The sequence below is a fragment of the Dipteris shenzhenensis genome, chromosome 14 (assembly GCF_047967505.1).
Source record: "Dipteris shenzhenensis isolate YYH24624 ecotype China chromosome 14, Dip_SZ_1.0, whole genome shotgun sequence".
In the NCBI taxonomy this organism is placed as follows: Eukaryota; Viridiplantae; Streptophyta; class Polypodiopsida; order Gleicheniales; family Dipteridaceae; genus Dipteris; species Dipteris shenzhenensis.
This window is the reverse complement of record NC_141609.1, coordinates 7,715,951-7,788,039: the sequence shown is the minus strand read 5'-3', so window position 1 is coordinate 7,788,039 and position 72,089 is coordinate 7,715,951. Positions and strand designations below refer to the sequence as shown.

General features: G+C 44.1%; 2 protein-coding genes across 4 annotated transcripts; one reads left to right on the top strand and one right to left on the bottom strand.

Annotated features, from left to right (window-relative positions):
* Positions 1–15,061: 15,061 nt before the first annotated feature.
* On the bottom strand, positions 15,062–63,114 carry LOC147894140 (ARM repeat superfamily protein). 3 transcript variants are annotated; one of them, XM_087384558.1, is made up of 10 exons: positions 62,823–63,114; positions 62,473–62,736; positions 61,876–62,253; positions 45,517–45,729; positions 44,643–45,295; positions 16,941–17,037; positions 16,679–16,732; positions 16,471–16,592; positions 16,163–16,353; positions 15,062–15,838 (listed from the first exon to the last, which is right to left on the bottom strand). In XM_087384558.1, the coding sequence occupies exons 1-10, from the start codon at positions 62,889–62,891 to the stop codon at positions 15,213–15,215; spliced, it is 2,667 nt and encodes an 888-aa protein (XP_087240684.1). In that variant the 5' UTR covers positions 62,892–63,114; the 3' UTR covers positions 15,062–15,212. The 3 variants fall into 3 exon arrangements, with proteins under 3 accessions (XP_087240684.1, XP_087240686.1, XP_087240685.1); XM_087384560.1 differs by having other exon boundaries at positions 16,691–16,732; XM_087384559.1 differs by having other exon boundaries at positions 15,063–15,838; positions 62,473–63,114.
* On the top strand, positions 36,205–44,587 carry LOC147894141 (uncharacterized). Its single transcript, XM_087384603.1, has 3 exons — positions 36,205–36,422; positions 36,560–36,902; positions 44,583–44,587. Exons 1-3 carry the CDS (start codon positions 36,240–36,242, stop codon positions 44,585–44,587), a joined length of 531 nt encoding a protein of 176 aa, XP_087240729.1. The 5' UTR covers positions 36,205–36,239.
* Positions 63,115–72,089: the final 8,975 nt, after the last annotated feature.

Here is a 72,089-nt window from a genome sequence, read left to right as displayed (position 1 = left end):
TGCAAGGTACAAATTTATCATAAGCAATAATTTTGATTCAACCATGGTTAAATTTTGAATGTATTGTTAATGTGCTAGAATATAAGGTAATGTTGCTTTGAATTGTAGAGTATTGAATACACCACCTCCAAGTTTGTTGTGTAGAGAGGTGAACCTTTTATATGCAAACTTGTCCCTTTTCTTTTCCTTCATTTGTATCCAAAGTAATTACAAATTTATGACCCCCTCAACTTGTGACTGATTTTTAAAGGTCTTCTACATTGAATTTTAACATTCGGGGAAAAATAGGGTCATAGACCTCCAGTTAAATATCATAGAGCTACTCATGCTCTCGACTTTGAACTAAAATTCTTTGCAATCGGAGTTATAGTGCAAACGTTATAGCTATTTTACTATTCTCCCCATATTCCATGCAATTAATCTCTATTAATTATATTTCTTTTTGTAAATTCAATCTAGGAAAATATTATGAATATTCCAAGTAAAAAAAAATACTCTGGACAAAGTTTGATGATTTTGGTGACCATTTTTGGCAAATGTAGAAGGAATTTGACCACCGTGACATAGAAGGCAAAGTTCATCAAGATGTCATGGGGTGTCTAAAAATGCCAAAACCCACTCTGGCATGAATTTGGCCATTTGGAGGGTGTCCAAATGGCTAAATTTGCACCATGGTGGGTCTTGGAATTTTTGGACACCCCATGATGTCCCAACCAACTTTGCCTTCTGCACCGCAATCAAATTCCTTCTACATTTGCCAAAAATGGACATTAAAATGGCCGAAGTTGTCAAATTCCTTCATCTACCCCTTCAAAATCTATATTTCTTCATAGAAAATCATGAAATGCATCAATCCTTTACAACTGATGTAGGAAAAACTCAAATTTTGGTTTTAAACACTCCATCTAATCAATTTGGTGCCATGGTCAAATCCCTTCTACATATGCATTGGAATGGCCAAACTTGGCAAACAACATTTTATTGACTTGCAATTTACATCAAAATGTGATATAACTTTTGTGTGCAAGATGATATAAAAAAAGATGCAATTTAAAAAACAAGAGATAATTAAAATAGCCATAACAAAAGATTCACCATTTGGCCATAAATACATGAAAAATTTTAGCTTTAGACTCACTTTAGATAGGAGAACATTATTAGAAATTGGTGTTTGTATTTCAAATTGTCTTACAAAGAGGCTTCATAGCCTATTTCTCTTCTTCTTCAGCTCTAATACACCAATAGTAGGGTCTTTGAATCCTCGACTAAGTCCTTAGAAACACCGCTATGCTATTTGGAATCTCACATTCAACTCGTAAGTTTTAATAATCTCATGTACAACACATTGGAATGGATAGCATAGGTTGCCTTGGGTCAATACTGTAAATTATGCACGCCTTCTTGTTCCAAATGGATAGATTCCCCATTCCTTCTTGCTACTGCACACATGAAGAAACATAATTTTACAAACTTAAATTTAAATAGATGTAATTCATCATGTGAATTCTTCTTCTTGAATCAACTTTTGAGTTTCTTTAAAAAGAGAAAGGTGTTGAACTTCAAGACTTACATCAGTAGCATCACCAGCTCTAGGCATCTCCTTTGGATCACCATTCCCCTCAAGTCCTACATCACCTCCAAAACAACTTGCTCATGCATGACTTTTTGTCTTTTGAATATGAAGAGTCCATATCATCCATGCCCACCATTCTCATCTCATCCTCCATGAAGTTCCTGTTCACATGGTAACATGGGAAATCTCCTCCAATGGTGCCATCAATAGTCGTAGATTTTATAGAGGTTGTGATAGGCCATGATAGAAGGTAGGTCATGTTTGAGGATGGATGAGAAGGACCATGAATGATTACAAGGGAGGAGAAGCAAGCAGACTACTAGGTGTATGAGGGCAGATGAATAGGCATGAGTAGGAGGGAGGAGAAGCAATAGGAGCAGGTGTGAGCATGAGGCAAGAGGAGCATGCATGAGCAGGAGGAAGGAGAAGCAAAAGGAGGAGCAAGCATGATCATGGGGGCAGAGGAGAATGGATGAGCATGAGGGAGGAGGAGGAGTAGGAAAAAGCAGCAAGGGCGAGGAGGAGGAGGACGCATATGGGAGAAGGGAGGATGAGGACAAGGACGAGGATGAGGAGGTGTGTGGACAAAGGGACGAGGGGGAGTGTGAGGGAGGAGGGGGGAGGGAGGAGGAGGAGGAGGAGGAGGAGGAGGAGGCATGGGATGTGTGGAAGAGGAGGAGGGAGGAGGGAGAGAGAGGGAGTTCAAATTCAAAATTCAAATTTTTGACTTTGGAGGATGGGGGGAGGAGGAAGAGAGAGGGAATTCATATCCAAAACTCAAAATTTTGACTTTCGGAGAAGTGCCCCTTCTTGGTATAAGAGGTGTAAGAGGTGGCACCCTCCTAGTTGTGAGAGGTATAAGAGGTGGGCTCAACTAGGCTTAGCCCACCTAGGTAGGGGAGTTAGGACTCCCGTGGACCCCACAATAGGGCTTGCATTAGGCATAATCCATTTCTTAACCCATTCCTTATGAGGCCCTTTTGAGACCCCACTTCTTTCCTAATGAAGATCATTTTGTAGGTCCTAGTAAGTGAGGTTCTTGAATTTTCTTGATTTTCTTGGCTGTGGATAGTCCTTCTTACAGTAATATAGGTGACTGCAATAGCTCTTGAAGCTTGGAGTGAGCCTGAGTGTCTCACACAATCACTACACAGCCCCAAGGGGGGGAGCTGAGTGGAGGCATAGCTTGCAGCCCTCTTATAGCTTGTTGACTTGCTGCAACCTCTCAAGGGTCATCGTGATGATGGTAGCCCCTTAGGGGGGGGCAAGTACAACCATGCCAAATCCAACATCCTTTAGACGGGTTGTCGCACAGGAAGTGAGGTAGAAGGTAGGCCGTACAGGGGCCAAGGACAACAGACAAGGGAGAGGAAGCGAAGGGAGGAGGGAGCAGAGGGAGTATAGGGAGCGAGTAGGGAGGGAGCCGAGAGAGTAAGAGTGAATGGCTAAGAGTTGTGAGAGAAGTATGAGTGATCAATTAATTAATGGATCTAGGCGGAGGAGTGATTAAGCAAATATGCATGGGCTTGCATCATTTGTAGTAGCAACATACAATACAAAGAATGAGAATATGAAGAAATGACGCAAAGAAAAGATCATTTGGTTTGCGAAATGCTTGGCAAGGATCCCACTAATATAGAGAACAAGTGCTCCTATATATTGTCTTGGAATATCAAGCAGATCCTTGACGCTCCTCACCCCCAGAAACGGAGTTCTACTTCGAAAAGTTTCTCCTTCTCCAATGATGAAAATGGACTTTTTTTTACATGTTACATGGCCAATATGAGCATTATCCAATTAAAGGCAGCAAGGTTTAATTACAATTACATAGAGCTTTTTGGATTTCATGAAAATTTAGAGGATATGCAAATAACTAATGCATTTGATGAGCAAATGAATAACACGATGACACATATGAATGATGCATGTGATCAATATGACATTGGACGAAAGTGCAAAAAAAACAAAAAACAACACATGTAGAATAAGTTCCCTATGAGTGGGAAAGCGCATACAATCCTCTCAAATGAGCAATACTTGAAGCAAGTAAGATCATTGAAAAAGGAACAAAGAAGATATCTTTGATGATTTTATACACAAAAAAGAATAGAATCACACAAGAAGATTCGTTTATTTATTCAAAGAGCTAGGACAAGAAAACCATATGTACGATCACTCATTGTGCAAGGCTTGATAATGATTTACAATTAAACATTGCAAACATTAGATGCACAATTACCTAAAGCTCTCAAACATTGCAAAATATTAGATGCACAATCACCTAAAGTTCTTACGATAGCATACACAAGCAATGGCTCACAAGATATAGAGATCACAAAGACCACTCCCATCACTATAATGAGAGAAGGCTCGACAGATACAGATATGAGATATGTTAACATCCCATTGGAGAGCCACCATGGCACCTAGTTATGTATTTTGAGTATTAAGAGTTACTCCTTCATTGTACTTTATCCAAGGCGGCCTACATGGCCTCATTCGATAAAGATGTAAATCTCCTCTCTCTCTCTCTCTCTCTCTCTCTCTCTCTCTCTCTCTCTCTCTCTCTCTCTCTCTCTCTCTCTCTCTCTCTGCATGCATGCGTGCATGCGTGCGTGTGTGTGTGTGTGTGTCCAACCCCACAACGCAGATTGGGCAGAAATGGAGTAGAAATAGGACATCAATGGAATTCTATGGATGGAACTTGATGGAACTATGGGTTTCATCAAGTTTCAAGGCTGATATATTTTTCATAAAAACAAAAAACAATAAGGTACTTGATCCTTCGACTTCCCATCATTTCTTCATTTTTTGGTTACATACAGAATGCCTACTAGTCGAAGGCATTCGAGGATGCTTTAAAGAAAATCATAGACACAAATAACACCTCTCCGTTTACCATGGCAATGAAACAAGGCTTCACAATGTGCAAGAATGTTGTGGTATTATGCTTGACGGGTTTGAAACAAAAACAAAATCTGCAAGCTTCTAACATCAAAGCACTTGAGTTGGAATTCAAGAAAACTAGGTAAGAGCTCATGAAGGTATGGGGTGGAACATAGGACACAACCGCATTGGATGCCTTGCTAAAGGAGAATAAATATCTCTAAAAGAGCATAGAAGAGGTGGAGTGCCTAGGGTAGAGTGTGAGAGAACTACAAGGAAATGGAAGTCAAGGTGGATGCCGAATTGGGAGCAAATTCGAAGAAGATACCAAAATATGATCAGAGATGGTAAGTGGGTATAAACCCTAGAGGGTCATTAAGGAGACTTTTGAGGAGCAAACAAGAAGATGGAATTAAACATCTCAAGCTGGTTGGGATTAGGAGAAGTCGGATCCTTTGGATGCAACAAAAAGCTGGATGCATGGGTCAAAAAATATAAATCAAGAATGCATGGAGGATAGGGAAAGATGCCACAAGGGAAGACCTCTTATCATCAAGCTTAACGATGCATCAGAGAGAAGGGGCATCTTGGCCAAGATGGCTTCCTTGAAGTCAAAACTAATCTTTATCAATGAGCATCTTAATCAAATGCAGATAGAGCATAGAAAAGAAGGTATCAAGAGGGAGATGGAAGTTAGGGAGAAGGAGAAATAAACCTTCTACAGAGATGATTATACATCCTTTGGGACCATCAATACTTTGTCCTCTTATTTTTTGGAATGGGAATGGGACCCTATGGTCCTCACTGGCAACTTTGTCAAGACTTTTTGAGGGAAAGATCTTGTAGTGTATACTGAGACACACTAGATCCCTGGGAGGGGGCTGTAGTCCATATATCGATTGGAGACCCATATGGATGGGAGGGTGTAAGAATTTGGAGTTGCAATGTCTTTTTTCTCCCACCTCTAGGCACATATCAAAGCTATTGGGAATGAGAAGCATGCCAAATATATGTGGCCTATATGTGGCTCCAATTTAAGAGACCTTAGAGCACAGATGTGTATATTCCGACGTGCTTCTTTCCCCAAACACATCTACCTATGCCACCTCATGGAAGAGGTATATCTCACTATCCTTGGCATTATGAGGACATTCAAAGGTACATGCAGCAAGAAGAGGTTCTACTCATTCGGGTAGTCCATGCCAGGACTAGGGATACATAGACAAATATTTTATATCTCCGGGTGATGTTTTAGCATAGCAAGATCTCTCCCTTGGAGAGTGTAGAGGCAAGTCAAAGGACACACACATTGGATGTGCAGTCATGTGGTATGGAAGTTATTTTCTTGACATGTGTACCACTCATGAGCTTCTCATATATCATGGGCTACAAACGTGGCTAGGGTCAGAGAGAGACACATGCTGCTCAAATTGTGTGGTGGACTATCACCATTTGGTACTTCTCTCAAGAAATAAAGTATAATGTTTATTAGAATCTCAACTTTGGCCAAAGAATGTTGACTTTGCTTTGCATTGGTAAAAGAGAACCGTGGGGACACCCACAAGGGACTAGGATTAGTCTAAGAACTAGGAATGCATGCACTGTGCAAACCTTTAATGGGTTAAAGTGTTGGTATTTGTGTAGGACTAGGAAGAGTGCTAAAAGGCTAAAAAATGGTGAAGACAGTGGCCAAAAGTGGGTACTACAAGGCAAAAAGGACCAGGAGATATGACACCATTAAAGAAGGGCCCATAGGACTCTAAAAAGGATCCAAAAGCTGCCCCAAAGCAGGAAAAATCAAGGAAGCTTAGTTTAGTTTTAGAAAAGCAAGTCTAGCTTTTAGCTATGCCAAGTCTATAAAGTAAGGGGCCTTAGAGCTCCTAGATTCATTCAGGAGTTGTACTCAGCTTCATGCTCTTCTCAAAGAAAGTTGTACAAATTTTATTTCTATTGCAATAAAGATCTTATGGGGGGACCAGCCCTTATTTTTGGGCCCTAGTGTTGTGTACCATCTTCCTCTCTCTCTCTCTCCTTGATGCCTTCTCTTGTTGCAAATCACTTTCCCTTGTCTCTCCACGCCTTCCCCACTGAGACATGATTGATTCCATTTTTCATGGGAATATTGGCTATCTCTTTTTGTTGCTAATTTGAGTTGATTGATTTGTCAAATTTATAGCTTTTTTTCCCAAAAGTGTTGGCTATAATATGGTCTTAGATGAATGTAATTCTTGTGCTCATTTAATTAATACTAATTTTAGGTTTTATTATCAAGTTTCTTTGAAGCACTCAGAATCTCTTTTTATGTATGCTGGTGATCATGGTAGAGCCTTTGCAAAGAAAAGCTTTGGAAACTTGTATCTACAAGAAACATTAGCTTCAGAGATTGTGAGGTATATTAATTCCAACATTTTCCTTATTCTATCTCAAAAAAGATTGTATTTAGCTTATGTGTTCTTTTCTTTTGGATGTATCCTCAAATTGCTTCTAGATCTCCATTATTCTTTTCCAGTGCTCTTCCCATTGGTTACATTTAAATGAGTCTCAGATTTTGCAACTAATATGTATTTGCTTAGGTGCCTTGTTTCGCTTGCGTTTTTGTGGTGGTTGCCTTTTTTTCATCTCGAAAAATATTTTGTATAGTTAATGAGCTCTTGTTTTTTGGATGAATCCTTAGGTTCCTTCTAGATCTCCATTTGTCTTTTCCAGTGCTCCTACTGAAATACATCTTAATTTATCTCACATTTTGCAATTCTATGGTGTCTTTGCTTAAGTGTCTATGTTTTCTTTTGTGTTTTTGAGGTTGTTGTGTATATTGTTGTTGGAGCACACTGAAGGTTGCACATTGTTGTTTTCTTTCCTAGTGCTTTAGGAAAGTGAGGCTTACTGGGACTTCCTCATGGAAAACTTCTCTTCTAGATATGTATCCAAAAAAGGCTATAGCTTTTTTTTTAATATGGTATGGTAGTATTGTAAGGACAATGCCCATTGAGTCAGGGATGAGGGCAGTTAGAGATGATGAAAAATAAGCATAATAGTACTCAGTGTCAGCACCTAGATGGCATTTCTAATCTGAAGGCAAGGTTTTTGGGATTGAGTTTCTAAGAGTCTCCAGCAATTGTCTTTGAATTTGATGAGGCAAAGGTTAGTTTCTATTATTCCAACATGATGGTACCTGTAGCGGTGTCATTTGAATGTATTTAGAAATTCATGCTTTCCAATAGGACCCTTGAGTCTTTATATCTTCATAAAGTTTGCTAAGGAAACTCCAGCATTCAGCCATATATTGCAATGAATGCAAACATTACTGGAAATTTCTTTGATGTCCATCCCTTTTAGTTCAATAGTAGTGATAGGACAAAATCTTCTTTTGCAGATGGTGTTACGTAGTCAGGTGGATAAAGGGATCAGATAATGGAGTAGGGAGGACTGGTGCTATGGGGCTAATTTATCCTAGGACCCACTAGTAATGTTATCAGCATAGTATCATATGATTCTATGATGGTTCAAGAGATTTATTAAACATGTGCTCAGCTCAATTATCATACACCTGTGAGCCATGGGACATTGATATGGAAAATATTTACCGGCTGCCACTTTTGAATGACAGGATACTTTGGGCAGCTATGAGGTTAAGCAACCATCCCAATTCACTAATTCGAGCATCTGGCACGCATAGGCGACCTTGCTCTATGACGTCCCGCGGCACAGGCACCATTGGATATGTCTTTCCTGCCCAAGCCCACAACATCCACCTTGTTCACTGCATAGAATGTTTCTACCCAAGACCACAACATCCACCTTGTTCACTACATAGAATGTACAAGCTGCATTGCATCGGCTCCACAATCGTAAATCCCAGGACCATGAGGGGCTATAGATGGAGTACTTTGCACACGGGCAGGAGGTCTTGGCCCCGATCTCTTGCATATGTCTAACCATGTGATATGTCATGGCATTTCCCCCTACTTGGAGTACCACCACCATTGTGCCGATACACAAAGCAGGGGATCCCATGGACATGGGGAACTACTGCACAGTCATGATAGGCCACATACTAGCCAAGATCTATAGGTCAGAGCTGAGCTCATATATAGAGGCACATGGACAGTGAGCATTGGTACAAGCTAGTTTTCGATGGCAGTATTCCACCCTTGACCACATGTACACCTCTCTCACTCACATCCACGGCAGGGTGTATTGAGTGCGTTATCTTGCAGTTTGCAGTTAGTGTTTGCAGTTAGTGTTGAGAAGGCGACAAAGTGAGTAAGTCTATCTTCCACTACACTGGTATCAAAGCTTCAAAATTTCTTTCCTGAAATAGGAAGGGCCAGAAGTTGCAAATACTGGGAGTCATGATTTGGGGGGTGATAAGCCTATATGAGTCAGTCAGAGGGAGAGTATGCACCCCTGGAGGTTATTAGATTGGATTGGGAGCATGATCGAATTGAAGCAAGGATTCCCTCCCTCACTGACACTTTTTGGGCTCTACATTAATGAGATCATGACTTCATTGATCACCTAGGAGGGGAGGGATCCTTGCTTGCCGACCTGATGTGATACAGACACTGTTGTATGCAAATGACATAGTCCTCATCTCCCCTTCTATACAACAGGCGTATAGAGACATCTAGGTGCCCTAGAGGTGTTTTGCAGGGAGAGGATTGCCCTACTTTCAATGATGCCCCCTCCATCCCGCTCACATATCACAAGGTGGATTGGGAGGATCTCTTATTATAGCTACAACATTGAGGATCTAGTTGGCACCTAGCGAGCTTTCTGTGAAGCCCAGCTTTATGGAAAAGAAATGCTTGTGGATTTCACATGAGGGCTTCATTGACCCACCAGGATAATTTGGATCCATCTCCCCCACACCTTGAGGATATTGAATTCAATGTCTCATCACACCAACTTTGCATTGAGAGTGGACGATGGGAGAGCATACCCAAAGAGGGTCACATCTGTACTCTATCTGATTGACAAGAGATCGAGTTGGAGGAGCAATTCACTTTTAGATGCCATGTATACTATGAGATCCAAGGTCGCTATCACTATCTCTTCAAGGATGGCTTCAGACCCCTAGCTATTTTCTTGTCCTACCCAAATCAAAGCTACTTGGTGACATTTATTCATGCGGCCAACCGACACAGGGAGAATTTGCTTAAGACATGTGGGCGAGATTAGGGTGTACAACCAAACTCCACTCAATGCATGATGACTGATTTTCCCAGTGAGACACCATGAACCAACAGGCCTCATGGAGACGACGGATCTAAGGACTAAAGCTAGATCGAAGGCACAGTGTCAAAGGGCCATAGCTAGGAGACCACAGTGGACTATACATATCGACAGCCACCAACACTCTATCACAAGCTTTGTTCCATTGTAGCCTTTGCATCATCGGCTCCCTCTAAGGCTTTACCCCTTCACCAGCCTCTACATGATCATCACAGTACTGCCACATCGTAGCTTCCATCTTCTCTATAGGCTTAGAGATTGTCTTTTTGATGGTGTCTTTATTATTATGTATACATTGTATTTCTTAGGTACGGATGCTCCCTTAGAGGCTCCATATGTGACACAAAAGTTGGGGATCCCAAAATTTAGTCCGATGTATTCGTCCAATTGCATAAGTTGAATCACAATATTATCTACAAGGACAAAACCAATTAATTTGGCAATTGGATCAAGTTTGCCGTGATTAGTGGCACTCAGTGCTGATGGAGGGATTTGCTGCAATCTGAGGGAGTAATGCTCCAAATTGATGTCTAACTAGATAATCTGCATCACAATATCCTCTATAGGTGTAGTACCAAGTAATTTGGCAATTGGATCTCTTTTTCCCGATTAAGGGGACTAAAAGATGATGCAAAAAGTAATCTTAGAAATGAAGTGATTCCCTGAAGCAGTGGCCCAAATTTCGATCTAATTGTATACAGGTTTGATCAGACTAAAAGAACTCAATACAATGAGTTGAAAGGGTGGAGCCTCTAAGCGAGCATCGATACAAAAAGCCATAATCATAAAGATACTTATGCACAGAGAAGTCTCCGAACTCTTGGAGAAGAAGGGGGGGTCACAACTCTATGATGATCATTTGGAAGTTGGTGGAGAGTTCAAGCCTAAGGGGGGATTGGTGATGTATGAGGCTACAGTGGCACAAATTCTCTGATGGAGTGTTCACGGCCGCTAGTACGTGTGGTCTGATGTGGTCTCCTAGCTATGGCCCTATGCCAAACAAGTGCCGATGTCACTCTTATCGGCCGTGCCTTGGATTTGGTAAGCATGGAGGAAAGACCCCCTAGTCTGGTATGTGCCTGTCACATGGCCTCATGGCTGAAAGCCACCAAACATCCCGGTCTGGGTAGGACTAGACACTAGATAGGTGTCTGAGACGATCCCCAAAGAGAGTAAATAGCGATATTGGATCGCATTCTATATAGAACGTATGAGTGTGAAGTGCTCCTCCAACCCGATCTCCTACTGATCACATAGTGTAAATGTGTCCCTCTTTGGGTGTGCCCTCAACCCGTCTACTGTTAATGTGCACTCGGTGTGATGAAATGCGAAATTGCATATCGATATCCTCAAGGATTGGGGGAGATGGATCTATGTGTCTCCTAGTGGATCAATGAAGCCCTCTTCTGAATTGGCAAGCAATCGTCTTTGTAGAAGTAGAGCTTCATAGGAAGCTCACAAGGTGCGAAACATGTTCTGAATGTGTGTAGCTATAAGATCTCCTCTCCGATAACCTGATATGTGAGCGAGACAGAGGGGGCCTCAATGTTGTACTAGAAGGGGGGTAATCTGTCTCTTAATGCGCACTCGGAATTACATATCGATATCCTCAAGGATTGGGGGAGATGGATCTATGTGTCTCCTAGTGGATCAATGGTGCCCTCTTCTGAATTGGCAAGCAATCATCTTTGTAGAAGTAGAGCTTCATAGGAAGCTTGCAAGGTGCGAACCATGTTCTAAATGTGTAGCTATAAGATCTCCTCTTCGATAACCTGATATGTGAGCCAGATAGAGGGAGCCTCAATGTTGTACTGGAAGGGAGGTAATCTATCTTGTAGATCCCTAAACTCTCAAACCATTTGCATGTAGCATGCATACTAGCACATCTAGTCACCTTCGGTTGCCAAAGCCATGGATGAAGATTGGGCCGATCAAGGTAGCATGTGTTGCCATGTACTGCAAGAGCCATACTCCCTGACGTGGTAGAGGCATGTGATACCTGGAGTGTACGGTAGAGGTATGTGATACCTGGAATGCTACATCAAGCGGTAGTGGGAATGCTCCAAACTCAGCCAAGACTATCTCTAGTGAGCATTGAGAGACGGTCCCTCAATATGATTTGCGCCTCAGTCCACTAGCAAGTCTGTCGTGTCTTTGGCTCAAGTCCTCGTCTCCGTGAGTCCTGCTGATGGTCGGTGCTGTCTGGCTGGAAAAAATCAATGATATGCTGTGAAAGGAGTCTAGATGTGCGCTCTGATCTCGGCTACGTAGCTGCGACTTTGTGTGTCGGATGACCTCATGAATGAAGGCTACCAAGCATCTTTGATTTGGGTAAGAGAGGAGATTGGATAGGGGACCGAAATCATCCCTAGAGAGAGAGAGAGAGAAGCACAGGGGCGAGGCGGGGGTGGGATGAGGGAGAGGCGGTAGGTGGCCTAAGGGAGAGGCAGATAGGAGCTGAGGGGAAGGCGGGGATGGGCTAAGGGCTAGGCAGGTAAGAGCTGAGGGGGAGGTGGGAGTGGCCTGATTAGGCTAAGGGGGTGGGACATGAGAGAGATTAACGCCTTCTAGTGGCCTCACGAGCCTATGAGACACGGTACAATCAAAGTCATATCTCATATGAGCTACAATGGGCTGATGTGAGGGCTCACAAAGGCCTTTAATAGACCCAATGCATGGGTTTTATCTAGAAAAGGTAGCCGGGAGGGGGGCGAGGGATCTACTGGGGCCCTTGTTGAGCGCTATACTAAGAACTCAAAAACTAGAACTCAAAACTGAGAATCTCGAGAGGAAGTAGGCGATGTGATCAACTATGATCTTGGTGCTTGTGTAGTTCTTCAATGGGATACGACGATATCTTGTATCTACCTCTTTCACGTCATCTCTTGCTGTGTTGTGGGTGTGGCCTCCATTATCCTTAAGCCATCTCAAGAGTGATATCTCGACTCTGACAGTCTCCTCTCAGTAGACCATGACAGGCTGGACTTCATCATACGTGCTCTGGTCTATCTCGACCCATCATACGTGCTCTGGTCTATGCATGGTCTTTACTCCTCGTCGCCTCTTCCCGCTAAACCACTCTACCCTCATATCAACTAGCTGCTCCTCCTCCACACCATGATGTCTTGGTGTTGAATGATGTGCCACTGTGTCCAGTCGAGCTCTATCTCTCGTGTCACCGTCATCTTCTGTTGTCTAATCTATCTCAACAGAGTCCCTCTATATTTCCACTTCTTGATCAAGTAGAGATCGATGCAGACTTGATCATGGAGATGTATCAAATTGAGAAAGTGGTTCAAATCCTTGAAAAAGACAATGATATCGTTCCTAAATCTCATAGTACACTCGGCATGTACATTGTAGGCACTCCTCCATTTCCACCTCCTTCAATGTGCATAGCTATAGATCCGCTACTCTCTAGGCATGCGTGTGGCTTTCCATGTCTCCATCTGTAGCTAGTTAGATGAGACTTGTAGTTGCCCAATGGCAATCCTCAATGCATGCGAGACTCTTTTGTCCACCAGGTATGGGGTCTAATAACCACTCCATCCTTAGATCCTCTCAAGAAGTGATCGCGAATCACGATAGAATTGGATCTTGATGGGAAAATCTAGGTCCCCCCCTGGACAAAGTCCATGACACATACAGATGTAGTAGATCCAACCCTATGATACTATTGATCTCATGTCGTGGGATCAAAGAGAGCAGGACACCCAAATTGTATTGAAAATTTGAGAGTTGACCCATCTGAATACCTTCAATGGTAAACCATCTAGACGTATGTGCATACCAATCCATGCTAATCTTTCTATCAGCTAGTCGTCTGGATGACTCTAGTGCCAATCTCGGTAGTCTCCAACAATGAAGCCACAAATCCAATGAAGGTGTGTCATTGTATGAAAAATGGTGTCGATCTGGAGTGGTGTCATGGCAAAGTTTGCCTATACTATGTAATGTGGGATTGAGGGCTTACTCTAAATCATCCGAGATTCCCTAAATCTTCTCCACTCAATCATCGAGAGATTACTCCCCTAGAAGGGTGCTGCATACATAGCTGCGAGCCTAACTAGGGTATAAGACAACCATCCCTTAGTCGAGGGATCGTGGATATGTGCTTGAAAACACAGTCACTCTAGTTGAGCCAAAACTTCGTGATCTCTCATAAGCTTTGCCCTAGCTATATGAATGATCGCCGTGAAAACTAGTACTGTGAAAACCACCCCTAAGTAAGTCTTCGCAAATCACTATCTGACCACACCTTTCCACATCTATTCTTCACCAATTAAAAAACAAACAAGCATAATGATGATGCATTTCAAATGGCAACTGAAAAAACATATCACATACATAGTGACGACCACTATGCTAACGCAACATATTGCTCTTCTAACTTGCTTGAAGATCTAAAAACCAACTTGTGGTTTGCAAAAAACAATTGCAATAAGAGGAATTCTATGGAAGATATGCACACGAAATATAAACTAGCCTAACAAACTAGTTAATGGAGCTGATGGGATTTTGATGTCACAACAATAATGACATAGTATGTATGAAATTTCCAACCAAGGATCTGGGAACATATACAATGTATGAAACAAGGACAGATACACAAATAACATAAACCCCAAATGGATACTCATCTTCCACTCAATAAAGGAATAGAAGTCTGTCAATAAAAAACTAGCATTCCAACAAGGAAACGAAGTCCCTCGTGCAGCAAGGACAAAAGATAGAGCTCAAGGCTTGCGTTCTCGATTCACTAACATGGATTTGCATACATATCATTATCCAAAGTTACAACCATAGAGAATGTGTACTTGCTTGATCTTATATCAAACAAACACTTTGTCATAGATGCAAATGTGCGTAAGGAGATGCAATGGCTTCAAAATCCAGCATGCTGGGAAACACATACTGCCAATTTCACTCGATCTTTGACAAACTATTGCTGTGCACCACCCGATACAATTAAATAGTAACTTGAGATACACTTGTGAGAATCATTAGCCGACTGGACCGTACAAAAGGAAAAATTCATATAATTTTAACTAACAAATTTTAGGTCCTAAGTTCAGTTCGTGTGCACAAACTCAACTTTCAACTTAGGCACTTGTAATACCCCCCCTAAAGCCTGCAAAAAGGTTTATATACCTTTGTAAGACTAGACTGCAAAAAGGTACTTAGTTTTCTCAAAGTGATCCAATTTACATCGAAGAATTTTGCATCAACAAAACGAACAGAGCATTTGAATTTTAGGCATTTTGCAGTTACAAATATTTTAACTTAATAGACTTGGAGCTGAAAACGTAACCTGTTGGCCACGCATTCATAATTGAAATAATTGTATAGTTGCAGGGTACAGTTCAAAATTTGTAAACAATAAAGCTTGGATTTCAAGATTACAAAATATTAATGAATAGCGTGTAGAAAACAAACACAAGAAAAAGAAGGGTCACATCGCACGCTAATTTACTCATTAAAATTACACATTCAAATTACAAGCCACTGAAAATTGAATTTAGGTGGGAAGAGCTCGTAATAGATCAAGTGCAAGCATCCACTGATGACTTCCAGACCTCACAAGTCTTTGCAGATGTGTTACAGCACCAGCCCTGAGTAAAGCAGGGTGATTCTCGTCATTCATGCCAATATTGTACAGAACCGAAAGAGCAGCTTCACGAGCCTTAGGTGTTCCTTTATCAAGGAGTTCCACAAGAGGGAATATCCCTCCCAAATCAGATATAGCCACCACATAGGCTTCTATACCTTGAGAGACTATGTCCCTTAGTTCCATAACAGCTACTTCTTGAACAACAGAATCTGACGAAGTTGTGATCTCATGGACTAGCCTGGGAATTTTGTCATGCAAAGTAATTTCTAGTTCTATGGGTACATCAACCTTGGTGGTAGCCCCCACTAGCCTATCGAGTTTAAAAAGACATGCGGAAACTAAATCCTTCACGTGCAAAGGTATGCCAGACTTCAGAACCCTTGCCAGTAAAACTGCAAAATTTTTACAGTCGATTGAATTCCTTACTTTATCAAATGTCAGAAGCTTATTCAAAAGTCGAGATGCTGCAGCAACAGCAGCCCAAGTCTCTTCTCTTTGGATGATGTCCTGAGGATCTGACACATCACTTTCTTCTGCAGCACGCCAGATTGTAAGGGTCAATCGCTGTGCTATGAGAAGTAAATGTAGAATTCTCAGAAACCTTTTCCTTGCATTAGAGAAGGGAAATTATCAAGTTACTGTGTGACTACACTCAGGAATTCTCAGAACAAAAAGACTACCTCTTTTGTCCAAGAAATATGATATAATACAAGGAGATTGTGCAAAAGTTGACAATGATGATGCCTATTTTCTTCTAAAAGCAGTGTTGGCTTCATGCTTTGCCAAATACCAAAACTAAATACTACTTTCAATTCAAGCCCACATTGAAGGCTAAGAAAAAGATCAAGGGGATGCACCTCCTTCCAAATTTAAGTCAAGCAAATATTTCAGACCATGCTCCACCCCTGCTTCAACAATGCGCTCGGCATGCTCTTGTTTTATGGCCAGATTCTCCAACACACAAGCGGCCTTTTCTTTACGGAAGGGAGTTGCAGTCGCTAATATAGCAACAAGTGCTGGGACACCATTTGTATTGATAATTTTGTCCCTGAGATGTTGATTTCAAGGATTACTAGACAAAAGTAGGAAAGAGAAACTGGAAGATAAGAATTGATCAACTACTGCATGATGAATATATAAACAGGAAAATGCCCTCATGGACAACCTTGAATCACATTTGCGCATGGACATTTCCTCCAAAATATCTTCTGCTTCTTCTTTAGTGGCTGCCGTTGCACTCTTGGATTCTGCAATATCTACAAGGCTTGGAAAGGCCCCCGACTGAATCTGTGAAGAAGCAGAAAATTCTGTGAAGACCCATGATCATGGTACCACAGAGTTTGAAGTTGCAAGACACAAAAGTAGAGACTCACCATTGCCCTAACCTCCTCGCCTGTGTGTGATAGACGAGCCAATGCAATAAGAACCTGCTCAGAGAAGTCTTACTTCAGCTTCCACAGATGAAGCTAACAAAAACAAGTTTTTTGCACAAGGGAGCTTGTGTTATTCTCTATTTAACGAGGCTAGCACAGGAATCACGAGGAAGGAAAGAAAGGAACTAGAAGGATGAGAAAAAAGAGAGAGTACGAATTTGGAAAAAGGTCTATTGGCAGAGCATGAAGATAAAATATTAACCTTGTCTTTCACAAAATCAGGAGCATCATCGGCCTTCAGAACTTCCACAAGGGCAGGTACAGCTCCGTGCGCATCAATAGATCTCCGTACTTCATAGCTGCAGCCATCCACCAACACTCAAGCGGGTTTTCCTTCAGGATTCCAGTACAAAATGATTTTCATCTCTTAAAACTTCAAATGTTAAAACCTCCAATACAAAAGATTGAAGCAGTAGTATCTGCTTATGATTATGTATCTCACCTTTCATTTTTCCAAAAAAACAAAATAAAATCTCTCCAAAAGGGGACTGAACTATTTGTATCCCACTGCTGCATATATCCTATGTTTCAAGTCTTTATGGTTGAGTTGGGAAGGCATGCTGCTAATCTATTAAAACTTTGCCAACCTCTTCAAGGATCTCAAATAATGTATAAGAGAAGAAACTCATTTGGACATTTGTTTGCCTTGACTTTTAATCCCCCCTTCCCCCTCTTTATATTTCCTGCATCTTCACTATTAATTTCTCATTTTTTCTTCATCCTCAAGTGTACCACATACTTGCTTCTGAACGCTTTTGAAACAACCATATGAGGTCTGTCAGAATTGCAGCCTCTGTGAACTCATTTGACCCGCTACACTTGTATCTCCAAAAATCCCCTCTCCAAAACTACGCTCCCTAGATTAGAGAGCAACAAAATTCTCATCACTTTCGACCAACCTATTTAAAAAAATGTTGCCCTCCTCTAAGATCCTGCTTTCCTCAAGATTTTTGGGTACCACAGCTTTCCTCCTGGCTATAGTAATTTTGAACATTCTTTTCAATCAAAGGCGAGAGTACATAGTCTTGGGTCCCATTTACACCGTAGACTACAGAGGCCAATGATTCCTTTATTAACACATCTGCTATGTGACTCGATAATTGCTGCAGGGTACCTCCTTTTTCTGCTAGACTTATGACCACTCAATCGAAGCTGCTCTTGTAGGTGATACCCCAGTCCCCCTCCTCTCATGACTTATCAACAGTAAATGTGTCACATGTGTCGATCCTGCATAGAATAAAATAGCATGACCATTGACAACAATAGACAGGCACTTTGAGCACATAACTAGGTCTAGCACAAAAGCAACATCCAGGAATTTTGAATTCCACATACATTGAGTAACTTGTGTCTTCACAACCATTGTGCACCAGATGGCACTGAAACTGGACAGGAAACCAAAGATATGTCCGATTGCCCCATCCACGACATAGGAGGCCCATCAAAGTACCATGTCAGCAGATGATCAAGACATATCAACCAGTTCAATAATGAAATAATAGGATTCAGTAGGTAGATACATAGTAGCAACTTGCAATGCCTTGACCAGATTCAATGGTGTAAAATGTGTCTATGCGACCCTTGGAGGCTATTGGGGTCTTGCCACACTTGAGCAGCAGAGTAGAAGCTCGCAGAGTAGCCTGCCAGACCTTCCAAAGCCATTTTAAGACACCCTTGAGAAGGAGATCTTCATGTTCACATAGCTTGGAAAGAGCAGTTGGAACCTTTCATTTGCAGCTCTTGGATCTTTCAACATTACAAAAAGAAAATAAACATAATGAGGACATCCAACGGGAGGATTTGAAGAACACTTAAAAACTCCCTCACCACATCACAACGCCCACCGATATACTTCCTGGCCACTAGGATGATCTTCTTTGAGTCCTACACCTTGGCATGCCAAATGAGTGGATGCCTCTATATCTCCTTACTACACTGCAAATTGGCTCGAGTAAGACCTACTTGAAGATGCCTCCACGCCATCACCATGCTCCAGATCATTGGTAGGCTCTTCCTAGTAAAGAGGACTTCTGAAAACTGTGATAGGGAAGCCAAATCGCAATAGCAGGTCTGAAATGTATCAGGTGGCTCTCTAAAAAGGTTGTTGTACGTGAGCTGGAAGCCAAGAAGCTGCTCGTAAAAGACTCTGTTGGAGGCGGTTATGCAGCAGCAGCCTCAGAATAGCTCGAAAAAGACCTCGAACTTTTGCCAAAAATGCGTGCAGGTGCTCGGCTCTGCTGCAGCAGCCTAGGAACCCTAGGTTCGGCGATGAAGAGCTTCAAAATGGCTTCAAGGAACCACACCTGGAAGCGTTTGTGTAGACCAGGGCCGCCTAAAGCTCCAGAGGGACTCGAATGAAGGTGCTTGGCTGTGAAGAAAGAGGCGGCAATGGAGGCAGCAAGCTATGGAGAAGGAGGCTGCAGGCTGTGCAGTGAAAGGAGGCAGCGAATATGACTCCGGATATCACTCCGGATCCCTTTCCAGGTGACCAGAAATCAAGAACAAAGGAGGTGGTTGACACTTGGTTGCACAAGTGGCAAGTACACTTCCAATTTCACCCCTATCCAGACGAGAAAAAGATTCAGCTAGCAGCAGGGTTTATGTCAGGTAAAGCCTTGCTTTGGTGGAAAGAACTTCAGCCTAAGCCTGACACTTGGACAGAATTTGAGGGTATCTTCAGGAAGGAGTTCCTGAAGAAGGAAGATGACTACGATATCGTCGGCAAGCTCAAGGCCCTCGATATGTCAAAATTGTTTTGAAGTTTATCTTCAGAGATTTAGGGATCTGCAAACCAGGGCCACCAAAATGGATCCTGTAACCTTGTTAGGTTTTTTCGTGGATGGTTTGCCAGACTCCTATAAGTTACAGATTAAGAATAACAAGTGCACAACATTGCAGGAGGCCATGACATATGCGCGCATATATGATGATACCATGGCCGGAACCAAGGCAACCACAGTTACCGAGACCAGCGGAAAGAACAAACGCAAGTTCTTTCAGCATGCGACTGGTATTGGGGAGACGAAGTCTACGGACAACGCCTCCAGGAAAAGCTTAACTCCTGCGAAGAATGGTAAGGCCCGTTTCCTTCGCACTCTCAGGCTCAAGAAAGAGGGCCGGTGTTTTTATTGCGAGGAGCGGGGCCACACGAAGAATGAGTGTCCTAAGCGGAAGAACCAGAGATTGGTGCTAGGACCGAAGCTCCAGGCAGGTCCACGTACCGCAGCCAAGGGAGCCAACCAGGTTACGATGACAGGTATTTCAGTAAATGTCATTACCTGCCCCCTTTCTTGCAATTGTACCTTTAATACTTCGTTGTTTGGTTCCCATGATCTTTTCCGAGTTTATGGAGAAGTTAGGGACCAACAGGTTCACATTCTCTTTGATCCGGGCAGCTCTCACAATTTTGTTAATTACAAATTTGTGCAGAAGATGGGGCTGTCCACAGTACCTAGCGACCACACCTACGAGGTGCAGCTTCCAGCTGGGAAGCAGTTTTGGGATCGCAAGGTTGAAGCGCTTCCCATCCGGATTCAACCCTACACGGGAGCTCTCACATGTTATGTTATGCATCTAGAGCATGTAGACTTGCTGATCGGGATAGAGTGGTTTAAAACCCACAATATCCAGATCGGATGGACGGAGCATACACTTTCTTTTGTAGACAAAGGCACCCAATTTTGTATTCAGTGTGATAAGATTATCCCTTCTCAGGGGCCTATTGTATCTGCGATGCAGCTTCGGAATATATTGAACACTTCTCATTATGATGTCTATCAGTGTGTTTTGATTCCACTTTCTTCATTTATTGTTTCGGTAATTAACAAAAATGAATTAAGTGTGTTTGAACACCGAGAATTGAGAACGTTGTTAGATAATTTTAAGGACGTATTCCCAGCTCAACTGCCGGAAGGTTTACCTCCAGAAAGGGCAGTAGATCATCGCATAGACTTAGTCCCAGGGGCTCAACCTATCAGTGTACCACCGTATAGTACCACCGTATAGGATGAGCCAGGTAGAGGAGGATGAGTTAGCTACCCAGCTTCAGGATTACCTGAATATGGGCTATATCCGCCCAAGTAAATCTCCTTGGGGTGCACCTGTCCTATTAAGAAAGAAGAAGGATTCTTCCTGGAGAATGTGTATAGATTATAAACGACTAAATAAAGTTACAATTAAGAACCGCTATCCTTTACCTCGTTCTGATGATTTGATAGACCGTTTGGCCGGAGCGAAGTATTTCACTAAGATTGATTTGCGTACGGGTTATCACCAAATCCGTATCTATGCTAAACACATAGATAGGACCGCATTCCGGACTAGGTATGGTCATTACGAGTTCCTCGTATTACCTTTTGGTTTGACCAATGCTCCTGCTACTTTTCAGCAGATGATGAACGATTTGTTCAGAGATTATCTGGGCAAATTTGTTGTAGTGTTCTTAGATGATATCTCGGTATATAGTAAAACGCTTGAGGATCATATAGGACACCTTCGGGTTGTCTTACTTGTTCTAAGACAGCATAAGCTTTATGCCAAGATGAGTAAATGTGACTTCTTTATGAAGGAGATCATTTACTTAGGACACAAGATTTCTTCTGAAGGTATTAGCATTGATCTGGATCGTATCCAGAAGGTTTTAGAATGGCCTATCCCTCAGACTGTGAAACAACTTCGCTCTTTCCTAGGATTTACAGTATTTCTTCGAAAGTCAGTCCGTGATTATTCACAAATCACGGTACCCTTGACCAACATATTGAAAGGTCGTGGACGCAGGTCTACTTAGCCGATCCCTTGGAATGATGCAATGAACAAGGCTTTTGAAACCTTGAAATTATCTATCAAGGAAGCACCCGTTCTTGCATTACCCGATCCTACCCGGCCTTATGTTTTAGAGGCCGATGCGAGTGATTATGCGATTGGGGCAGCTCTATTCCAAGAGGGCAGACCTGTAGCTTTTGAGAGTAAGAAGCTAGACGACACTCAGTATCGTTGGCCCACACTCGAGAAGGAACTTTATGCGGTAGTGTATGCTCTCAAGGTTTGGAGACACTACTTGTATGGTTCAAAGTTCCTTGTATTGACTGATCACCAGTCAATTAAGTATGTGTGTGATGGATCAGACTTGAGAGGAAGGAAAGCCAGATGGGCAGAGTTAATGCAGGATTTTGATTTCGAAATACGTTATCGTAAGGGTTCGTTGAATAGTGTGGCGGATGCCTTAAGTCGAGTTAAGTTTGTAAATGCTTTGTCATTTACGGAAATATCCTCAGACCTATTTCAATCCTTGAGAGGGCTATACGCAACTGATAGTCATTTCAGTTCTTATTGGCAGAAAGTCCAGGATGGGAATTCCATGGTTGACCAGGACTCAGGGATTGTGCCACCTAGGATACAGGCGGCGGGAGGTCAGTGGATGATTAGGAACGGCTTGCTGTTCCGGAATGAAAAGATTTGTGTGCCTGATGTTCTGGACCTAAAATCCAAGATTCTCTGGGAGTGTCATGATGCTCCTAGTGCGGGACATCCAGGTATACATAGGACTCTGTCTCTTGTGAAGCATACCTTTTATTGGCCTAAGATGCGTGCATTCGTAGAGAACTATGTGGTAGGTTGCCGAGTTTGTCAAGTTACTAAGGCTGAACGCCTTAGGAGCGCGGGCTTATTACAGCCATTACAGATTCCAGGTAATAAATGGGAGAGTATTTCCATGGATTTTATTACTGGTTTGCCTCGTACGCGCAAGGGTCATGACTCTATTTGGGTCATAGTTGACCGTTTGACAAAAATGGCTAGATTCTTACCTACAAGAACAACTATTTCAGCTGTTCAGTTGGCTCACGAGTTTGTGGACCACTTGTTCAAGCTGTATGGTTTGCCATCTGACATAGTCAGTGACAGGGACTCAAAGTTTACAAGTAACTTTTGGACACTTGTATTTGAGAAGTTAGAAACTACTCTAAGTATGAGTTCCTCAGATCATGCACAATCTGATGGCAGTACAGAAAAGGTCAACCAGTTGGTTGAAGACATGCTTCGGGCATATGTATCTAAGAGACAGTCTTCATGGGAAGATTATCTACCCATGATTGAATTTGCTTACAACAGTGCAAAGCATTCTAATACAGGTTATAGTCCTTTTATGCTTATGTACGGGTTTCAACCTAAGTCACCAGTTATGGTAGGATTCAAAGGAATTCAAAATGATGCTGCTAAGAACTTCTTGCAAGACATGCAGGAAATGTTGCAGTTTGCCAAGGAATCTATTAGAAGTGCCCAAGATCGGGACAGATTTTATGCTAATAGACATCGTTCACCTAGAGAGTTCTCTGAAGGAACGATGGTATATTTGAGAATTCCTAAGGAATCCAAGAGCCTAAGTACTGGTTTGGTTCCGAAATTATCCCCCAGATACTGTGGCCCATTCAAGGTCATTAAAAGAATTGGACCAGTTGCATATCGACTAGAATTGCCTCCTGATGTTAAAGTACATCCAGTCTTTCATGTCAGTAGACTGAAAGAAGTATTGGGTGCTGATGATCAAATTGTTTCTCCTCATGAGATTATAGAAGTTACAGATTTAACTTTTATTCCTCACGAACCTGAATCTATTCTTAAATTCCGTGAAAGACAGATTCGAAATCGTACTATCACGGAATACAAGATTAAGTGGAAGGATCGTGTTGAGGAGGATGCAACATGGGAGACATTACAAAACCTCCAAAGAACATTTCCCGATTTCTTAGCGAACTCAGGAGTGAGTTCTTAGAGGAGGGGGAGTATGTCATGTGCACGGATTGGTATCTGACGTGTACTAGTTACACAGAACTAGCTCAGGTTAGCTTGGGGAGGCTTAGAGCTAGGCAGGCTTGATTCTCGGGTTGAGTGGCAAGGGTACGAACTATTTATAGGTCTTCGCTATTTTTGGCGCCGGGGCCCGAGTCTATAAAAGAGGCCCAGGGGGTTCAGTTCTCGGTGTGCAGTTGGGAGCAAGTCTCGTTCCCAGGTGCTAGGTCTGATCCTGGATTGTGTCGCGGACGCGCGCCTGCATCTTAGCGTAGCCCAAGGCCCAGTGGCAGATCCAGGGCTTCACAGCGCCACCTGGTGGTATGGGACACCAGGCTGGTTTGGGATCTGATTGGGAGTTCGTGCCAGTAGCTCAGCTCGTGGCTCGGGGGGACATCTTCTGATTCGGGATCACATCCCGTAGATGTCACGGTTGGGTGGTGAGCAGCCTGCTCAGTTCTGATGTTGTATGTGGTTATTTTGCAGATCAGGGGTTTCAGGAGTGCTGGGATGTGTCAATCGGCTAGCACTAAGGTTACCCAAGATGGGAAAATAAGTTTTACAGAAGAAGCTGAGGTGCAAAGACAACTGAAAGAATACCTCAAGCGAGGACAGATTCAACGAAGTTTTTCACCTTTTGCTTCGCCAGTGATATTAAAGAAAAAGAAAGATGATACTTTTCGTCTCTATATAGATTACAGAGCATTAAATAATATCACTGTTAAGCACAGGTATCCGATGGCTCGGATCGATGATTTGCTAGATGCATTCCATGGGGCCGTAATTTTCAATAAGATAGATCTTAAGTGTGGCTACCATCAGATCGGTATTAGAGCCGAGGATATGCATAAAACCGCTTTCAAAAGCAGGTTTAGTCATTATGAGTTTTTTGGTAATGCCCTTTGGACTTACCAATGCTCCAGCTACATTCGTCATGCTTATGAACGATTTACTACGTCCGTATATCAAAAAGTTTGTAGTACATTTTATTCACGATATTCTAGTATTCAGTAAAAGTATTACTGAGCATCGTGAACACTTAAGAATAGTGTTTCGTAATTTGAGGAAAGCCACTCTTTATGTAAATAAGAAGAAAACTATACTGTGTATGGTTAGACTTGAATATTTAGGATTCATAATTACTCCAGAGGGGGTAGAAATGGATCCAAAGAAAGTGGCTGCGATACTAACTTGGCCAATCCCTCAGAGTTAGACCGCTTTGCGATCATTCTTGGGATTTGTCCAATTTTATCAAAGGCATATCAAAGGATATTCCGAAATAGTATCGCCATTGACTGATCTGACCTCAGATAAAGTACCTTTTGTATGGGGACAGAATCAACAAGAAAGTTTTAACACCATAAAACAAGCTGTGGTCACAGGACCGGTGTTAAAAATAGTTGATCCCCAGAAACCATTGTTCCTCGAAACCGATGCAAGTGGCATTACGGTAGGAGTAGTTCTCCTCCAAGAGGAAAGGCCAGTAGTCTTTGAAAGCAAGAAGCTTTCTCCCTCTCAAAGAAATTGGCCAACTCATGAATTAGAGTTGTATGCTGTTGTCCATGCTTTGAAAACATGGCGACATTATTTGTATGGATCCAAGTTTTATGTGGATGTTGATCATGATACTCTAAAACATTTTTGTAAACAACCTGACTTGAGAGGCCGCCAAGCTAGGTGGGCAGAACTCATGCAGGAGTTTAATTTGACGATTCGGTACCGAAGAGGGAAGGATAATAAAGTTGCTGATGCATTGTCACGCATTATGCATAACATGAGTTTCACGGTGTTAGAGAGTGCTCTAATGACCGAGATTAGAGAAACTCAAAAGGTGGACGAGTTCGTCCAGAGCCTATGCCCTAAGGCTCATGTATTGAAACCCGGGGAAAAGGATGACCTTGCATCCAGAAAAGGCCAAACTTATGCAAGATATGCCATAAGGGATGGTATGCTGAAAAGAAATGGAAAGGTAGTAGTACCTAATCAGAATGATCTCAGGCAGAGAGTCATTCGACAGTGCCATGATAGCCCATGTGCGGGACATCCAAGAATCGAGAAGACATATGATCTCGTGAAGTGAGATTTCTTTTGGCCAAAGATGAAAAAGCACATTCATGAATATGTGACACGTTGTTTTTCGTGTCAAGTAAGTAAGGCAGAACGGGTGAAGCCACCCAGCCTTTTACAACCCTTGGAGATACCACTAAGTAAGTGGGAGAGCATTTCCATGGACTTTATTGTAGGGCTGCCTAGGACACAAGGTGGATATGATTCTATCCTTGTGGTGGTTGATCGTCTTACCAAGATGGCTCACTTCATTCCAACTAGAGAATCTATTAGTGCCCCGTAAGTGGCGGATTTGTTTGTTAGACATATATTTCGTCTACATGGATTACCCAAATCCATAGTGTCAGAAAGAGATGTCAAATTTACCAGTCATTTTTGGACTGTGGTATTTGAGACACTAAGGACTGAGTTGGGAATGAGTAGTGAGGATCATCCAGAAACGGATGGTCAGACAAAAAGAATCAACCAAATTTTAGAGGATATGCTTAGAGCATATGTGTCATTGAGGCAACATACATGGGACAAGTGGTTGCCATTGTTGGAGTTTGCCTACAATTATAGAAAACATTCCTCTACAGAGTTCAGTCCGTTTGAACTGAACTATGGTTATAGACTAGCGAATCCGACTATAGTTGGAATACCTCAGAAAGCTAAGGCGTATGCCGCTGAAAACCAATCAGCTAGAGAATTTAAGGAAGGAGAAAAAGTTTTTCTCAGAGTTCCTTCGCACTCTAAGTCTTTGACTGCAGGAGAGTGTGCTAAGTTATCACCTCGATATTGTGGGCCATGGTTAATTCTAAAAAGAATAGGCAAGGTAGCCTATAAATTAGAATTACCACCGGGATGTAAGGTGCACCCAGTGTTTCATGTTTCTCGTTTAAAGAAATTTTTGCATACAGGTGACTCACTAATCGAAGGTGTTGTTTTGTTTCAGGAGATAGAGGATAATGCAAGACGCAAACCAACAAGAATCCTGGACTGAGGAACAATGCAAGTGCGCAATCGAAAGATACCCACGGTGTTGGTTGCATGGCATGGTCTACCTCTATCGGAAGCTACCTGGGAATCCGTATACCAGTTACGGAGAGTATTCCCATATTTCATCATCGAGGACACTGATGCTTGAAGAGGTAAGGAATGTTATGCTCTAGCCGAGATAGCATGACCTCGGAAAGATCGGTGGGCATTTTCTCTTAGATGACCGACTTTTGTAATATTTTATGTGCGTAAATAAAATGGTCAAGGGAAGTAACTACCAAGGTCCTAGGTGAGGGTGTATTGGCATCGACTAGGTGGTTCTAAGTGCTCAGGCCTAGGTGCACCTAAATGTGTAAAAATGCCAAGGGGCAAATGTTTTAATTGTGCCCCAAGAGAGGGGTAAATGGTATACCAAGCTAAAGGTCTAGAATGATGACATGTGGCAGAGGAAACCATCTAGGGAACTGAGGGCTTGTGGATAGGCATGAAGGAAATAAAGTTACGTATCTTTGTGAGCATGCCATCCATGAGATAGGCTGGGAGGATATTCGGGATGCCAGCGCCTGTGAATTTCGTCTGTGAATCTGCGGAAAGAATGAGAGATTAGTCAGGGATTGTAAGAAAGGGTGTCTTAAAATGGCTTTGGAAGGTGTGGCAGGCTACTCTACGAGCTTCTACTCTACTGCTCAAGTGTGGCAAGACCCCAATAGCCTCCAAGGGTCGCATAGACACATTTTACACCATTGTACACATACCCCTGCTGCAGCACCTCGGTGTACCTTGGAGCTGTCTTGCTGAGCTGCTTTAAAAATTCGAGACCTATCTTTGCACTTGGAGCATCTCCTTGCTGCTCTTTGATTCAGGTTCACTTAATTCTGCATTTCGAGGCGTATTCTTAGGGTATGCATTTTAGAGTCTCCGAGGTCATCCACCACCTGCCGGACACGTTTATCGAAGCACTTCTTCAACTGTCTTGCATTTGTGAAGGCTGGTGATTCATTTCAAAGCCCTAGACCAGCCCCTTCATTTGCTGCTTATCCTTTTCAGCTTGCTGGCTCTTCATTCGCTGTTGCGAAAGTTGTTACATCACTTTGTTACCATGGAGCCTGGTTCTCGTGGTGAAGACTCATCAGCACAACTCTCAGCTTGGGATGAGTAGAGTGACAAAGCAATGGCACTTATTGGTGTGAGGCTGGCTAACAAACTACGTCATCATCATCAAATGAGACGAGTGAAGTACAAGCCTTTATAGGCTACACACTTGCACACTAGCACCAAGTGCATATGAGATAAGTCTCATAGTGACACGTGGCGCTCACACATGAACTAGTACTAGATCTCCTAGTAAAACACATCACACATCACATCTCACACTCCCCAAAAAATTGTACTGGAAGGGTGGGAGTCAACCCATATAAATACCCTCACTGGCAGTCCATTTGGATATATGTGCATACCAGCCCATGCAAGCCACGTCGTTGGCTAGTCGCCTATATACCTAGATGAATCCAAGAACATTCCCAAACTCATCCTCTAAAAACACAACATAGTGTAGTTTCAATCTCATGATAATCACTCATAAGATTGAAAACCATAAACTCAATCACGCATAGCAAGGACTAGCTACTATGACATTCCCACTGACGTCATCGACGCCCAACAGTGGGCATAGACCAAAGTATAAAAATATGCTCTCACACATACAAATCCACACACCCACACATACTTGAGCATCCATTTATACAAAGTCTTCATACAAAGTCGCCTAGTTCACTCTAGAGCCAGCCTCATTAATCTCTGTGACACCACTCCATATCGATGCCATTTTTTCACACGGATGTGCACATTTTCCGAGCGAAAACCTATGAGCAGAAAAGTCCGAGCGATAATGTTTGACACCAACCATACTAGTATATTTCTCAAAGGAATATACAATTCTTTCTTAATTTCTCATTTATAGAACCATATACTTACTTATTTATCATTATAACCCTCATTTTAGAGAACATCATGTATATATGAACAAATAGTGAACACTTTAGAAACTCCTATAAATCCCTCCCTACCATACTCTCTTTTGAGGATTATGGTAATTCAATCTATTTAAAAGAGTTTCCCTTAGCTTTAGCAATCCCATATTTGAAGTATTAAGAAGCTCTCGTGTAACAATGTATATCATATTCCTTGGATGAGTAGGAAAAGGATAATGAAAATCTCATAATTAAAGCCATAATTAATATCTAATACATTATCAAATATGGGAAGGCAAGGGAGGTATTTTCAAAATATTCCCAATTCTCCAAACCTAAGTACTTTTAAGGAAATGTGGTCCCTACTGAACTCCTTCCTATCATATTATGAATTAGGAAAAAGTTGTAACTCTCATATACATTTTTTTATGTCATATTCCTTGAAATAATTTGAAATTTTGTGCTCCCCAAAAATGACTTGAGCCTATATATTTTGACCCCTCCCACCTTCTATCTACTCGCCGCTCGGGGGTTTTTGCTCGAAAAATGGAAACCCCCTTTTTCAGACAATTACATACCTACATAGGATTTGGGTTTTGCCTAGCTAGAGCCTACCAAAATTGTCCCTAGACTCATCCAATGGACTAGTAAATATAGAGATTAGCACGGCCTGGTAAGCACATATATCCAGATGGCTTGCCAATCAGGGTATTCACATGGATCAACTCTTCCCTTTTCAATAGAGTTTGGATGGCCCGTTCCCCCTCGTTTCACTAGATGAGATCAACTGTATCATATGATTGGATGTACTCTAGCTCTATAGGTCACGGATTTAGGTTCCCCACTAAGGTCTAGTTCTATCACGATCATTTTTTAAAGGGATCAGGGGATGGAGTGATTATCAAGCCCCCAATACCTAAAGGACAGATGAGTCTCGCATACATTAAGGCTTGCCATTGGGCAGCTACACATCTCATCCCACCAACTGCGGACGCAGACAAGGAGAGCCACAGGCATAACTAGAGAGAAACCGATTTGCAAGCTATGCGCACGGGAGGAGGTGGAGACAAAGGAGCACATCTTACGTACATGTCGAGTCTACTATGAGACTTGTGGACAAAAGCATTGCCTTTCTCAAGAGGGGCATGGATTTTGAGCTCCTTTCTTAGTTGATCTACTTTCATGATCAAGTTTGCATTAGTCTCTACCTGATCGAGATGCAACCACACATATAGACTCTGATGAGACAAATCAGACAACAGGTAACCGCGGTGGCATAGATCTGGAGAGGTGTCATGGTAAACTCTGCCTATATTATATGATGAGGCAAAGCCCAAACATGGTGAACAGATGTCACTGTTTGAAAAACGACATCAATCTGGAGTAGCATCATGGCAAGCTCTCCTTGTACTATCTAATGAAGGATTAAGGACTTGCTTTGAATCACCCGGAACCCCATTATCCCATGCAGCCTCTCAAACCTCCTCCACTAAGCCATCGAGATATCACTACATGACCACCGGTCGCACTAGGGTATCAATCCCCCCCCCCTCGTCGACGTAATTCTAGAAGTGTGCCTGAAAGCACCTCTCTCCATGCCCTGGTTGCACGAACCATTTTGAACATCGGACCTATGAAACCTTCCCCTAGATAAGTGCAAGTCTATACAATCTCCACTAGCTCCCCCTTGACTATGAAACTACTCGTGAGGTGTCAAAAAACATTACCTCCATCTTTCCAAGGTTGACTGTTAGGTCTCTCTACTTGCAAAACACCTCTAGGGCCTTTAAGTGTCTGTATAAGCCTATTGGCTGAGGAAGATGTAAGGACAATTTCATCTGTGTATAGTAAAAGCGTGATCTCATCTATGTAGAGCTTTAAAACTATCAATGAGAGGGTGCATTTTTGCTTCTCATTGATTGTGCTCTTGATACACTCAGACAGGCTGCTCGGGGTTCGTACCCTCCCTTTAACTTACTTGTGTAGACTTAGCAGCCCCAAATCATGACTTCTAGGATCTGCATCTCCTGAAGTCTCCTAGTCGTGTGAGATCGTGAAACAATGTCAAAAGGCCTTTCGAAAGTCTACAAAACAAGCGTGGACTTTCTAACACCTTGATCTTGCCTCCTCGATGATGGCCCACAAAGTGAAGGTGTAATCTAGAGTAGAGTGTTGTCTCCCAGACCCAGCCTTTCCCAAAGCTCACTACCCATGAGTCTCTGTGAAATTGTTGATGCTCTCTCCAGTATCGACTCATGAATTTTGGCTCGTGTGTGGCCAATCAATATCCATGGAGTCCCTCGCTTTTTGTATCGATACAATGGTTGGGGTGCTCCATGCGAGAGGAAGGCATGGCATACGGCATCATTTAACATCTGTGCTAGGATCGGTCCCAAGACCTCCTACCCATGTATGAAGTGCTCCATCCATAGTCCCTCATGGTCCTCGGCTCTTCTATTATGGAGTTGGGACATACCTACCATGAGTTCTGAGGTAGCTTCACAACTCGAGGGTGTGTTGTAGATCGAGTCATGCATGAAATATATGATCTAGAGGCAGCATCCTAAATCACTAATACTAAGGTGTCCGCATACTAAGCTATCAATCTCCAAGGGAGGTTGATAGCTCATGAAACAGGAGATTCTCATAGACCGCATAAAAGCCATGACCAACGTGTATTTGGATGTGGCATGTGTCAAGTGTAGCGGCTGAGATGGAAAGTGGTTTTTGGTGCAAAAGGCCCTAGGGTCATTTTTTGCCCTATTTTTTATCAAAACAGTCGAAGGAGCTGTCAGTATCACGCTTTGTTGGAAAACGCCTTCCTAGTCTCACTTCTAAGTGTATGTGTTAGAGTAGCATGGAGACAAGATGGAGATACCAAGATTATGAAAAGGGAGAGTTTATTCATGAGAGATATGCCCAATATATAGGCATAAGTTACATACAAGAGTGACATCATACGTGAGCTCAAGAGAGCATCTCTAGATCCACAATTATCTCTCAATCACACATACCTAGATGAATCCAGGAACATTCCCAAACTCATCCTCTAAAAACACAACATAGTGCAGTTTCAATCTCATGAGAGTCACTCATAAGATTGAAAACCATAAACTCCATCATGCATAGCAGGGACAAGCTACTAGTAATTATCTCTCAATCACACACCACACTCCTAGATTCACTCATTCACACCTACTAACTGACACATCATCAATCACACCTGTGACCTAACTCAAGCACACCTACACACACCATGTGTTCACACACTCACAACCATAGACCTTAGGACCCTTGGTATGATCCCATTACATCAATTTGTCCTTCATTCCCCCCCACAAATTGATGACCTCATTCAGCAGCATTACATGGGATGCTCCATGGCTTGCCCACCATCATGTGGCAACACACATGGCCCCAACCTGTGACTCACTCCTAGGACTCTTGGTTTACAACTGGGAGATAGACAATGACTATGCATGGGAATACCCTTAGATCCAGCAAGGTAAAACATAAGACTAACAATCATTTGAGGGGGACATCCCAAGGCAAAGAACCCTTATTGACCACGCACACAAAAATTATAAATTGAAGATGTGGGGAAATACCCCCCTTTGATGGCATATCTTGTCCTTTTCCTCCTCCTCTTCCAAGCTACCATAGTGTGAGGTATATTGTCGTTGGAGAGGTTCCTGGTGTAGCCCTTCTTGTAACTCCTTTGCCCTTTGATCTTTCTTGCATCCTTCTTCTTCATAAAAGAATCACGAGCTAGTATAGCTAGTATATCACCATTGAGGCACATAATGTCTTCCTTGATCTTAAGATCAATGCTCATTAAATCACTACTCAAGTTAAGACATTCATCATTACATGCATTTTAGGCAAAGCCAAGGCAGAGAACCTATGAAGAGTATCCATCATATGCTTCAATGTTGCATAGCATAGTGTATGAAACATAAAGCCATACATAATTAACCTCAAATTTTTGTAGTATGCATAGAGCATATCATCCACATAGAAAAGCAAAGGGGCTGCATACATCACTGAACCAGTCTGAAACATCATGAATGATGCATTCTTGTGACCAATATAACCTTTCACCCAAGCATATGTCTTGAAAAACATGATTTGCATAGTGATAGACCAACTTTGGAGCATTAAATACTTCAGCCATCTACTTGTATGACCAACACCCATCAATGCCAAGCAAAAATAGTAAAATACTGAAACTTTTGAGCATCTAACCACTTGCAATGCTTCAGCCATGAAGGAGATTTGAGAGAAACCCCCAAATCGAGCAAACGAAGACTGGAGGATCAAATTTGACCTATCCTGAGCAGCAACCAAGGGGCTTTTGGGTGGAAATGAAAGCCCTTACTGAGGCCTATTAGCAGCACAAAGGATGGGCGAAATAGTGCGCACAGCAATCCGACATTACATCAAGAAAGTCGGCCAAAGAAACAATGATATCTCCCTCGTCTGTGGTCGGATTGAGCTCAAATTTCAGCGGCAGCAGCTAGCCCTAAGTGTTGTCCAAGTGAGGCTAATAGGGCAGGTCGAAATTGTGATTGTAGAGGCGGAATTTTAAGGAAGTTTGGCGACCAAAGAACAGAGCGGCACGGTAGCTCAGAGTACAATTCCGTCGATCCCAACGGTGGAAAGATGCGTCCTAGTGTGGGGAAGCTGCAGCCAGAAGGATTTCGAAAGTTAACGATCGGATGTAGAGAAATCGAAGTTGCAAGATACTGGCAGAATTGGGAAAAATGGAATAGACATGGAAGAGGTGGAAGAAGGTTGAAGAAAATGATGAGGTGGCACTAGTACGTGGGTGGAGGCTCAAGGAGGGTGGAAAGGCTCTGATACCACATGTTGGAGTAGCATGGAGACAAGATGGAGATACCAAGATGATGAAAAGGGAGAGTTTATTCATGAGAGATATGCCCAATATATAGGCATAAGTTACATACAAGAGTGACATCATATGTGAGCTCAACAGAGCATCTCTAGACCCACAATTATCTCTCAATCACACACCACACTCCTAGATTCACTCATTCACACCTGCTAACTGACACATCATCAGTCACACCTAACTCAGGCACACCTACATACACCATGTGTTCACACACTCACAACCATAGACCTTAGGACCCTTGGTATGATCCCATTACATCAATTTGTCCTTCAGTATGAACATATTAGATTGCTGAAATGTTTTCCTCTATGTTTCTTAGTTATCTGAGAATGTGTACTTACATAGTAGGTGTATAATTTTTTGTAAAACAGGCACCGGGGGAAAATTTTGAATCAAAACACGTTTGGAAAATTTTCCAAACACTTGGGAACATGTTTCCAAACGTCTGGCAACTATGTAAGTAAAACAGTTTCACTCAGGGTTGGGAACATAGTTGCACGAAACGCTCGTTTCGTGGGAGGAAACGGAAACGCCGTTTCGTCAAGAAACGGCGTTTCGTTTTTCCTGTTTTCCCAGAAACCCTAAAAACGGGTTTTTTGGGTTTTCTTCCAGAATTTCGCCGCTGCCGTTTTTCGTCGCCTCCCGCATTCTTTCAGCCTCCTTCTAGCATCCTTTCAGCATCCTTCAAGCTCTCTCCATCCCATCCTTTGCTCTTGGACCTGCCCTCACCTCCATCCTTCTCTGAGCTCTCTCCATCCTCTTCATCCTTTGCTCCATCTTCTCCATCCTGCAAGCTGCAGCCTGCAGCTTGGCAGCCTGCTCTCCTGACTCCATCCCTCCATCCTTCTTCTCTCCATCCTCTCTTTAATCTTACCTTCTACCTCTCCGTCCTCCTCCTCTCCATTCTCCTTCACTTCTACCTCTCCATCCTCTCCATCCTCTTTTACCTCTATCTCTCCATCCTCCTTCTACAGTCTACCTCCCATCCTTTCTCACGAGTCACTTGTGACCTCTCCATCCTCCTCAATGCCGAGAGATGCTTATTGGGTCCATGTCTCCCTCCTGGATAGTTATAAAGGAGGCGGTGGCTCCAAGAAGTGGAGATGCAACTATTGCGGCATAAGCAAGACGGGGTCTGTCACACGGGTGAAAGACCATCTAGCAGGTGTTCCCTGCAAGGATGTAGGACCTTGTGAGTTCGTGCCTACTGCAGTGAAAGGTGGCCTAGCAGAATGGAAGCGTGCGCGTATGGCAGCCTTGGCTGCAAAAAGTGGAGGACAAGGGCTGCAAGATGAAGAAGAGGCTGCTGACACTGAGCCATTGGATGATGCCAGCACATTGGGTTCTGCAAAGAGAAGTAGAGGGGCATCAACTACATCGAGCGCAGGTCCTAGTGCCACAAGAACACCCTTGCCACATGGATCAAATAGTGTGGATGCTAGTGCGGGGAAAAGAGGATCACTGCAAAGGTCTAGCATTCAAGCACGCTTGCAAAAGCAAGCAGTGAAGGAGGCCACTAGTGAGCTCACAAAGCTCTTCATACAATGTGCAATACCCTTTCATGTGGCGAAGACTACACGATGGAGGAAGGCCATGAGAGCTGTAAGCCGCATTGGGTATGAATGGGAAGGGCCTACATATGAGGCCTTGCGGACAAGAGAGCTAAGAAGAGAGAGGGAATGTGTGGAAGACCAAATGAAGCCCTTGAAAGAGACTTGGAAAAAATATGGATGCACACTCTTATGCGATGGATGGTCAGATGCACGCAAGAGGAATGTGTACAATATTTTAGTGTCTTCTTGCAAGGGAACCATGTTCTTGAGAGCCATAGACGCTTCCACTGCAGGTACAGTGATTACAGGGCTGTATATTTGGGAGCATTTACGGGCAGCCATTATGGAGATAGGTGTTGAGTATGTGGTGCAGGTGGTGACAGATAATGGCAGCAATTGTGTGTCAATGGGTGCCATGTTAGAAGATGAGTTCCCTAAGATTGTGTGGACACCCTGTGCCTCACATTGCCTTGATCTTTTGATCGAGGACCTAGGGAAGATACCTTGGATTGATGCCATCTTCTCCACAGCCCGCAGTATCGTGAAGTTTGTCACGAAGAGACCCAAAGTCCTCAGCATCTATCGGGCTTACAGTGACCTTGAGCTATTGAAACCTCCAACCACAAGGTTTGCTTACATGTTCATAGTGGTGGAGAGGCTTGTGCGAGTGCGCCAGGGCTTGTTGCGCACGGTTGTGTCTCGGGAGTGGGGAGATTGGGATGATAGAGGCCAAGCAAAGTCTATCAAATTTTTTCGCATGATCATGGATGAGTCTTGGTGGAATCAGGCGGAGGCATTAATCAAATCGATTAATCCTATCTACACGGTGCTTCGCATCACAGACATGGAGGGAAGCACATTAGGGCTCTTGTACGAGTTTATGGACAAGATTGGAGAGGCCCTCAACAGAAACACTTCCCTATCGCCTGATAAGTAAGACTTTTTACTTTTGTAATATGTATAATTATTGCAGTTACTAAATGGCAATTTGTTATCATGAAGCCTGGAATTTTCAGATATATATTATGTATGTACTATTATCTATAGTCTATCAATTTTGTATGCATAATGCATTCTAATTTCTTGTGGCATGATTTAGGGTTGAGTCCATCCGTGCTATATGGAATAAGCGGTGGAATTGGTTCCACCGCCCAATCCATGCGGTGGCACATGTATTGCATCCGCTCTGGCGCAGTCAAGAGCAATATGAGAATGACGAGTTGGAGGAGGGGATGCAACAGTATCTACAAAATTGGACAGGTGGTGACTTGGAGATGCAACGAAGATTGGAGGATGAACTTCTATTGTTCCGCAATCACAGCCTCTCCTTTGGTCGACCTACAGCTAGGCTCCGAGAGACACAGTTGCAACCTGTCTCCTGGTGGGAGAAATATGGCAACTGTACTCCTACTTTGGTAAGAGTCTAAGAGACAAGTTCCAACGCCACTAGTTGGAGCTTAGTCGTTAAGTAATTTGAAGTTTTATCTACTACAAATATGTTTAAAGTTATCAAGTTCCTGATACTTATCTCGGCTTAATTGGCTTATGGCAGAAACGCCTTGCTATACGTGTTCTCTCACAGGACTGCAGTTCCGGTCCTTGTGAGAGGAACTGGAGCACTTGGGCCCTCTTTCACACAAAGAAGAGGAACAGATTGAGCACGGCTCAATTGGAGCGGTTGGTGTTTTGTCATTGCAACCTCCGTCTCCTTGAGTTCACCGCCGGCTGCCCCGAACCTCGCCAAGTGAATGTAGACAAGGTGGACGTGGAGAAGATGGAGGTCATACCAGATATCCCACGGGAGGAGCTGGACATATACACCATGTTGTATGAGGAGTTGTCAGCGCCAGCACACCACACACGATCATACACTCAACCATCTGGAGATGGTGCTAGTACTTCAGTTGCACCCGATGATCCTGATCCTGATGTTGATGATTCTTCTTCAGACAGTGACACAGATGCCTCGAACTTATCTGAGGACGCAGAGGATGACGATGACGAGGAGGCCATGGATGATGCAGATGATCAGTAGTCCTGCTGTTTTTTTATATCATCCATGAGTGCTTTTATTTTGAGTCTTGCATGACTCATGAGTCATGAGTCATGAATCATGATCATGAAATTTGTGGACCATGAATCATGATCATCTATGGAGTCTGGACATTGAATACTTTCAAGTTTCAAGTTTCAAGTTTCAAGTTTCAACTTGTGTGCTAAGTTTAAACTTTTAAGTACTTCAAACTTCTAAATTTCAGATTCTTGTAATGCCAAACTTGTTAGTCATGACTCATGATACATGTTGATTTCAGATTATTGAAGCATCATTCAAGAATTTAGAATCATAGAGGCATGAATCATGAATGATGCATTGATGCTTAAAGGCTGAAGCCTGAAGCTTCAGCCTTCAAGTATAGATAATTGTAATTTGTATTATGTATGATTTGCACTCTATTGATAATTAAATTATGTATAAAAAATAAATTTTTATACATAAATTGTATCATATTGCCGTTTCTTCCGTTTCCGTTTCGGCGGGGCCCGGAAACTCCGTTTCTTCCGTTTCCGTTTCTTCCGTTTCCGTTTCGGCTGGTAACTATGGTTGGGAAGAACATATTGACCAACCAATAACCAACGCCTATAAAGCAATACTTGCTGACTGGCCATCTTAAGCCAATTATCATTTTGTAGATGAGCTCCTAAATAGGAACTTTGCTTGAGCATCATGGGATTGTTTTCTGATATTGCTCACTTAAGCTGAATCATAGTATTAGGGATAGTCCCCTCATCTTAATAGGAGATAAAACCTAAGACTATTGTGTCCCATACCCCACAGTCCCATGTGTGCACGGATGTCATTAGAGATACATAGGCACCTGGCCTCCAACCTAGCTGGACATTCTTGGACGGCCCCACTTCTCCTCTCCCTCTTTATCCCTTAGTTTAATGATGGCCTTGCCCTCTTCCCTGTCACCCCTCCTTTCTCCACACCTAATTAATAGGAATTTGCCATTTTTTGATGTTAGGGGGCACATACTTGGGCGGCCCCTCACTCGCTCTTTTATAGGCACAACATGTCGTGTCATAAGAATGCCCAAATGTACGAAGGATACAACATGTCCTAACTATACCAAGGTACATCAACGCAAAAAAAGAAAAAAAAACCCTATGCCAAGGTAAATGATCCTAGGTTACCTAACCTCCATAGCACTGGCACATTATGTCCATACATAGACATAACAAGAGCATCCAAACTAGAAACAAATACTGTCAAAAGAGCACCCTCCAGAAGAAAAAAAGTAAAGGAAAAGGAGAGAAGATGGAAGGTCATCTACCACGAGATCAACAACAAACAAATAAGCTTGATAAATACTTGGCTCCAGATTGGTCCTCGAGTACTTGCGATCCACTGTATCAAGGTCAGTCTTTCCTTAGTTTATGCAAGAAACTCTTCAGTTAAGCACATCATTTCCGTTCAAAGACAGTAAGATGAACTGACTTTTTGTACCTCACTCAAGTGCGTGTACCCATGCGCACATACGTAATTCACAGAAAACATAGTAGATTTCTATAACTTATTTAGAAGCGACAACAGAGTCACCTATGACAAAGGCTAGCGGGGCAGAGCAAATCAACTGCATCATTGAAAACATAATCCCCCTAAAAGGAAAACACTGGGAAAAGGAGATGATTGGCTAAATGTGCTACTAAGGATTGAAACAATTAAGATGAAGCAACAGATAGCTAAATAGCAAAATCTAATGAGTAACTTTACCATAGAGTATTGCTCAATTATAAAGTGGATAACAAATGATGTAGCCCTACAGATTTGGGTCTTATTTTGGCGCCATAGCCATTCTTGGCACTTGCAGGTTCCAGTCTTGGCATAGTTCTTTGCCATTGTCTCTAGCTCATCTGGGAGCTGTTGGGGAGCCTCTGGATTGCATGTTTGATGCAGTTGTATGCCTGGGAGATAGTCGGTGTTGCATTTGAGGTCTTGGAGCTGAGCATTGGCTGAAATTGGTCTCTTTGCGGGACATTTTGCAGAAGTACGCCTTGTGGACATTGTGTGGGATATGTGCTTGTGCACTATGTAGCTTCTTTTGGTTGCAGTTGAGCTTTGTTAGCTTGTGTTTTCCCGTGCATTTGGGTCCTTGTACGGACATACTCTGGTGCATCTTAGTCCTTGTGAACATTCCGTTACAGTTAGTCAGTGGGTTGCCTATTGCACTATACTCCTCTTTGGTTGTAAGCTATTGTGCCACAGATATGGCATCTACAGCTGGTAGTGCCCTCTTTGATATTGAGAGGTTGGATGGATCAAACTTTCAGTATTGGAAAGAGCAGATTTATGATGTGTTAGTGCAGAAGAGGCAGCATAAGCCCATTCAATGCAAAGGTGTCAAGCCTAATAGCATTAAACAGAGTGATTGGGATGACATGGATGAGCAAGCATGCTCTATCATTCAGTCATCACTCTCGAAGTCAGTCTACTTGCAGGTACAGGATGGTGTACAAGGTGTAGACTACCATGCATATGAGTTCTACACTCGTATATGCCGGATGTATGACCATGATAGTGTTATGTTACAGCTGATGGGCTGAAATACAGCCTTGATATGCACTCCAAAGGTCGATCAATTGGTAGAAACAGGTCATGTTCAAGGGGGAATTCCAAGAGCAAGTCTAGCTCTCGGACTTGTGTTAGATGTTTCTATTGTGGAAAGTATGGCCACATGAAAAAGTATTGCTGGAAATGGCTGAGAAAATACAAGAAGAAGAGCAAGGTTAAGAATGACAGGAAGAAGGAGAAGAAGCATGTTGAGCTTCAAGGTGTGGATGCCAGGGTTTCCACTGATAGTAGCAGTGATGAAGGCATTCTTTTGTCTATGTCTGACACCTCCTTCTTGGCCACTGATGTACCCATTCTTGGTGATTGGATGTTAGATCTATGTGCTTCATGTCATATGACCCCTCATAGGTCATGGTTCAGTGCATATCAGGAATGCATTGTGGAGAGTGGTTTGATGGGCATTGATCATTCTATGGATGTCTATGGTTATGGGGATATCCACCTTGTTATGCCTAGTGGCTCTATTCTTGTTCTACAGAGGGTTAGACATATACCAGGACTTGCTACAAGCAAGATCAGTACTCGACAGTTGGTTGAGGCAGGTTATCATGTCTCTTTGGGTGATCATGCATGGAAGATTGCTAAAGGCAATCTGGTTATGGCTAGGGGATCACGGGTTGGATTCTCTTATGCATTGCATGTATCAGGTGTCCAGGATAAGATGCTTATGATTAGTAAGCAGCCATCAGTCAGTTTATGGTACGCCAAACTTGGACATATGTCTACTGCAGGTATGGAAGCCCTTATAACATTGAGATACATTCCTGTTATGGATGTCTCTCAAATTTTATGTCATGATTGTGATGATGATCAGCAATCAAGATCCTCTTTTGTAAGAAAGACAGTCAGTGAGAGGTATGTTGAGCCATTGCAGTTGGTTCATAGTGCAGTTTATGGGCCTATGCCTACTGTTTCACTGGGTGGCGCCTCTTACTTTGTGACATTTATTGATGCTGCTACAAAGTACATATGGGTCTATCCGATTCGGCAGAAGCATGATGTATATGATACATTTCAGCGCTTCTTGGGTAATGCTGAAAATCAGTCAGGAAAGAAGCTATTGAGCTTGATGACTGATGGTGATGCAGAGTTTACCTCTTTTAGATTTCAGCATCTATGTGATACACTTGGTATTAGGAGGGTGTTGACCACTCCTCATCTTTCTGCTCATGATGCCTTGGCAGAAGGCATAAATCCGATTCTATTGGACAGAATTGGTAGCATGCTACGGTATGCAGGTCTTACCGAATGCTATTGGGCTGAGGCATGTAAGACAGCTGCATACTTGCTTAACAGGTCACCCAGGAGATCTCTGAATGGTAGAGTGCCATTTGACTTCTTGACAGGCAGGGCACCATGTTATGAGCATTTACGTGTGTTTGGCTGCGAGGCTTATGCTCATGGTTCCCGATCGAGGAGGTGTATCTTCCTTGGATACAATGAGTCTAGTAGGGACTACAGATTATGGGATTCTTCAACTAGAGAGTTGATACGCAGCCATAATGTCTATTTCAGAGAGGATGCTATATTTAGACAGCCCAAGACTATGGATAGCAGGAGAGTGGTGTTCCAGGAGGGTGTAAGTGCAGTGATACCTCCGAATTCTTTGCAAGGGCAGCCTATATCCCTTGGAGTGGGAGGTTTTTCCCACGGTGAGCAGGTTATAAAGTTGGGACAGCCACGATTACTTCTTGATTTTGGTCAGAGACGGTCAAATGTCTCTAGTATTCCACAGGTTTATACTCCTATGGAGATTGTTGATGCATCTTCTATGGACAGTTACAGTTTATTCCCAGGATGCGGAGTGCCTCTTGCAGATGAGGATGAGGCTATGCATGGTGAGGAGGATACATTGGCTAATGATGCCCGGTATGATCCATTGGTTGGTTATGCCAGAACAGATGTGGTTTCTGCAGTTATTGACTCGGGTCATATTGCACATGGGCAGGAATCATTGATATGTTTGCTTCGTAAGTGCCTTCATGACCAGAAGCAATCCCCTCGAGCTTGGCTTCATAGGTTTGATACCGTTATGAGAGCTCAGGATGTGATGCGCAGTGAGACAGGTTATGGTCTCAGTATTCAGGAGGTTGCTATCCTTCTGAGGTTACTTGCCATATGGTTCCTTATGGACAGGGATGCTTTGCAGTGGGCGCTACATGGTCTTGATGATGTTTGTCAGATACTTGGTTGTTTCAGTATGGAGAGGGGGAAGTTACTGAGTACTCCATTGCCTGTATTGGCTCCATACTTGAAACACAGTAGGTTTGACGATCACAGATCAGTTGAGCAGCAAGTTATGGTTGATATGGCAGCCATAGTACTTCATGCATCCATGACTGTGTTGAGACTTGGTTCTCACATGTTTGCCATTGGTGCTACTCTTCCAGTTCTTGCTTCCGTTGCAGTGGGAGTATCGGGAACTTGATAACTTTAAACATATTTGTAGTAGATAAAACTTCAAATTACTTAACAACTAAGCTCTAACTAGTGGCGTTGTAACTTGTCTCTTACCAAAGTAGGAGTACAGTTGCCATATTTCTCCCACCAGGAGACAGGTTGCAACTGTGTCTCTCGGAGCCTAGCCGTAGGTCGACCAAAGGAGAGGCTGTGATTGCGGAATAATAGAAGTTCATCCTCCATTCTTCGTTGCATCTCCAAGTCACCACCCGTCCAATTTTGTACATAAATTGCATCCCCTCTCATATTGCTCTTGACTGCGCCAAAGGGGATGCAATACATGTGCCACCCCATGGATTGGGCGGTGGAACCAATTCCACCGCTTATTCCATATAGCACGGATGGACTCAACCCTAAATCATGCCACAAGAAATTGGAATGCATTATGCATGCAAAATTCATAGACTATAGATAATAGTACATACATAATATATATCTGAAAATTCCAGGCTTCATGATAACAAATTGCAATTTAGTAACTGCAATAATTATACATATTACAAAAGTAAAAAGTCTTACTTATCAGGCGATAGGGAAGTGTTTTTGTTGAGGGCCTCTCCAATCTTGTCCATAAACTCAAGAGCCCTAATGTGCTTTCCTCCATGTCCATGATGCGAAGCACTGTGTAGATAGGATTAATCGATTTGATTAATGCCTCTGCCTGATTCCACCAAGACTCATCCATGATCATGCGAAAAAATTTGATAGACTTTGCTTAGCCTCTATCATCCCAATCTCCCGACTCCCGAGACACAACCGTGCGCAACAAGCCCTGGCGCACTCGCACAAGCCTCTCCACCACTATGAACATGTAAGCAAACCTTGTGGCTAGAGGTTTCAATAGCTCAAGGTCACTGTAAGCCCAATAGATGCTGAGGACTTTGGGTCTCTTCGTGACAAACTTCATGATACTGCAGGCTGTGGAGAAGATGGCATCAATCCAAGGTATCTTCCCTAGGTCCTCGATCAAAAGATCAAGGCAATGTGAGGCACAGGGTGTCCACACAATCTTAGGGAACTCATCTTCTAACATGGCACCCATTGACACACAATTGCTGCCATCATCTGTCACCACCTGCACCACATGCTCAACACCTATCTCCATAATGGTTGCCCATAAATGCTCCCAAATATACAACCCTGTAATCACTGTACCTGCAGTGGAAGCGTCTATGGCTCTCAAGAACATGGTTCCCTTGCAAGGAGACACTAAAATATTGTACACATTCCTCCTGCGTGCATCTAACCATCCATCGCATAAGAGTGTGCATCCATATTTTTTCCAAGTCTCTTTCAAGGGCTTCATTTGGTCTTCCACACATTCCCTCTCTCTTCTTAGCTCTCTTGTCCGCAAGGCCTCATATGTAGGCCCTTCCCATTCATACCCAATGCGGCTTACGGCTCTCATGGCCTTCCTCCATCGTGTAGTTTTTTCCCGCACTAGCATCCACACCAATTGATCCATGTGGCAAGGGTGTTCTTGTAGCACTAGGACCCGCGCTCGATGTAGTTGATGCCCCTCTACTTCTCTTTGCAGAACCCAATGTGCTGGCATCATCCAATGGCTCAGTGTCACCAGCCTCTTCTTCATCTTGCAACCCTTGCCCTCCACTTTTTGCAGCCAAGGCTACCATACGCACACGCTTCCATTCTATTAGGCCACCTTTCACTGGAGTAGGCACGAACTCACAAGGTCCTACATCCTTACTGAGAACACCTGCTAGATGGTCTTTCACTCGTGTGACATACCCCGTTTTGCTTATGCCGCAATAGTTGCATCTCCACTTCTTGGAGCCACCGCCTCCTTTATAACTATCCAAGAGGGAGACATTGACCCAATAAGCATCTCTCGGCATTGAGGAGGATGGAGAGGTGAGAAGGAGGATGGAGAGGTCACAAGTGAGAAAGGATTGAGAGGTAAAAGGAGGATGGAGAGCTCATAGGTAAAAGAGGATGGAGAGGTGGAAGGAGCCTGGAGGATCAAAGGTAGAAGTGAAGGAGGATGGAGAGATTACAGGTAAGATTAAAGAGAGGATGGAGAGAAGAAGGATGAAGGGATGGAGAGCAGGCTGCCAAGCTGCAGCTTGCAGGATGGAGAAGATGGAGAGAAGGATGAAGAGGATGGAGAGAGAAGGATGGAGGTCCGAGGAAAACGGGATGGAGAGTCCAAGAGCAAAGGATGGAGGGATGGAGAGAGCTTAGAGAAGGTGGAGAGAGCAGCAAGGATGCACAGAAGGAGTGCAATGGGCGGGAGGCGGCGAAAAAAGGAGCCAGGCGGCGAAATCGCGATTTTGGGGGTCTAGGGCAAAAACAGGTTTTACGAAATGCCGTTTCCATTTCGCCGTTTCCGTTTCCTGCCACGAAACGGCCGTTTCGTGCAACTGTGGTGCAGACAATATCCAGAAACTCTATGTAAATGAAGCTCAAAAACTGACCCACCTTTAATTTCTACAATTTTAATGTCATGAAATAAAACGTGCAGGATAAATAACACAAATTCTCAAAGTCTCAATTATAATTCTATTTTCATCAGTTCATTCACCTGATGGCAAGTCGCTCTAAAGCTGATGCTGAAGCCTCTGTTGCAGCTTCATCCCCACTGCCTAGTAGACGTACAAGATGTGGTAAACTGCCGGCCTTTTGGATTGCTCGCCGAATTTCCTCATTGATAGCAATGTCTGAAATTGTGCTAGCTGCCAATGTTGCCACTTTCACATCCCCTAGCCCTAGTATGAGAACAAGCCTAGGAATTCCATCCCACCAAGGCATCAGGGTGAATTCAACTGCCTTTGCAACCTGATCTGCTTGCTTGACTGTGTTTCTGGCCTCTTTCTCCAGCAAGCCGATCCTTCCAAGAAAGTGTTGACGTGCTCGGCCCTCAATTGCCAGCTGAGTGGATTCATCAAGATCAGGCCCACCACTTTCCATGTTCAAGCCTAAGAGCAGCTTCCCTGCACCAAAAGCTGATGGCAGCGATGGCGATGGCTCAAACTTTACTTCATCTGAAAGTGTGGGTACTACATCAAGCATAGGTTTGAAGGATTTATATGCACTAGCTCCAACGAGGGGCACTGGCACTAGCCCTTCCTCTATGATAGCATGTTTATAGTCATCAGCACGAGCAAATCCAAGCAGAGTCCTACGTGCTTCCTGTCTAGTGACCTTTGAACCTTCCCCACCTCTAAGCAGCTTTGCCTGGCAACAGTTAGCTTGATTTAGTGCAGAGCCATTATTCAACAAGAACTACTTAAAACACAAAAAGGCTTCAAGAAGCATTGAACCTTTTAGAATACAAGGTGATAATGCAAGAGTTTCAAAATCCCAGTAACAAGTTTCCCTGACACAACATCCCCAGCTCAACCAGGCCTTAGAAAAGAGGAAGGAAGAAGGGGGATGGAAAGCAGGGAAGTTGATACCAGCTTTGGGATTATGCCAGCCTCCACCAAAATCTCATGATTGGCCTCATCCAATGCAAAGTTCGACAAAACACCCGTAGCTGCTTCTCGATCAGGTCCTTCAGAGTCTAACATGGTAACAAGAACTGGTAAAAGCTCCAAAAATGTAATTTTATGCCTGAGCTTCTCTTCAAGGGATAAATTCCAAAGACAACCTGTGGCTTGCTCCCTTACCTGCAATGTATAGCTGCAATTAGATAAGAGATAAACCCCCGAGGACATTCTCATTCTTGACCAAGCAGCAACTAACGAAAGAACTGTCTATACTCAGAGAGGAAGACAGGACCCGCATGGGAAACTTCCACGATACTGAATTCATCCTCTTGTCCACCATTTGAACAATAAAAATCATTTAGCCATGACATCGTTTTCATTCAGCCACAACAGTGATTGGTGTATCATTAGGCTTTAGGGTCTAGCCAGCTGCTAGGCATCATGTATTTATGGTAAGTAATTTGAAAAGGTGCACACTAAACCTTCAATAAACTGCCACGATTATAGTACACTTGGATTACTCATATTGTAATTTCTCATTATAGAAATGGGTCAAAAACATTTACTGTCCATCATAGGAAGATCCCTGAGGCCAGTATAAAAATTGTTTGTTGGCATTCCTTATATATGCAAATTCACATGGCAGCTGAAACGTGTCATTCAATCCAAATATCTATTTGTGTGATTTCACATTGATATCTCAACAAAGTGGAGGGGAAAGGTCATGGAAGTCCATATAAAGAGAAGAATGAGAATGAAGGGTCCACAAGCTTCTCAATTAACATTTTGGGAGAGTCCAAACGTGTTATCATATGCTACACAGGTTTACTTGTACATACAGACTCACAGACTAGCATATCATATGCTACACAGGTTTACTTGTTACAAACAGGGTCACCTCCAAATATACCATTACAAGGGACTCAAAGACTAGCCTATCACAATAATTGATCGTTCTCTATACAATCCCTTCACTAGACGAAAACAATCAAATAACAATGAAACAGGAAAATAAGTAAAATCATATCAACAAAAAGGAGAGAAATTTTGCTCCTAAGCAAAAGCTCAGACTTTTACACAGACATTAATAACATGCTCAACCGAGTCAAAGTTCAATCATTTATACTCAATCTCACAATAAGAAAGGAGACAAATCGGCATTAGGTACCTTAATGATGTAAAAATGACAGAGTCCAGAGTCGAGAACGCAAAGCAAGCCAATTGCATAAGAGAGAACAATGCCTTCAATTCCCAAGAAAAATTCTTCACTTCTAAATTGTCAGGAGAATATAATAGGACCCTTGGTCTCAAAGCAGCATACACCTCACTCTCCCCGCAGTGGAAAAATTTCACACAGATTACACTAGATATCCCTCACAATTGTGCACACAAGTAATAGATAAAGAGCCAAGATAGGCAGAAAAATAACTTCATTAACATGCCCCGCAACTTGTGGACTGATTTAGTACAATAGCATCACCATTGAGCTCTCTCTGTAGGCGAAATTGGTCTGCACTACCATCAATCACATGGCTCAACAAATTGGATCTCAACTGTGCCTAACTACAGCCAAATGACGGTTGGTCTGCTGGACCCTCTCCTTGCCACAAAGAGCCTTTTGTGGCTGTTGCTGAATTAGAGACAATGAGCCTAAAAGGATCCTTTTAGATGAAGGGCTGGCTGCCCTTCCCTTCTTCAGATTTGGGGCAACCGGCTCTTTAAACTGGCCTAAAAACGAAGAGTGCAGCACAGCTCTGGGTGGAATAGTCAATGGCATTGCTCATATGTGTGTATCCATGGGCAAAAAGGCAATGATACCTCCCCGGAATCTCATAGTATATGGGGCATCGTATAAGGACACGCTCCTCTGTCTCCACCTCATGTGTGTCTACGGGTAATCTGATAATCTACTGAACTCTAACTTATGTGCAATCATAAATGTCCAAACTGTCACCGTTGATGGAAGTCTCAACCAAGTGCTTCACAAAAACTTGCCTTGTACTCTGCTTCAGTGGAAGATTTTATTTTTGATGTTGGTAATGGAAGAGAGAGAACGGGAGAGAATGGAGCTGAAGCAAGCTGGAATGAAATTGCAGCAGCAACAATGAACTACAAAGCTAGGGCAGTCATAGAGATGAAACCTAGAATGAACCCGAACTGGGGCAAAAGATGTGTGGTGACTAACTCACAATCTCTACCTGATGTTAGGGGTAAGAAACCTTAATAAAGGGAAAAGCACCCCTAGTCCAACATTGGCCACTGCCTTAGGAAATATAAAGATTTCTAACACCTCCTAGCAGTGACAATGTCACAATGTACAAGGTAAATATCAATCACCAAACAAATGTCAGTTTAAAGATTTGTGAAAAGCCTCAAACTTTGGACGAGGTAATGCTTTGGTGAAGAGATCTACCATTGTCTACTGTGTAGGGCAGGAGACCAAGCTGATGTCCCATGCATGTAGCTGCTCTCTGACAAAACGATAAAAAATTTCAATGCGTTTCATACGAGCATGAGACACAGGATTCTGTACCACTGCAATGGCACTCTGACTATTAGTTGGAATTGAGTAGGCTCCTCCAATGATGCATGTAGATGCACGAGTGTCCAAGGAAGAAACAATTACTACTAGTGGACTGCCAAGTATCAAAATCACCAGCCCCATCTGAATCACTGTAAGCATGTAAGTGAAAGTCACCCCCTAGAAAAGAGCAAACCAAGAGACCGGGTGCCCTGCAAATATCGAAACACCCGCTTCACAGCTTGCCAATGTGAAGTATTTGGAGTGTGCATAAATCAGGTCGACTAAAACACTGCATACTGATGTCAAGACGTGTGTTCCATAAATAAATAAGGCATCACACGACCTAGCTGTAAACAAAGGTATCAAAAGGTTCAGTGGCATCATGAACGAACAGCTTAAGCCCCCAATTCATAGGAGTAGATATGGGGCTGCAATTCTGAAATCTGAACCATTCCAAGAATCACCAATATACTTGGACGGCAATAGCCCAATACCTCTATCATCTTGTACAAATTGGATGCTCCAAGTAGTGAAGCAACCCCAAATCTGACATCTCAGATGTCTACTGAAATTTGCAAATTTTGCAGCATTAGTACCAGTGAGCAGTATGTCATCGACGTAGAGAACAATCATAAGTAAATCCTCCCCTTCCTTCCTGACATAGAGGGTGCGGGTGCTCTCATGTGGACTATTTTGCATTCCCTAGCTCGTCAAAAAGGCATTTATCTTTGCATACCAAGCTCAAAGAGCTTACTTCAAGCCATACAAGGCCTTTCTCAATTTGCATACTCTCGTTTCCTTGCCAGGTTCCACAAATCCAATGGGCTGAGAAACATAGGAATCCTCCTGAAGGTCCCCGTTCAAGAATGCAGTTTTAATGTCCAGCTGATGGATCTTCCATCCATGAAATATGGCCAATGCAACCACACACGTAACGGTGGTCCTACAAGAAGTGGGGATAAAGGTTTCATCATAATCTATGCCTTTCTGCTATGCATAGCCCTTTGCCACAAGACGAGCTTTGTACTTGTTGATGGAACCATATGATTTTCTTTTGAGCTTGAACACCCACTTCGTGCCAATTGCCTTCTTGAGCAGGCAAGTCCACCAACCACCCAAGTGTGGTTTTTCTTGATGGAGTCAATCTCCACTTGCATTGCCTGCATCCAATGCAAATTTTCTCATGCATCACCAAAATTGTCAAGCTCAACTACCTTGGGTATGCTACTAACCCAAGGGGACTCGTAGAAATGGGCATCCTCAATGTCTCTAGTGCCACTCCGTGTACGGCTAGGAAGTGGTGCAAGAAAGCTTGTTGTCCTTAAGAGTGTGGAGCAGCCAATGAGGTACTGATCTTGTTTCTTACACTCCTGTACTTTCACACACAATGGCATCAACAATTTCTTCTTGAGAAACAGGCTCAGCTATAAGCTGAACTGAGGCATCACCCATTGGATTATCTTGCTGATCTTTCACTGGCATATTAGGTGCAACATTAAAGGAAATGGACAGCAGCCTGGACAGCAGCCTGTCAGAGGGTTCAGAAGGACCCTGATTTCTGTCAAAACCAGCACAGGGCAGATCTGCATTTTCAGCAAATATAATATCCCGACTAGTGACCTTCTTGGTCACGTGATTATAAAGTCTATACCCCTTGCTTTCATTGCTGTAACCAATAAAGATGCACTTTTCTACCTTGTCATCAAATTTTCCATCCAACTCTTGAGGCACATGCACGTATGCTACACAACCAACTGTACAGAAATAGCCCACATCGGGCTTACGACCAAACCATGCTTGATAAGTGTCATGACCATAAGGGCCTTCATTGGATACATGTTCAGAATATGACTCGAGCACATAACGGCTTCCATTCAAAATTTGTGTGGCAACCCTTTTGCTTTTAGCATGCATCTCCCTATCTTCGACATTTTTCCTTTCAGCCTTCCCATTCTATTGGGGAGTATACCTCATAGTAAACTAATGTGTAATGCCCTTCTCAACAAAAAATTGTTGGAATGCCTTGGATAGATATTTCCCCCCTCGATCTGAACGAAGCGTCTACAACCGGCATTCAGATTGATTTTCAACCAAGGCCACAAAGTGTTTGACCACATTGCAAACTTCGGACTTTTTGCTTAAGAGCAAAAACCCAAGTAAAACATGTAAAGTCATCTATGAATGTAACACAATAAAGATGACCCCCGAATGATGGAGTGCATATGGGTCCACAAATCTTACTATGGACAAGCTGTAATTTACGTGTAGCCCAAACTGCACCATCCTTGGGAAAGGAAAAACGAAGCATTTTACCCAAAAAACAGCCCTCACATATTTTATTTGGAGGGGTCTCCAAGCGAGGCAAGGCACCAACCATATTAAGCTTCTGCAATAACATAAGGCTGCCATAATTTACATGCCTAAACCTGGCATGCCAAACTTTGCATCCTGCATGCCAGAGGTAGAAGCCACAAAAGTGGAGTATGCTTTAGGCATTAAGCTCAAATAACATAATCTAACGGTGAAAACCAGGACATGGTCTCTCTCCATGTCACGAACTGAGCATCGATCATCCTCAAGATGACTTGGTAACCTCTGAGAGAGAGAGAGACAGAGACAGAGACAGACAGAGACAGACAGAGACAGAGACACAGAGAGTAAATTCTTATTAATCCCAGGGACATACAAAACATCCTGGAGGCAAAAATCTGAATCATCCACGGCTGTGAGTGAAAGTTCTCCAATCCCTTTGATTGGTTAGAAAGAATCATTGTTGGCACAAGAAACCAACTTGCTAACCCGTGCACTAGATAACTTATCAAAGAAAGATGTATGTGAGGTGAGCTAACCCACGAATGCTGAGAAACAGACCAGCCATGACCAAGGCCCAATGCTGCCAAGACTGTCAATGTAGACCACTGTGTAAGGCTATCGAAGAGGCTTGGGCATGCAGCAGAGATGCGTGTGTGAGAGAGGCGAGAGGAGGACGGAAACTGAGAGACAATTGAGAAAACTGAGTGAACACTGAGAGATATGGAGCTGAGAGAGAGCTGAGAAAAGGGCTAAAAAGAGCTGTAATACTAAAAGAGAAAACTACTGAAACATAACCCCAAACCTCTGCTCCGAGCCCAGGCTATGGTGCTGCGTGGATACCCTCTTTGGATCGCGATTGTACTGCTGAGGATTTGCTTCTGTACTGCGAGGTCTGGAGGGGGTTAGAGGCTGCACCAGGGGTGGAGATGAAGGCTGAAAGGCTGGAGGACTGAGTGAGAAATGAGGGAGCAAGGGCGCCCTTTAAAAAGAGGGCTGGATGGGCCTGTTTTGGCCAACCCAACAAGCCTAATGAGCCGACCAGCCAGTTGGCTGGTTTGGTTAGGCTGGTAGGGCTTTTCCCTCAGCCCTAGGGCCGACCTGGAGGGGCAAAGCCAGCCTATGAATAGGCGCCTTCCTCTGCCCATTTCACATGCTTGGGGCTGCCATCTAGGGCCCTTTTGGGTCTCCTTCCTTGGCTGCTCCTTCCCTCTTCCATAGACCAGCCTTTGGGAGCACTTCTGGGCTCCTACCCTAGGCTAAGGACTAGGCCTAACTAAAGCCTAAGATGGAGACAATAGCCTACTGAGTTCACCAATGGGTGCTAGTGAATACAAATCTAACTAAGGCTTGAGAGACTGACCTACGTAACTCATGCCTGACTATCCTTGGACTAGGGCTCACAAAGGGGTTACAGCTTACGACAAAATCACCTATTTTAGGGATCTACTAGCACTTGTCGATGTAGCCAGGTGTCACTTTGCACACAAGTACAACGGTGCATGTGACATTCCCCCCTCCTTAATTTGGCAGTAACTGCATGCTTCCAAGATATCTATGGAAACTCTTGGAAAAAACTTTCATCTAACCAAACCGCTTCATGGGTCCCTCGATCTTTGAACTTGGTGTCGAATTCGTGGATGTGTCCTCCTAACCCATGCTTCCATTTATGGAGGAGAATTTTCTTTGGCTCTATAACTTCTGCATCATCGATTACTTCGTGTTGCTGCTCATCTATGATATCACTGAGTGCTGACCAATATGAGGATTCAACCACCATTCGTGAAAGACATTATGCATTGTCTAACTGCCGGAAAGCTGCAACTTCATGGAGACATAGTTGCTCTTTTTAATAATAGGAAAGGATCCAAAAATATTTAAGGAGATCTTCGGGCATCGCTTGCCCACCTGTTTCAATCTTTGTTTGATAATCCTCAAATAAACCCAATCACACTCTTTGAAATTGGCATCTCGAAGGGACTTGTTGGCTTGGCGCTTGTATACTACTTGTGCTAAATTTGGCCACCTGTTTCAATCTTTGTTTGATAACCCAATCACACTCTTTGAAATTGACATCTTGACGAGACTTGTTGGCTTGGCGCTTGTATATTGCTTGCACTAAATTTAGCGAGGTGGTCTTTTACTGTCTTCATAATCTCTGCCATGGATTCTGTAGTCTTATTAGCTTTAAGAGGCAGGGAGATCATCCTGGTGAAAAGTGTGGAGAACCTTCTACCAAAAGCTGCTTCATACGATGTACGACCAATGCTTGATGAATAGGTATCATTCATTATGACTTGTGCGAGCCAAAGGTACTCCTCTCACTTTGACTGCGCATCATGACAATAAGATTTATACCTCTAATTGCCTCTCTGTCTGCGGATGAAATGCGCTAGACATCTGGAGCTTGGTGCCGAAATTTTCAGACACGGCCCTCCAGAGATGCGAGATAAATTTTAAAACCCCTATTTGTGGTAATTGTCACGGGGATGAACTTCATGTGCATCTAAACCCGTGGCTACTCCCATGGATATTTTGGCCGCGCAAATTGGCCTAGAGGAAGTGTCTACTTTCTAGAATTCCCTACTGGCCGCAGGGACTAGAAGCGTCAACTTCCTAGAAGTCCCTAGTTCGATTTCTAGAGCACCCAATAGGCCCAAGTGCTAGGTCAAGGCAAGGCTAAGAGGGGACCAATATTTCATTGGTTGGAGAGGGTTAGAGCTTTAATGTGAGGGGCAAACCAATGTTTCATTGGTTTTGGTAGGTTAGAACATTAATGAGGCAGCCAAGTGGCAGCCCCTCATGCATGTCCACCTACCCCCTTCCTCTCCTTTCAAGGTATACAGGATTTTTGACGTGATTTTTGGCTGCTCCTTTCATTTTGCACGTTTCCCAATGTTACCGCTCCATGCTTTGGCTGATTTTTCATGCATTTCGGAGTCCCTTCTTCTCTCTTCTCCTTGGCATGCATCCCAAGGCGCCTCCTTTGCTGTTGTGCAGACTCTACTCCAAGCTGTACAGGTGATTTATGCTGCATTGCAGCCCGTTTTTCTTGCTGGCGTGCAGTCAGGACATGATTTCCAGTTGGTACAGCACGTTTTCTTACTCATTGTGAAGCTGTACGGGCTGTTCTGCACCTCCAGAGATCCTGTTGCAGATGTTTTAGCCTTTCTCTCACTGGTTTCTGGCTTCTACACCCATGAGCCTTGCTCTTCCTTCTCTTTCCAGCTCTCAGAATCTTTGTCCTCACTTTCTCTCTCTTATCCCCTTGAGTGGAAGCCATTTCTACACCCCTGGGGGCCTGGACAGAGGATAGGTGCAAGAGAGAGCTTGCCCCTTTGCCCCTCTGCCATGGACAGTGGGTATGGATACCGAAAGGGGCGCCAAGGTATTTAGGGCCTGTGTGGTGTCTCGTCTTTGGTTCATTGAGCAGGCAAGGCTAAGAGGGGACCAATGTTTCATTGGTTGGAGAGGGTTAGAGCTTTAATGTGACGGGCAAACCAATGTTTCATTGGTTTTGGTGGGTTAGAACATTAATGAGGCGGCCACGTGGCAGCCCCTCATGCATGTCCACCTACCCCCTTCTCTCCGGGATTTTCAACATGATTTTTGGCTGCTCCTTTCATTTTGCACGTTTCCCAATGTTACCCGCTCCATGCTTTGGCTGATTTTTCATGCATTTCGGAGTCCCTTCTTCTCTCTCCTCCTTAGCATGCATCCCAAGGTGCCTCCTTTGCTGTTGTACAGACTCTACTCCAAGCTGTACAGGTGATTTATGCTGCATTGCAGCCCGTTTTTTATGCTGGCATGCAGTCCAGGACCTGATTTCCAGTTGGTACAGCACGTTTTCTCACCCATTCTGAAGTTGTACGGACTGTTCTGCACCTCCAGAGATCCTGTTGCAGATATTTTACCCTTTCTCTCACTGGTTTCTGGCTTCTACACCCATGAGCCTTGCTCTTCCTTCTCTTTCCAGCTCTCAGAATCTTTATCCTCACTCTCTCTCCCTGCAGCTCCCTCCTCAGCCCGTTGCCTCCTCTCAGCTCCCCCCTCCGCACAGCTCCCTCCCCGCAGCTCCCTCCTCCGCCCTTCCGCTCCTGCTCCCCCCCCCCGCCTGCAGCCTCGCTGCCCCGCCCTCTTGCAGCTCCTCGCTTGAAGCCCCGCCCCTCCTGCAGCTCCCTCCCTCCACTGCCTCCCCGCCTTCAGCTCCCCCGCCCGCTGCCTTCTCTCCCCGCTTCTGCTCCACCCTCCTTCTTCCACCCTCCCTCCCTCTTGGCTCCCCGCCTAGCCTCGCCACCCTCCCTCCCTCTTGGGGGGGTTCTCTTGTCATGAGGGGGGGGTACATGCTCCCTCTCCTACAAAAAGACTAAGTCCTACACCGAACGCGGGTCTGCCCTACGAAATGGGGAAAGGTGGCAAGGATACGGATAAAGCCACCAAGAAAGACGACAACGAAGCCAAGAAACAAACACAACTGAAACTCCAAGATGTGAACACACGCTACAACTGCAGTGGACTCGGAGTGGACAGCAAAGCAAAGGCGAGACCCACCTCGGCCTCAGCTTCAGCTTTAGTTTCAGCTTCAGTCCCAATGTCGGGCTCAGCTACATCCTCATCCTCAACCTCAGCGCTAGCCTCAGCTTCAGCTTCAGCGACACTTTCAGCTCCACTTACGCTCACGGCCTCCACAGTTACAGCTACTGGCTCTGATATACCCCTACCCATGACATTGATTGCTCCACCCTCCCCTAGGATAGAGGGGTTGCCACTGACACCATCTCTCCCTTCCTCTCCCGCTATAGTTCTCTCTCCGATTATGACACCTACTTTGGAGGGGTCATACACTGTTCCGCACTACTCGACCTTCTTCTCCCCTCTCCCTCTTAGTCAGCCCAAACTCCCATACCCTGCTGGGATCGCCTCCTCCAAACCACTATCATCTCCATACCCCCATCTCACCCAGTCATCACCCAGCCTCCAGTCTCAACCTCACACTTCCAGGCCACAGTCCTTTCAGTTTCCGTTGGAGCCCGGACGAGCTGACCCATCAGAGGCTTGGGAGTACTTGTTGATGGAGGTCCAGAGCATCCAAGAGTGCGAGAGGGAGCTGTCACGCTTCACACAGGGGCAGACACGCTTCACCCAGGAGCAGGCACGTCTCATACAGGAGCAGTCTCAAACTATCCGAGACCAGGCTGACCTTATTCAAGGACTCAGACAGGAGATCTCACAGCTCCAACAGGAGGTCACTGCTATACATACAGTCCCAAGGAGCACCCCAGTTGTGGAGGCACAGATTGCGAGCATGCAATCTGCCATCGAGGAGACGTCCAGATGGGTCGGCGTAGCCAAACGGGAACCTGCAAGGGTAACCGTTTCGGCTACCCTCCTGGAGCAGCAGCAAAGAGCCAGCAAGGCTCTCAACATCAGAGTACGTGGGATTCCCCGCACTAAGGCTACACCAATGGCAGATGCGCAGGCCTTCGTGACCACTACCCTAGGGGCGACTGAGCACAGGATTGAGAGAGCATGGCGGGTTGGAAGGGACCCCAACCAGGAGCAGCCCCTTATCATACAGTTCCATGATACAGTTCCATGACGCCCAGACACGACTTTTGGCTTTACGTCGTAGGTCAGCCTTACGAGACCAGCCAACGATCTCCATGGATAAGGACGTCACTCCACTACAGGTTGAGGAGAGGCGTTTTCTGTTGCAGCAGCAGGATCAGGCCCGCAAGGAGGGGAAGTGGGCAGTAGTACGAGATGGATAACTCCTTACAGGCCCCCATCCAGCACCGTTAGCCTTACGAGACCAGCCAACGATCTCCATGGATGAGGACCTCACTCCACTACAGGTTGAGGAGAGGCATTTTCTATTGCAGCAGCGGGATCAGGCCCACGAGGAGAAGTGGGCAGTAGTACGAGGTGGATAACTCTTACAGGCCCCCGTCGAGCACCCACCTCTCCTCCCGCATAGGGAGGCTGGGTCTATGAGACCCAGATATCCGAGATCCTATCCTGTACCATCTAGAACTATAATGGTACCTTATGGTCAGAACCAGGGAGCTTCTCGAAATCCTATATAGGTCACGACATAGTCTTTTACACAGAGACACATCAGAGCCCAGAGTGCCCACTACCAGTAGTCAGCGGTTATATATGGGAGTCTGCCTACAGAGAAGAGATGAGATACAGAGATGAGATGGGGGATACAGCAGGGGTTCGAGGGTCAGGAGGAGTTGCAGTCCTTTACAGATCCACACTTTTGGGGGCCATCTCAGTGGAGCATAGAGATCCACACTCCAGGTTTCTCTGGATCCGGATTTGACACATGGATACCCGGGATCTGTTTATTGCAGTTTGCTACTTCCCCCCCGAGACCTCCCTGCTTTGCCAGAGATATTCGAGGGGAGGATGAGACATCACCATTTGCTACTCTTTATCAGTCCATTGTTGACTTCTCTAGAAGTCCTCCTAGTTGGGGACTTCAACGCGAGGACAGGCGCTCGTCAGGCACCACTCCTCGACTTCAGAGATGATTCCACTCTATTGCCAGACATTGACCTTGAAGAGGAAAGTATGCTACGAGTTTCGGCTGACAGAGGAGAACCGCTCACATCATGATCTCATTATCTATAATGGTCTTGATAGATGGCCCGCTTCAAGTGGTTTCACTTACTTTCCCCATGGGGGTGGATCCAGTGTTGTGGACTACATCATGGGATCCCCTGCCTTCACATCTTGCATCACTGACTTTACCGTAGCACCTCTCCCTCCAGGGGCTGATCATACATATCTTTTGTTTAGCATTTCCACCCCCCGCCGCACAGCACTTTCTACCCCGTTGAGTTCTTACTCCACCTACCATGTTATACGCTTTGATCGCGATCACTCACCTACTTACTCTGGCCGTCTGTACATACTTCTCGCGTACATTGACTTTATACCCCTTTTAGAAGATCGTGCTGCCCTAGTCACTCGCTCACTTCACGAGGCCGCTCTTCACGCCTTCCCCCACACCACCCGCTCCACCCGTCCACCACCACCACCTAGGACCGTACCCTGTAATAGCTGGTACGATGGTGAGTGTAAGGCTATACGCCGTTCGCTAAGATTCGAAACAAAAAACAACCTTCCAAGCGAACCAGAGACGCTACGCAAGTACCATCGTCTGGTACGCAGGAAGAAACTTGACTTCGTGCGCCGAAACGAGGGGGGGCTAGTGAACATTCTGTTCAGTAACAACTCTAAGAACTTCTGGCGGAGATTTCTAGAGAGATGGTCCCCCCCACCACTCACTAACACTCAGGTATGGTCGGATTATGCACGCAAGCTCTATGATATCCCAAATCAGCCAGCCCCTAACCTATCACATATGCCACGCCCCACATCTTGCACCCTCTTCACTAGAGGGGGGGTAAAGGATGCCGTATTGAAACTTCATAATGGCCTAGCAAAGGATCATGAGGGACTATGCACTAAGTTCATTGCATATGGGATTAACCTCCTAGTCCCGATCTTAGACAAGCTATTTAATGAAGCTGTTTGCTTGGGATTTCCATGCACCTGGACCATCAACACTATCTCACCCATCCACAAGGCAGGGGATCCCATGAACCCAGAGAACTACAGGACCATTATGATTGGACATGTCATGTCCAAGATTTATGCATCAGTACTTGATTCTGAGGTAAGCAGATTTGCAGAGTGTCGAGGACTCAGCGCAACGGGACAGGCTGGTTTCAGACGGGATCATGGGACCATGGACCATATTCTTGCGCTCAGATGTATCATCGAGGAGGCGAGGGCACGGAAGCAGAGGGTTTACTGTTGCTTGGTAGATTTCCACAAGGCATTTGACACTGTTCTAAGAGCTTGGCTCATACGTCGCCTACATGATTTGGGTTATGACCAGCAGATCATTTGGGTTGTCATGGCACTTTATGAGCGAGTTTCAGGCAGAGTCCGGACAAAATCTGAATGAACAGACAAGATCATGAGCACTATCAGGGTCAAACAAGGGTGCCCATCATCACCTACCTTGTTTAGCCTCTACATCGACGAGCTCGAGACAGTGATGCAGGCACAGGGTGGGGTAGGTTGCTCTCTCACGGGCACGCTGATCCTCTTATTGCTTTACGCAAATGACGTGGCCCTCTTGTCTTCCTCAGCCGAGGGGCTCCAGAGACACCTTGACGCACTATAGTCCTTTTGTGAGATCATGATTTGAAGGTCAACTTGGGTAAAACCAAGGTTATGATCTTCAATACATCTCGAGCCATCATGCGCGATGAGCATTTTACATTTGATGGGTCCCCTATTGAGGTAGTTTCATCATACACCTATCTTGGGGTCATCTTTTCCGGACCCATCTTCACTATGAGACCCACGATGCATGCACACCTGAGCAAAGGATATGCTTCATTGGCTAGACTAGAGAGGCAGTGCTTCCGCTCTCACTTTCAAGATCCACGGACCAAAGGGTTGTTTTTTGACTCCTTGGTCCGTCCAGTAGGGATGTATGGCAGCCCGTAATGGAGGCCAGACTTGTCGGATACAGAGTGGGTCAGGGTGGAGCGGCTACAGGTTCTCGTGTTATCACGGATGATCCGTGGTAAGCCTTCCGTCCCTCACCAGATCATCCGGGCGAAGTTTGGGTCACCCCCATTACAGCTAGATGATGCATTTCAGGTCATTACGTATCTGTACCGAGTCAAGGAGTATGGGGATTACACATCCACTCGTAGCAAGATACCATGGCTAGCACTGTCCTCTTCTATGGCACTTGCAGCAAGGGGAGACCAAAGGTGTTGGTATGCACGCACAGAGAGATGGTTTGCAGGACTAGGGCTCCACATGGACAGACTACCTCCTTTCCAGTACAGCATGGATGCTCCTCTCCCCCCCCTCCTATCACACGAGGTCAACCAGGTTATACATGAGGATCTACTACACTCCCTCGCAGGTCGCGCCTTAGTGGCAAACCAAGTCCTTCCTGCCACTGCCTAGTATATTGCCTCTTGTTGGTGCTTTCATAGAATATGCATTGGGCAGCTCCGCCGACGGTTGGTACGGAACTTCCTCTAGGTAGGTTCAGACGGCACGAGGAACACTAGGGCCCGAGTAGCTTAGCACACGGTGATCATGCCGCAGGCACTAGGAGGCTTGGGTATCATTGATCTGGAGATGCAGAGCAAGGCCCTTCTAGGCAAGTTGGTGGTTCGTGGCCTCACCCCAGGTGCCGAGCCTTGGAAGCTCCTCTTGCAGAAAGGGCTTCTGAGGAACACCCCATGCACTGGGGGACAATGGCAGCCTTCACATAGATGGATCTTCTCAAAGGCCCCCCTTATGGGGAAGGGCTCCCCCCTGATGAGGAGTCTTCACACGGTTTGGTAGAGACTCGCAGGTGGTCTCATCCGTGCTCTGCCCAGATGCAGGGAGTTCGAGCGTCAGTCCCTTATGTGGCACCCAGAGGTCAGAGATAAGGAGGGACGTATGCTTGGGCAGCGGACTCACATTGGTTGGGCACAGTGGGACAGTGGTCCAACAAGGTCCTTTGGTCGCTGGAGCAGACTACCTATGGAGGCAAAGGCGAGGCTTGATGTCCTAGCACATCTAACAAGGGCAGGGCAACGGATGGGCGAGATCGACTTAGCCATTCCTGAGACCCGGTGGCCATTCCTGAGTCCTGGTGGGAAGGACTTCATATTTGGAGAGACAGCAGATGGTTGGAGCAGTTTTTCCGTACTGGTGTTCCCTTGAGGATTTTGATGCAGCGCGGCAGCACACACCCCGGCTTCTTCTGTGTAGGACCTGGAGACCTACTTCAGCCCCTCACTAGGAGTGACCCTAAGATGGATGGGAGTCTTGAGGGGATACACTGGCAGATGATCAGAGTGGTAGGATGCTTGGGGAAGGAGTGGCACATTGATCCTCCCAGTATCTCAGAGTAGGTTGCCTCTAGATGGCGCCTCTGGCTATGGGAGGGTCGACCCCTAAGGGAGGTCCAATGGGACCTGGGGGAGTGGTTCTGGCCCTTCAGGGGCGGCCTAGTTGAGACGATAGATGAGGTGCCTTTCTTTTCCTACACCACACAGATTGGCACGAGACTTCAAATGGACTCCCTCGAGGGAGAGACACTGGGTAACCCAAAGAGTGCCCAGGGATGTTCGCTCCAAGTTTTGGACGCGGTTGTGGTCCAACTTGCGGCCGAGGAAGATTTCATACTTCTTATGGCTGGCAGCCCACGAAGGCTTGCCCATCAACCTGTGGTTGGAGCAGATGCGAGTGGAGGGGCAGTGCCATTGCTACTCAGATGGTGTCCTGGAGACTATCCTACACTGCCTATGGAGCTGTCGTAGCGCAGCGAGGATCTGGATGAGAGCCCTCATGATCATGACACGTATGCAGAGTCTTCACAAAGACTACACTTGGGGAATGGTGGCTTGGTTGACAGAGGGAGGATACGCGTTTCAGATTGATGAGATCTCACCAGCCTACCGGATACAAGGTCAGAGCATTTAGAGGATTGCACTCCATGAGGCAGCCCCCCTTGATGCCCTAGCTCCTCCTCCTCCTAGAGAAGACAGTGTTTGGGAGGTGGTAGCCAGCATCACGGCTTGGAACATTTGGGTGGCTCGCTGCAGTCTTGTGATGGGAGAGCACCCGGTTCCACCCTCGGCTACCTTGGTTGCCATCTAGCAGGATATCATTTACACTCTATGGTCCACCTGGGAGAATGGGACTCCAGACTCTAGGACGACTATTGAGAGGCGTGCTCGTTTCTGCAAGGCTTGGCCTGCAGGTGTTTTTTACATCTTCACTCCGCGAGGGATTCGCTGGCTGTATAGTCCCCCCACTTGGCTGTTAGCCCCAGTTCCAGAAATCCCCTAGGCAGTGAGCTAGGCTTCTCTGGAACAGGCCGGTTTTTGTTTCAGCCTTTTCCGGTTGCAACTCTTTAGTCATTAGTAGCTGTGTCTCCTACTTGTTAAGATTGTACAATAATAGGGGGAGGATGGAGCGGAGGCCCACATTTGCCTCTGATACCAATGTAGTAAAATGTAACTGAAAGATTTGGAGAAGAAGATAGAGCGCTCTAACACAAGAGAGGAAAAAAGAATGGTGAATGCTGGAAGAGGGGAGTGAATGTGGGTGAGAGCGGAGCAAGGAGACTGTATAGGTGAGGGGTGAGATAGTCAAGCCAGGGGAAACGAGCAACCTTAGAGCACTAGAAACAAAATTAGCAAAGCGTAAGCAGATACATCCGAGTGGTAGTCTTCATCCATTTTAACCCTTCAGCCCTAGTATGTCCATAACATTGAAAAAATGAAAATTCGTGTTAAGCCTAGACTAACATCCCATCGGGTTTCTGTGCAGCATAAGCCTGGCCACTTTTTGCCACATGAAGTCAAGCAAGGCACAAACAAATTAAGGCAACATGCCAAGTATATTCATCACGTCAAAACAGCTTTACATCTTTTAAGCAGTTGCACCTCTGTCGGAATTGCATGTCGAGTTAATAGGCCTGTAATTTCTTCCACTGCTCCTGCTTCAGCAATGGCAACTCTGTGAACATCGAATGCACTGATATTGCGTAAAAGCCCCGCTGCAGCTTCTGAAGCAACTGGTCGGTTGGAAGGAAGAAGGGTGATAACTAGCGGCAAAGTCCCTGGGTATTCAACTATCTGATCAACACTCCGTCTCCCTCCCATAGAATGTCTCCACAGAGCTTTCACTGCTTGCTCTCTGTCCTCCACTGGACTGTCTAATCCAAGCATCCTGACAAACAAACCAATGTAGCCCTCTTCAGGTAAGCGCAAACTTTCTGTCCCAACCTCCTTTGATCGTGCTGTGGAATCTTCAGTTTCCTCCTGCAACAAAAAGTCCCAAAAGATGAAAGCAAAATCCTATCCCGTCCCTAAAGCAAGCGCATATCTCAAATTAGCGTTCACATTCATCGGTTAATAAAGCGTCTCTGCAGGGCCTTTCCTAGGAAGAAACCACATTCGTCGGAAACTCTCTCTAAAACGGAAGCAAGAAGTTGGGAGATCCTACTACAACAGAAAAGTAATGAGCTTGCAAGAGCATACACTGTGTTGAAGAAGCTCATCCGTTGCTATAGGTACGGAATTGTCCCTCTCCTTGTATCCTCCGGCGTTTTCTACTCCAACAGCTTGGACCCTTCCCCCAAGCCCCAGCAAGCTATCTGCACGTCTAATTCTGCAGACTGTTGAAAAGATAAGCTTTCTCGGGGCGCCCTTACAAAAACCTCGTGTGGCGATCGCTTCTTTGCATTGAATCTCCCGTGGTGAAAACCTGGCTTGTCTGCTTTTTTCCCGGATAACTTCCCACTGCAATGAGCCATCAGCTGCAGCAGCTAGGTGAACGCCACCCATAGCGCGAAGGGAATCCATCGAGTCCGTTGGGGGAGGCGACGTTATTTGGGCAACGTATCAATATCGGAGAGCTTGTAAATTGAACCTGCAGAGAAGGTGAATGACAAATGCATCCGGAAAGACCTCTGAGAAGGCAAGAGGGCAGCGTGTGGTAGAATGCGAGGATGGAAACTCAAAAGGACGATGGAATTTCTCGAAACTGATTTGTGAAGAAGTCTGTGAAGTAGAAATCGAAGTGGAATTTAGGGGTTCTTCTGATTCCTCAAGCGTTTGACGCCATAGCCAGAGCTCAGTTTTCTCAGAGTCGGCAAGGAGATAAAATCGATTTCAGGGCAATCGAAGGAGCCAAGTGGAATTTGGATAGGGAGCCCCCCCCCCCACCCCCCTCTTTCACCTAACCATGGTTCCAGCCCTCCTGGCCTTACATTAAAAAAATTCTTCTTCTTCTTCTCATGGTTCAACTAAGGATCCCAACACATTTTGCATCATCTGCGTCGGTGCCCGATGCATATACCTAGGTCTCATACCAACCTTTCTACCAATGCTTCCACACTTACGGAAAAAATTTTACCGACCTCTACTTGGACTAGCGTGGGCTTCTTAGTACTTTCTTTTCCCCACATTTTTTCATAATAACTTCAATACTATACACAAAAAAAGAATATCTTGCATAAAAGACATCCTGCTGATGACTACATTTTTATTCAAATGGTGTTATGGTGTTACCTGATGGACTATATCATGTATTTGATAAGTCTACATCATGTATAGCAATCAATTTAAAATTCATCATGTAAAAGACAAGAAAGCTTCATTCCATTAGTATTGATACTTACTATGCTGTGGCATAAGCATTAACATGTGTTTTTTTCCAATACAAGAGATGGATTTAAGAAGTGAGTACACTTACGGAAAAAATTTTACCGACCTCTACTTGGACTAGCGTGGGCTTCTTAGTACTTTCTTTTCCCCACATTTTTTCATAATAACTTCAATACTATACACAAAAAAAGAATATCTTGCATAAAAGACATCCTACTGATGACTACATTCAAATGGTGTTATGGTGTTATGGTGTTATTGATCTATTGATTATATAAAAAACTAGATTATCACTTGCATTTAAGGGGTATATTAGAAATCCCTTAGCATCCCAAACACAACTATGGCGGGAATGCAATTTTGGGGCACTTCTTAGCACTTTTAGAGCATGAGCATGATTTCATAGGGGCTCATTATTCAAATGGTGTTATGGTGTTACCTGATGGACTATATCATGTATTTGATAAGTCTATATCATGTATAGCAATCAATTTAAAATTCATCATGTAAAAGACAAGAAAGCTTCATTCCATTAGTATTGATACTTACCATGCTGTGGCATAAGCATTAACATGTGTTTTTTTCCAATACAAGAGATGGATTTAAGAAGTGAGTACACTTCAGTGTTTTCTTTTTACGCGAATGTTTCAACTAGGTTTGGGATAAAAAGCTAGAAGACCTTGGCATTATTTATTTATTTTTAACTCTATGTTAATCAACAAAAACCATCAAACTTTGATGACCTATACCTTTTGATTGACAAATCCATATCGGGTCAAGTAGCAAATCAAATGACAAGACATGATTCAGACGTTTATCATGTTTTTGCACCATTTAGTAAAGTCACATGCGTCAAAATAAGCATTTTGTGAGGATCGTAGGATAGCCCACTTAGGCGTTCTTTTTCAAAAGGAGACTCTCAGAAAAAAATACCGATACAGCTTTTCTTTTATGTTCCCCAATGTTGTTTGAGGAAAATCTGGCTTGACTTTTTTGGCAATTCACAGTCTAGCAACATATCCCATGTTGTAACAAGAGGAAGACTACCACTTGCATGGCATTTGAGGTTCACCACATGCCAACATGAGAGGATCCATGTCCACACTTTCATGCAAGAGAGGTTCTCCTTTGGGCACTGTGCCAATGCTATTGCATGCTCTTGCTCCATGGTGTCATGCAAGGTCTTTCATTGTGCTACCTATCACATTTTGGCTTGATGCATAGGCCAAGCGATTTGATGGCATTGAAATGTCCTTCGCCATGCTTAGTGATGGATCCGTTATTTGCTATTAGTGCTAAATTCATTCTACGATAGGATTGTTAGTGCTGAATTCATTCTACGATAGGATTGCTAGTGTCCATCGCTTGTAATTTTGTGCTTTTAGACTCGTTATGGCAAGATGTTGCTCAATGTATCAATGCATATGCATTGATTGGAGTGTCATGGTGTTCTCCTTTTTGTGTCCGGAGGTATTGTGGGAGAGGAAGTTGTAGTGTGTTGCATGGGTAATTTGATGGACTCTGCTTCTGGGGTAGGGAGTGCTCTATCTATTCAAGTTCAATAGGAAGTTGTAATGTGTTGCATGGGTAATGTGATGGACTCTGCTTCTGGGGCAGGTATCAGTTCAAGTTCAATAGCAAGTCCCTTGTCCTACTCCTCATAGGTTGGAAAAGCCTCTCACAAGGAAAAACACTATATTATCACATGCCCGAACGATCATGAAACTGTTTGACCTCAGTATCATTGTAGGGCTCAGTGAGGGTGATGACCAAATATCTTTGCTAAGTAAGTTTGTATCCTAGTTGAGGAGTATATGGATTATCTTCATGTTGTGGAGAGGGATAGCCTTTACCTTTTGCATTTCCAAATGGTCATCTAGATTGCTTCAAACAGCCTTGTTTGAAGTTGATGGCGTTGAACTGTCCTTCGCCATGCTTAGTGATGGATCTGTTATTTGCCATTAGTGATAAATTCATTCTAGGACAAGACTGCTTCTGGCCATTGTGGGGGTTAAAGGTCACTATGCCTTTACCCCGATTATGTACAATACTCAAACACATATATAAATGAATGAAAAAGAAGATTAGGGTGTTCTGCACCCACCAAAACTTGTGTGGCTCTCTGTTTCTCTCTCTCCCTCTTCCTGTTCTTGCTTCCGTTGAGAGCCCGGGTGATCTAGCTGAGCGTGTGTGAATGCCTGGAAGCTCAACAGCTCTATGGGAGGAAGAAGAAGCTCTGTGGGAAGCTTTGTGGGTGACTTTACTTGCATCCGAGTGTGTAGAGACCTTGGAGGAACCTTTGGAAAAGTCAGTTTGGTTTTGCGAAGTGGTTTTGAGAGCCTGTTAAGTGTTTTCAAAGAAAAAGTCGTTTTTTGAGCTTTTCCCTATTCCGTTCGATGACAGAGACTCCGTATTGACTTGTAGAGGCAACTATTGCTTGCTTTTAGTGTCCACTTCACTTCAGGAGCTTGGAAACACCTTCATTCTTGAATTTGGGATCATTTCATTGGATTTCTGACTCACTGTGCCAGTTTCTGCGTTTTTCTGCCCGGGTATTGGAACTCAAGTTTGGAGCAACCATTTGCACATCTGTTAGTTCCGGTGGACTCAGGAGGTTCTAAAACTTCTATGTTGCTCATCATTCGCACTTTGGTGGAGTTTACAAACAGTTCTGTTTCCAAAAATGTTTTTTAGTCCGTGTGTTGTACCTAGTGATTGAGACCACGGTTTCCAAAACCATCTATCCCATTGCGTTTCGGATGCCCAAAGACCCCTACTTGTCGGTTCTTGCGCGATTCGGTGGAGTATTTTCAGAGTTATAGATCTCTGTGTATTCGATTTCATCTCTCTATTATGCATTTTTCATTCTAACGTTTTGAAACCTTAGATTTATGCCACATGGCAGTGGATAAGTGTTGACTCCCATTTCTCACTCATCGGTTGGGATTTTGGAGTTCCGGCAGAAGAGAGATATTTGCAGATTTTCTTACTGAGTCCGATTATGCAATGGCACCCATGTTTTAAGGCATCTCAGGTTCTATTTTTAGTAGCGGTCTTTTCCGTGGGACCATGATTTCTTGAGCATACCTTATGCAGATCACTCTGGTTGCAGTTGAGCCATGTGTGCTCATTCGTGGTGTGCATTGGGTTGCAGTGGATGATTTATAGGCCATTTGGATGCATTGCAATCCTTATTGGATGCGCTGATAGGCCCAGATTGCCTTGTGGGATGCTATTTTTATGGACGCTTTGCACATGGATGCTATTTTATGCTGAGGGACAGCTTTGACACATTGCAGGTGATGCACTGATAGTGTTATGCTCTCCTGGATGAGATATTATTGATGCATATGCCCATGGATGGTGTTTATGCTTGAGCCATTTGGCACTTATTGGCATTTTGGATTGCCATTGCAGTTGGCATTTTCTTTTGGGCCAGATTTGCTCATATGGATGCATAGTACATGCACATGAGTCAGCTGCATCTTTTGATGCTTTGAGCTTTGAGTTTTGGTGATATTTCAGTCTATTGTGGCATACACATTTGGGTGCACCTGGTATTTGGTGTGATTCTCTCTTGCAGGCACTAGCATTTGGGATTTTGCTTCATTTGCATCATGGCATCCTCTTCCATGTCTGAAAAGGAGTTTTTCAGCATTAAAAAGTTTGATGGGACAAACTTTTCTTTGTGGAAAGAACAGGTAAGGGATGTGCTTATTCAAAAGAAGCAGATTAAACCCTTGGTAGGGATTGAAGCTAAGCCTGCAAATATGTCTAAGGATGATTGGAATGAGTTGGATGCATTAGCAAAGTCTACTATTAGACTTCATCTTGCAGACTCAGTTTATTTCACAGTAGTAAATGAGCAGACTACGGAAGATTTGTGGAAGAAATTGTGTGCCACTTATGAGAAGGAAACTACCTCTAATAAAGTTTACCTCATGAAGAGGTTGTTTGAGCTATAGATGAAGGAAAGGGTCTCCATTGCTTCTCACTTGAATGAATTCAATATTATTTTCAACCAGCTTCAGGCTTAGAAGATGAATTTTGATGCGGAAACTAAGGCAATATTTCTCTTATGTTCATTGCCATCCTCATGGGATACCTTTCGTATAGCTGTCAGTAACTCTGCACCTGGTGGAGTACTGAAATTTGATGATGTTGTGGGTAGCTTGTTGGCTGAGGAGATTAGACGAAAGTCTATGGACGGCAACAAGCAGGATGCAGCCTTAAATGTGCAAAGGGGCAAATCACAGTTCAGGAGGAAGTCCCAAGAAAGAGGGAAGTCTCGTAGCAAATCCAGGGCTTGGAACATTGAGTGTTACCACTGTGGCAAGAAGGGCCATATGAAAAAGGATTGCTACAAGCTGAAAAGAGAGAAAAAGGATAAGAAAAAGAATGTAAAAGGTGCAAATCAGAAGGAAGAGAGTCCAAGGGAGGACAATGGAAAAGTGAAGATCGAGGAGATCAATGCAGTCACACATGATAGTGACAATGACGTTCTCTTCATGTCTAGTTTATCTGCAGAGTTGCTTACCACTTCAGATGATGCATATTCCCAAGATTGGATTTTGGATTATGGTGCTTCATTCCATGTTACTCCCCATAGGGAATGGTTCTCCACTTATGACAGTGGAAAGACAGGTTGTGTGCATCTTGGAAATGACTATGCATGTAACATAGTGGGAGTAGGTGACAAAGTTTTCTTTTGCAAATGGGTCTGCATTTATTTTAAAACATGTGAGACATGTGCCTAAGTTGACCGAGTCTTATTTCAGTGGGTCGGCTAGATGATGCTGGTTTTCACACCACTTTTGGCTTTCAAAGTTGGAAAATTCAAAAGGGATCTATGCTTTTGGCTAGGGGTGCCAAGTGTGGGACTTTGTATCCCTTACATGTATCAGGGGTATTTGATCATGTTGTTGCAATAACTGAGCAGCCAAGCACTTCTTTCTGGCATTGCAGGTTGGGGCACATGAGCCAGAATGGAATGAAACTCTTATGTCGTTTGGGTTATGTACCACATTTGAGTTTCTCTGATTTTGAATTTTGTGAGCACTGTCTCTATGGGAACCAGAATAAATCAGCCTATAAAAGAAGGGGAAAGAAAACGTTTGAAAAGCTTGATTTGGTGCATTCAAACGTATGTGGTCCCATGCCTACACGGTCATTAGGCGGGGCTGAATACTATGTGACATTCATTGATGATGCAACTAGGAAAGTGTGGGCTTATGCTATAGCTCGGAAGAGTGATGTGTTCCAGGTATTTCAGAAATGGCTGGCCTTGGTTGAGAATCAATCAGGTACAACGCTTAAATGCCTACGAACTGACAATGGTGGAGAGTATTTTCCTCATGACTTTCAGCATTTCTGTGATACACGTGGGATTAAGAGGGAGCTCACATCCCCTCGTACTCCAGAGCAAAATCCAGTTGCAGAAAAGATGAACCGTACCATTCAAGAAAGGTTGCAATGCATGCTTTCCAATGCAAGTCTTTCTGGTGGTTTTTGGGCTGAGGCAATGAAGACTACAGTATATGTGATCAATAGATCACCTAGTAAGAGTTTGGATGGTGGTATTCCTGAAGAGGCATGGAGTGGCAAGAAGCCCTCTTACTCTCATTTGCGTATATTTGGGTGTGAGGCATATGCACATGTGCCGAAAGAGCTTTGAAAGAAGCTAGATCCTAAGTCTAGGAAATGCATCTTTCTAGGTTATGGTGAAAGTGGAGAGATGGGCTTTCGTCTCTCGGATCCAGAAGCAAAGAAGATCATACGCAGCCATGAAGTAGTCTTCAATGAGAAGAAGATGCATAACACACCCATGAGGGATGTTGAAATGAGGAGAATCACTTTCCAAGATGTGAATCCACCTGCATATGTTGATAGACAACAAGCTATCCATGCACCAAATGTGCAAGAAATGGTACCACCAAATACTCCCACAGGTATACAATCAAGGGTAGATGATGGATCATCTATTGGTGGAAATGATGAGCCAAATGTGGCTGATATGCAAGTGGGACAGCAAGTTGAAATGCCCTTGAGAAGATCATCTAGAGTGTCTAGACTGCCTGATAGGTTTGTTCCAGGGGTAGACTATGTGATGCTTACTGATTGTGGGGAGCCTTCTTGCTACAGAGAGGCTATGATGCGCGAGGATCAACACAAGTGGGAGTATGCTATATGCAATCAGAGATGAGTTCACTTATGAAGAATAAGACTTGGGACTTGGTTTCTTTGCCACATGGAAAGAAAGCATTGCCATGTAAATGGGTCTACAAGATGGTCACAGGTGATGATGTGCCTAGGTACAAGGCTCGTTTGGTCACTAAAGGGTTCAAGCAAGAGAAGGGTGTGGACTTTGATGAGATATTTGCTCCGACCACACTTAGATGCATGCTTGGACTAGTGGCATCAGAGGATATGGAGCTTATGCAGATGGATGTCAAGATAGTTTTCTTGCACGGGGATCTGCATGAGGAAATTTACATGGTACAGCCAGAAGGCTTTGAAGAAAAGGGCAAAGAGCATTTAGTTTGTAAGCTGAACAAGAGTCTCTATGGTCTTAAGCAAGCGCCTAGAGAATGGTACCAGAAGTTTGATGCTTTCATTCGGTCCCAGGGTTTTAAAAGGAGTGAAATTGATCACTACCTCTACACTAAAAGGGCTAAGGATAATAGCCTAATAATCCTAGCACTATATGTGGATGATATGCTATTGGCTAGCAAGAATACTTATGAGCTAGATGCATTAAAGGCCAAGTTGCATGAGGCCTTTGATATGAAGGATTTGGGACTTGCAGGTCATATTCTTGGTATGCACATCACGCGTGATCGGAGTAGGAAACTCCTTTGGCTATCACAGAAGGAGTATGTTACAAAAGTATTGCAGCATTTCAATATGGAGGGGGGGAAGGCAATGAGTACTCCATTGCCTCCATATGTGAAACTGAGTCATACAAATAGTCCCAAATCAGATGAGGAGAGGGCCATGATGGCCAAGGTTCCTTATGCATCAGCAGTTGGGAGTCTTATGTATGCTATGATAGCTGCCAAACCAGACATTGCATTTGCAGTGGGAGTTGTTAGCCGGTATATGGCTAATCCAGGAAAGAGGCATTGGGAGGCAGTTAAGTGCATCATGAGGTACATGAAGGGTACCAAGGAGATGTGCATCTGCTTTAGTAAAGAAGACATGCATGTACTTAGGTACACAGATTCAGACTATGCAGGGCATGTGGATAGTAGGAGATCCACTTCTGGTTATGTGTTCACCTTTGCAGGTGGTGCAATGTCATGGATGTCTCATGCACAGAAGTGCGTTGCTTTGTCTACCCAGAGGCTGAGTATGTTGCAGCCACAGAGTGTTGCAAGGAGGCTATATGGCTTGATCGACTAGTGGGAGATTTGGGGATTCATACAGGTGTACCGACATTGCATAGTGATTCCATGAGTGTTCAGTTAGCGCGGAATCCGGTCTTTCATGCAAAGACCAAATACATTGAGGTCAGGTACCATTTCATCAGGGAGGTACTTGAGGACAAGCGCATAGAGCTTGTCAAGGTTCATACAGATGATAATCCTGCAGATATGCTGACGAAGAGTCTACCTAGTTAGCGGTTTGAGTATTGTCATGTATTGATGGACATTGGATAGCATGCTCACTGGTTGTTCTCCCTTAAAGGCACATTTTCCTTTAAGTGGGAGGTTGTGGGGGTTAAAGTCACTATGCCTTTACCCCGGTTATGTACAATACTCAAACACATATATAAATGAATGAAAAAGAAGATTAGGGTGTTCTGCACCCACCAAAACTTTTGTGGCTCTCTTTTCTCTCTCTCCCTCTTCCTGTTCTTGCTTCCGTTGAGAGCACTCTCAGCCATCACTTGTAATGTTGGGGTTTTAGGCTCGTTATGGTGAGATATTGCTCAACGCATCAATGCATATGTACTTATTGGACTGTCATGGTGTTCTCCTTGTGTCGTCGGGAGGTATTGTGGGAGAGGAAGTTGTAGTATACCCAGATATTGTACTTAATTTAAGCTTGCTTGGCCCTTGTTTTTTGATTTTTTTCATAATGTCTATAGTTGTACCTACTATAAGTTTCATTTTTCTATAAAATATTTGCAAGGTTACCTATTATAAGTTTGGTCTATTAATGTGAATATAATAAATAGTTTCCTTTTATTGAAGTTTGGCTGAGCTCAAGATAGCCTCTCTCACAAAGTTCTATCTTCTTTCCATGTTTTAGCTCATGCTTTGTCAGATCTACTTGTACTTCTCCTTTATTGGGGCATATCTTGTTCCTCTCAAACCTCCTTCCATGTTGTAGACCGAGTCCCCAAGTATGCAGCCACATTATGTCAATTTCCACTCTTATCAAGGCCTATGGTTTCCTCTCAAACCTCCTTCCATGTTGTAGACCGGTCTCCAAGTATGCAACCACATTACGTCATTTTCCACTCTTGTCAAGGCCTATGGTGAAAC

Bases quoted from the DNA above. Each gene is read 5' to 3' on its own strand.
- LOC147894141 (XM_087384603.1), top strand. From the start codon at position 36,240: ATGCAACAGTATCTACAAAATTGGACAGGTGGTGACTTGGAGATGCAA. The intron at 36,423-36,559 runs GTAAGAGTCTAA...GGCTTATGGCAG, and splicing joins GCAACTGTACTCCTACTTTG to AAACGCCTTGCTATACGTGT.
- LOC147894140 (XM_087384558.1), bottom strand. From the start codon at position 62,891: ATGCATTTGTCATTCACCTTCTCTGCAGGTTCAATTTACAAGCTCTCC. The intron at 45,296-45,516 runs GTATCAACTTCC...AACTGTTGCCAG, and splicing joins CTGGCATAATCCCAAAGCTG to GCAAAGCTGCTTAGAGGTGG. The intron at 16,354-16,470 runs GTTGTCCATGAG...TCAACATCTCAG, and splicing joins ATGCGCAAATGTGATTCAAG to GGACAAAATTATCAATACAA.